General features: G+C 37.1%; 6 protein-coding genes across 8 annotated transcripts; 4 read left to right on the top strand and 2 right to left on the bottom strand.

The window, feature by feature from the left end:
- The first annotated feature begins 21,641 nt into the window (after window positions 1–21,641).
- Window positions 21,642–31,811, top strand: LOC110801059 (uncharacterized). The gene is made up of 4 exons (XM_022006378.2): window positions 21,642–21,931; window positions 22,020–22,112; window positions 30,744–30,840; window positions 31,526–31,811. The coding sequence occupies exons 1-4, from the start codon at window positions 21,718–21,720 to the stop codon at window positions 31,596–31,598; spliced, it is 477 nt and encodes a 158-aa protein (XP_021862070.1). The 5' UTR covers window positions 21,642–21,717; the 3' UTR covers window positions 31,599–31,811.
- Window positions 31,812–33,205: 1,394 nt separating this feature from the next.
- LOC130463613 (uncharacterized) lies at window positions 33,206–38,487 on the bottom strand. The gene is made up of 2 exons (XM_056832798.1): window positions 37,685–38,487; window positions 33,206–37,217 (listed from the first exon to the last, which is right to left on the bottom strand). The coding sequence occupies exons 1-2, from the start codon at window positions 38,485–38,487 to the stop codon at window positions 33,206–33,208; spliced, it is 4,815 nt and encodes a 1,604-aa protein (XP_056688776.1).
- Window positions 38,488–43,848: 5,361 nt separating this feature from the next.
- On the top strand, window positions 43,849–45,111 carry LOC110801064 (uncharacterized). The gene has a single exon (XM_022006384.1). The coding sequence runs from the start codon at window positions 43,849–43,851 to the stop codon at window positions 45,109–45,111; it is 1,263 nt and encodes a 420-aa protein (XP_021862076.1).
- Window positions 45,112–48,971: 3,860 nt separating this feature from the next.
- On the top strand, window positions 48,972–55,037 carry LOC130464290 (uncharacterized). 2 transcript variants are annotated; one of them, XM_056833775.1, is made up of 5 exons: window positions 48,972–49,503; window positions 51,205–53,511; window positions 53,592–53,900; window positions 53,975–54,032; window positions 54,112–55,037. In XM_056833775.1, exons 2-5 carry the CDS (start codon window positions 51,206–51,208, stop codon window positions 54,325–54,327), a joined length of 2,889 nt encoding a protein of 962 aa, XP_056689753.1. In that variant the 5' UTR covers window positions 48,972–49,503; window position 51,205; the 3' UTR covers window positions 54,328–55,037. The 2 variants fall into 2 exon arrangements, with proteins under 2 accessions (XP_056689753.1, XP_056689752.1); XM_056833774.1 differs by having other exon boundaries at window positions 51,201–53,511.
- A 790-nt stretch (window positions 55,038–55,827) lies between these two features.
- On the top strand, window positions 55,828–58,618 carry LOC130462771 (uncharacterized). 2 transcript variants are annotated; one of them, XM_056831674.1, is made up of 6 exons: window positions 55,852–56,418; window positions 56,511–56,723; window positions 56,803–56,895; window positions 57,004–57,107; window positions 57,186–57,545; window positions 58,420–58,618. In XM_056831674.1, the coding sequence occupies exons 1-5, from the start codon at window positions 56,113–56,115 to the stop codon at window positions 57,538–57,540; spliced, it is 1,071 nt and encodes a 356-aa protein (XP_056687652.1). In that variant the 5' UTR covers window positions 55,852–56,112; the 3' UTR covers window positions 57,541–57,545; window positions 58,420–58,618. The 2 variants fall into 2 exon arrangements, with proteins under 2 accessions (XP_056687653.1, XP_056687652.1); XM_056831675.1 differs by lacking the exon at window positions 58,420–58,618 and having other exon boundaries at window positions 55,828–56,418; window positions 57,172–57,492.
- A 4,631-nt stretch (window positions 58,619–63,249) lies between these two features.
- On the bottom strand, window positions 63,250–65,436 carry LOC110801063 (transcription factor MYB46). Its single transcript, XM_022006383.2, has 3 exons — window positions 65,045–65,436; window positions 64,641–64,770; window positions 63,250–64,317 (listed from the first exon to the last, which is right to left on the bottom strand). Exons 1-3 carry the CDS (start codon window positions 65,175–65,177, stop codon window positions 63,357–63,359), a joined length of 1,224 nt encoding a protein of 407 aa, XP_021862075.1. The 5' UTR covers window positions 65,178–65,436; the 3' UTR covers window positions 63,250–63,356.
- Window positions 65,437–71,171: the final 5,735 nt, after the last annotated feature.

Genomic DNA, 71,171 nt, shown 5'->3' with positions numbered 1-71,171 from the left:
GCGGAATTAACCTAATTGGTCGGGACATTACCTGCCGTAACTTCCTTTTCGGAAATTATAAGGCAAACATCAATCATAAGCCTTTAAATACTCCAAAATATATATAATAATCCTTTATATTATCAAAATGAAAGTGCATAACTTACTAAAAGTCTTTAATTAAACTATTAAAACTTAAGGCATAAACTAGGTGGAAATTATTAAAGTGAAATCCTCGCCACTACTCGTTCCCATCGTTCCCAGCGGTACCTAAAACAGAAAACAAAATAACGGTGAGCCGAAGACTCAGTAACGAACTATTCTAGCAACGTAAATTCATTTCAATTCATTTCATTTAATAACACAGGGAGAATAGAATAATGTAAAACATTTTATAAAGTCCTTTATTTAATTCATTTTCAACTTTAGGGTGCACATGCTAGTCGTGGCAAGTATGACATGGTGGAACGTCTTCCACGATGGACCGCTGTCCATAAACATGGGGCCTTGGCCCGAAAACATGAGAGCCTTGGCTCAATGGGCGGATGCCCCATGGGTACATGCATGACCGAGAATCGTAACCTGTGAACATATACTGCCAAACGGACTAGGAATTTCACTTTCATTTATCATGTTTCGTTTAATTTTACATTTTAGTCTTTTTACTTCAGTTGAAATAATAATTCCTTTGGATCATAAGATCAAACATCCTTTCTTTCCTGGTTTCTTATAAACAACATTTTATAAGAAATTCAATCAATCATCATAGCATTTTATAATCAATCATAAAATAAGGAATAATTCCATCAAATCATATTATAATAAATTATTCAATAAAATCATATTTCATTTCCCGCAATTCATAAAACATGTCAAAACATTCATTTAATAAATCAATCATACGTTGTAATTTCATAATTACATTTATAAGGGAATTGCGGGTACTAGCAATAGCCGTTACCTCACTTCCGCGATTTGCTAAGGGTTTTCGTTGGTTCGTTCGTCCTGAGCTCCGAGTCCAATTTCTTTAAAAGTAGTAAATAATTGAATTAGTACTAAAATCGATAAATAGTTATAAAATCAATATTTTATAAATCATAAAATTTATAAGTAATGGATTTATAAATAACGAATTTTAATAAAACATAATTCCGAAATTTAATGAAATATTATTATTATTAACCGAATTTTCGATCAAAGTAGATATATATATATATATGCTTTATGAATCGATTTTCATGAAAATATTATTTCATTTTTATTAATTCAAGCTAGTGAATTGATTTTGGTAAATCCTGAAAATTAAATACATATTTCTACTTGAAAAATAATAAACAATTTGATTGGGAAAATAACTAAATTATCAAAATTTATTAAAGCAAGCAAATTAATAATTAGAATTTCTGAACATGCAATTCAGTTGGCAAAATTGCAACTCACCCAAAAGCCCAAAGGGATTATGGCCCAAACTAAATTTAGGTTTGAGGGGGAATAAAATCACGTTTCAAAATGAAACTGATTTCTTTTCTTTTCTTTCAAATGAAGTCACAAGCAGGGGAGGGGAGAGAGACGCACGAGGAGGAGGAAAGGGAGGAGGAAAGGGAGGAGGAAAGGTGGCGGCTGGGTGTAGGTGGCTCGACGCCGGAGGGCGGTGAGGGTGGTGGGGTTTTTGTGGTGGCAGAACGAAAGGAGAGAGGGAGAAAGGGGCGCGAAGGAGAGGAGAGACAGGGGAGAGGGGGGGTGTTTCGTGGGTGGTTCTGGGCGGCGACAGGGCGGTGCGGCGATGGCAGCAGGTGGTTGCCTAGGTGGTGAAGGTGGCTGGAGGTGGTGGTGCGTGGTGTGGTGGTGCTGCGAAGAGAAAATGGAGGGGGAAACAGGGGAGTGTCGAAGGGGGGGAAAGAGCAGGGACGAGGGGTGGTATGTGCGGTGGTGCTGGGGCGACGGTGGTCGGGGGTTGAGGTGGTTGAGCAGGTGAGGAGATTGGGTTGGTGTGGTGGCTGCGCGCTGGTGGCGCACCGAAGGAGAGAAAAGAGGGGGAGCAGGGGCGTGCGAAGGAGGAGAGCAGGGGAGGAGATGGGGGTATGCGGTGGTCGACGGTGGGTGGTCGGGTGGTGGTCGAATGGTTGGGGTGGTGTTGATGGTTGTGGACAGTGGTGGTGTTGGGTGGTGGTTTGAATTACAGAATTTTAAGGAGGGTGGAATTGAATTTGTGTTCTGTTGATTTCTTGGAATTGAATTGGACAACAATCTGATTTTGTAAATAGGTAGAGTAATGAACAAGGAGAAGTCCTTGGTCTCCAAGGCATGAATGTAGACAGATTTCAAGGGAAAGGGGAGTGGGTAACATACGTGGAGAGGAGAAAGAAGAAGAGAAATGGAATTTTTTTTTTTCCTCTTTCAATGGCATTTTTTTTTTTTTTTTTTTTTTAAATTCACAATATTAGGCAAAAATTCAGAATTTGTAATTAATTTTCAGAAATAAAAATGTTTAATTAAAATAATTCCTTAAAAATAAATAAATTATCGTTAACGAAAATAAATAATTCGGTTTATAAATTTATCGTTTAAAATAATTCGTAAAAACGATTAAAATAACGAAATTCGATTATTCGTAATTTAATTAAAACGAAATTAAGTTAATAAATATTTTCAATTTTAATAAATCGAATTTAAAATTTCGGGGTATTACATTCTTACCCCCTTAGAAAAAGTTTCGTCCTCGAAACTGGAGCTCAGTCGAACTAGCCATTCATAGAATCATATAATTCATACTTAATCGTTCTATTCGCTATACAAACATGGCGGAATAACATTATAACATAATCATTCAAATAACATATTAACATGCATACATCTTATCTTTCTAAACGAATAACTGGGGATATTTCGCTCTCATTTGCGCTTCGACTTCCCATGTAGCTTCAGATGTCAAGTGATTGGCCCACAAGACTTTAACCATTGGAATTACTTTGTTTCTAAGTCGCTTTTCTCTTCGTTCAAGAATTTCAATTGGTTTCTCCTCGTAAGTCAAATCATTTCGCAATAACAAGGGTTCGTGCGTAATCACATGGCTAGGATCAGGAACATATTTTCTTAACATCGACACGTGGAATACATTATGCACCTTTTCCAAGTCGGTTGGTAAAGCTAGTCGATATGCTACTGCACCTACTCTTTCTAGTATCTCGTATGGCCCGATGTATCTTGGGCTCAACTTTCCTGTTTGACCAAATCTCATTATTCCTTTTGTTGGCGAAATTTTCAAGAACACGTGATCTCCAACCTCAAACTCTAGAGGTCTTCTTCGTTGGTCTGCATAACTCTTTTGCCTACTTTGCGCTGCCATCATTCTTGATTGGATTAAACGAATCTTGTTAGTAGTTTCTTGAATCAATTCTGGTCCTATAACACGTGCTTCATCGATATCACTCCAACATAATGGTGTTCGACATTTCCTTCCATAAAGTGCTTCGTAAGGTGCCATACCAATAGTGGCCTGATAACTGTTGTTGTACGAAAATTCAACCATAGGTAGAAACTTCTCCCAGGTTCCTTGAAAATCCAAAATACATGCTCTCAACATATCCTCGACAATTTGATTGGTACGTTCTGTTTGTCCATCAGTCGTTGGGTGAAATGCGGTACTGAAGTTAAGTTTCGTCCCAAGGGCTTTCTGCAATTCTTTCCAGTAGGTTGATTGATACCTCGTGTCACGATCAGAAACAATCGAACTAGGCACTCCATGCAATCGCACAATAGTGTTCACATATAGCTCGGCCAGTTGATCTAAACTCGAATTACTCTTCATTGCTAAGAAATGTGCTGACTTCGTTAATCGATCAATAATAACCCAAATAACATTCATTCCCTTGGTTGATCTTGGTAAACCTATGATAAAATCCATTGAAACTGAATCCCATTTCCATTCTGGCACATCCAGAGGTTGCAACAAACCTGCTGGTCTTTGATGCTCAATCTTGATTCTCTGACACGTCAAACATTTAGCCACATATTCTGCCACTTCTTGCTTCATGTTGCTCCACCAATACACTTGCCTTAAATCCTTATACATCTTATTTCCTCCAGGGTGAATCGAGTATGGTGAACTATGAGCTTCTTCTAAAATTCTCTTTTTCAACTTCTCATCATTAGGCACACATAATCTTCCCTGAAACCTTAACGTGCCATCTTCTTGAATGACAAAACCAGGTGACTTCCCGTTTTCCACTTCACTCCTTATTCTTTCTAATTGCAAGTCCTTACATTGCGCTTCCTTAATCTCATCAATCAAAGTTGGTTTCATTACCAACACATTCAAGCAAGCATCTCCTTTGATAAACTCAATTTCCATCTTTTGTAGATCATCTTGGTTGACTCGGGAGAAAGTTAGGATAGAATTTAAGTGAGACTTTCGACTTAATGCATCCGCAACAACGTTAGCCTTTCCGGGATGGTATTGAATATCAAGGTCATAATCTTTAAGAAGTTCTAACCACCTACGTTGTCTCATGTTGAGTTCTTTTTGGGTGAAAATGTACTTAAGACTCTTATGGTCGGTGAAAATTTGACACGAAACTCCATACAAATAATGTCTCCAATCTTAAGGGCGAAAACAACAGCTGCAAGTTCGAGGTCATGGGTAGGGTAATTTTGTTCATGAATTTTGAGTTGGCGTGAAGCATAAGCTATAACTTTTCCGTTTTGCATCAAGACACATCCTAACCCATTCTTGGAAGCATCACTATAGATTACAAATCCGTCAGTTCCAGATGGAAGGGTAAGAATAGGGGCAGTGGTAAGACGTTTCTTAAGTTCTTGAAATGCACATTCACAATCATCATTCCACACAAATTTGGTATTCTTTCTAACTAATCGGGTTATGGGCAAGGCAACCTTAGAAAAATCTTGAACGAATCTTCGATAGTATCCAGCTAAACCCATAAAACTCCGTACTTCTGGTACATTAGTTGGTCTAGACCATTCCACAATTGCTTTTATTTTCTCGGGGTCAACAGATACACCTTTCTCAGAGATAATATGTCCTAAAAATGATATTTCCTTAAGCCAGAATTCACATTTCGACAACTTAGCATATAACTGGTTCTCAGATAGAGCTATAATAGTTAATCTCTAACATGATATCTCCACTCCTTGAAAGCCATGGTTTCAAACTTAAAATTCAATGGTGAAATAAAGGAATGTGAACATTTCGTACGGTGATAACAACTTCATCTGCTTCATCTTGTCTATAACTTGGTTATCACCTCCTGTGTTGTTGTTTTCGACCCGATTGTTTTTTACCATGGCCGTCCATTCAATTCGCGTAATGATTCTCCGATAGAAGTCGTACCACATTTGGCACATCCTTCGCTCCACATTACTGCAATATCAACCATATCCTGGTATGAAGTCAACCTCTGTAAAAGTGGACAACCTATCCTGGTACTTAAGGTGCAGACCTCGTTCGAAACGGTTCATCCTGGACTGCTCTGTCGACACCAAGTCTGGTGCAAACCTTGACAACTCCATAAACTATTTGCGTATTCCAACACGCTCATTGTTCCTTGTTGCAAGTGTAGAAATTCATCTTCTTTTTGTTTCCTCAAGGATGGTGGATAAAACTTGTCTCTCATTAACTTCTGGAGTTCGTTCCAACCAAATCCAGGCCCATTCTTTCGTTCCTTGTTAACTTTCCACCATAATCCTGCTTGGCCTGACAAGTAGAACACTGCGAAATCAACTCTCCATTTCTCAGGGCACTGCAGGGTTTCAAACAACTGATCAATGCGACTTATCCAATCCTCGAACTCAACTGGATCAGGCTTGCCATCATAGGATGGTGGGTTGAGTGACGAAAAGTTCTTGAACATCGTTGCGCTCTCGTTTCCACTAACATCTTTCTTTTTCCGTGAATCATGGACTAATTCTGCCAACATTGAACTCACATTTTCCAATCGTTCCATCCTTTCCTCGTGGCCATTAACATGGACATACCCTTCATGAGTGATGTCGTTATCATCGTGAACATGATGCTCGTTGCGAGCTCCGTTGGTAACATCGTTGATAGCATCGATGGTCGACATTCTGCATAACATATCTTATCAGGTTGAAGCGAAATAATAATATAAAATAAACCCTTTGATCCCGTTCCTACACTCACACTCATATTCATTTTAACTTAGCAAGATTTTAGAACATTCTTTTTAACTCATTCCTTAAAATTCTTTACTTAAAGCCTAATGAATTCTATTCGTGCGAAAACCCGTAAGGTTTAGCACTTATGGTCCAGAACCTTTGCTCTTGATACCAAACTGTAACGCCCCGACCTCTAATTCAATAATTTAAAGCATAATTAGCAGCGGAATTAACCTAATTGGTCGGGACATTACCTGCCGTAACTTCCTTTTCGGAAATTATAAGGCAAACATCAATCATAAGCCTTTAAATACTCCAAAATATATATAATAATCCTTTATATTATCAAAATGAAAGTGCATAACTTACTAAAAGTCTTTAATTAAACTATTAAAACTTAAGGCATAAACTAGGTGGGAATTATTAAAGTGAAATCCTCGCCACTACTCGTTCCCATCGTTCCCAGCGGTACAACTGTAACGCCCCGACCTCTAATTCAATAATTTAAAGCATAATTAGCAGCGGAATTAACCTAATTGGTCGGGACATTACCTGCCGTAACTTCCTTTTCGGAAATTATAAGGCAAACATCAATCATAAGCCTTTAAATACTCCAAAATATATATAATAATCCTTTATATTATCAAAATGAAAGTGCATAACTTACTAAAAGTCTTTAATTAAACTATTAAAACTTAAGGCATAAACTAGGTGGGAATTATTAAAGTGAAATCCTCGCCACTACTCGTTCCCATCGTTCCCAGCGGTACCTAAAACAGAAAACAAAATAACGGTGAGCCGAAGACTCAGTAACGAACTATTCTAGCAACGTAAATTCATTTCAATTCATTTCATTTAATAACACAGGGAGAATAGAATAATGTAAAACATTTTATAAAGTCCTTTATTTAATTCATTTTCAACTTTAGGGTGCACATGCTAGTCGTGGCAAGTATGACATGGTGGAACGTCTTCCACGATGGACCGCTGTCCATAAACATGGGGCCTTGGCCCGAAAACATGAGAGCCTTGGCTCAATGGGCGGATGCCCCATGGGTACATGCATGACCGAGAATCGTAACCTGTGAACATATACTGCCAAACGGACTAGGAATTTCACTTTCATTTATCATGTTTCGTTTAATTTTACATTTTAGTCTTTTTACTTCAGTTGAAATAATAATTCCTTTGGATCATAAGATCAAACATCCTTTCTTTCCTGGTTTCTTATAAACAACATTTTATAAGAAATTCAATCAATCATCATAGCATTTTATAATCAATCATAAAATAAGGAATAATTCCATCAAATCATATTATAATAAATTATTCAATAAAATCATATTTCATTTCCCGCAATTCATAAAACATGTCAAAACATTCATTTAATAAATCAATCATACGTTGTAATTTCATAATTACATTTATAAGGGAATTGCGGGTACTAGCAATAGCCGTTACCTCACTTCCGCGATTTGCTAAGGGTTTTCGTTGGTTCGTTCGTCCTGAGCTCCGAGTCCAATTTCTTTAAAAGTAGTAAATAATTGAATTAGTACTAAAATCGATAAATAGTTATAAAATCAATATTTTATAAATCATAAAATTTATAAGTAATGGATTTATAAATAACGAATTTTAATAAAACATAATTCCGAAATTTAATGAAATATTATTATTATTAACCGAATTTTCGATCAAAGTAGATATATATATATATGCTTTATGAATCGATTTTCATGAAAATATTATTTCATTTTTATTAATTCAAGCTAGTGAATTGATTTTGGTAAATCTTGAAAATTAAATACATATTTCTACTTGAAAAATAATAAACAATTTGATTGGGAAAATAACTAAATTATCAAAATTTATTAAAGCAAGCAAATTAATAATTAGAATTTCTGAACATGCAATTCAGTTGGCAAAATTGCAACTCACCCAAAAGCCCAAAGGGATTATGGCCCAAACTAAATTTAGGTTTGAGGGGGAATAAAATCACGTTTCAAAATGAAACTGATTTCTTTTCTTTTCTTTCAAATGAAGTCACAAGCAGGGGAGGGGAGAGAGACGCACGAGGAGGAGGAAAGGGAGGAGGAAAGGGAGGAGGAAAGGTGGCGGCTGGGTGTAGGTGGCTCGACGCCGGAGGGCGGTGAGGGTGGTGGGGTTTTTGTGGTGGCAGAACGAAAGGAGAGAGGGAGAAAGGGGCGCGAAGGAGAGGAGAGACAGGGGAGAGGGGGGGTGTTTCGTGGGTGGTTCTGGGCGGCGACAGGGCGGTGCGGCGATGGCAGCAGGTGGTTGCCTAGGTGGTGAAGGTGGCTGGAGGTGGTGGTGCGTGGTGTGGTGGTGCTGCGAAGAGAAAATGGAGGGGGAAACAGGGGAGTGTCGAAGGGGGGGAAAGAGCAGGGACGAGGGGTGGTATGTGCGGTGGTGCTGGGGCGACGGTGGTCGGGGGTTGAGGTGGTTGAGCAGGTGAGGAGATTGGGTTGGTGTGGTGGCTGCGCGCTGGTGGCGCACCGAAGGAGAGAAAAGAGGGGGAGCAGGGGCGTGCGAAGGAGGAGAGCAGGGGAGGAGATGGGGGTATGCGGTGGTCGACGGTGGGTGGTCGGGTGGTGGTCGAATGGTTGGGGTGGTGTTGATGGTTGTGGACAGTGGTGGTGTTGGGTGGTGGTTTGAATTACAGAATTTTAAGGAGGGTGGAATTGAATTTGTGTTCTGTTGATTTCTTGGAATTGAATTGGACAACAATCTGATTTTGTAAATAGGTAGAGTAATGAACAAGGAGAAGTCCTTGGTCTCCAAGGCATGAATGTAGACAGATTTCAAGGGAAAGGGGAGTGGGTAACATACGTGGAGAGGAGAAAGAAGAAGAGAAATGGAATTTTTTTTTTTCCTCTTTCAATGGCATTTTTTTTTTTTTTTTTTTAAATTCACAATATTAGGCAAAAATTCAGAATTTGTAATTAATTTTCAGAAATAAAAATGTTTAATTAAAATAATTCCTTAAAAATAAATAAATTATCGTTAACGAAAATAAATAATTCGGTTTATAAATTTATCGTTTAAAATAATTCGTAAAAACGATTAAAATAACGAAATTCGATTATTCGTAATTTAATTAAAACGAAATTAAGTTAATAAATATTTTCAATTTTAATAAATCGAATTTAAAATTTCGGGGTATTACATTCTTACCCCCTTAGAAAAAGTTTCGTCCTCGAAACTGGAGCTCAGTCGAACTAGCCATTCATAGAATCATATAATTCATACTTAATCGTTCTATTCGCTATACAAACATGGCGGAATAACATTATAACATAATCATTCAAATAACATATTAACATGCATACATCTTATCTTTCTAAACGAATAACTGGGGATATTTCGCTCTCATTTGCGCTTCGACTTCCCATGTAGCTTCAGATGTCAAGTGATTGGCCCACAAGACTTTAACCATTGGAATTACTTTGTTTCTAAGTCGCTTTTCTCTTCGTTCAAGAATTTCAATTGGTTTCTCCTCGTAAGTCAAATCATTTCGCAATAACAAGGGTTCGTGCGTAATCACATGGCTAGGATCAGGAACATATTTTCTTAACATCGACACGTGGAATACATTATGCACCTTTTCCAAGTCGGTTGGTAAAGCTAGTCGATATGCTACTGCACCTACTCTTTCTAGTATCTCGTATGGCCCGATGTATCTTGGGCTCAACTTTCCTGTTTGACCAAATCTCATTATTCCTTTTGTTGGCGAAATTTTCAAGAACACGTGATCTCCAACCTCAAACTCTAGAGGTCTTCTTCGTTGGTCTGCATAACTCTTTTGCCTACTTTGCGCTGCCATCATTCTTGATTGGATTAAACGAATCTTGTCAGTAGTTTCTTGAATCAATTCTGGTCCTATAACACGTGCTTCATCGATATCACTCCAACATAATGGTGTTCGACATTTCCTTCCATAAAGTGCTTCGTAAGGTGCCATACCAATAGTGGCCTGATAACTGTTGTTGTACGAAAATTCAACCATAGGTAGAAACTTCTCCCAGGTTCCTTGAAAATCCAAAATACATGCTCTCAACATATCCTCGACAATTTGATTGGTACGTTCTGTTTGTCCATCAGTCGTTGGGTGAAATGCGGTACTGAAGTTAAGTTTCGTCCCAAGGGCTTTCTGCAATTCTTTCCAGTAGGTTGATTGATACCTCGTGTCACGATCAGAAACAATCGAACTAGGCACTCCATGCAATCGCACAATAGTGTTCACATATAGCTCGGCCAGTTGATCTAAACTCGAATTACTCTTCATTGCTAAGAAATGTGCTGACTTCGTTAATCGATCAATAATAACCCAAATAACATTCATTCCCTTGGTTGATCTTGGTAAACCTATGATAAAATCCATTGAAACTGAATCCCATTTCCATTCTGGCACATCCAGAGGTTGCAACAAACCTGCTGGTCTTTGATGCTCAATCTTGATTCTCTGACACGTCAAACATTTAGCCACATATTCTGCCACTTCTTGCTTCATGTTGCTCCACCAATACACTTGCCTTAAATCCTTATACATCTTATTTCCTCCAGGGTGAATCGAGTATGGTGAACTATGAGCTTCTTCTAAAATTCTCTTTTTCAACTTCTCATCATTAGGCACACATAATCTTCCCTGAAACCTTAACGTGCCATCTTCTTGAATGACAAAACCAGGTGACTTCCCGTTTTCCACTTCACTCCTTATTCTTTCTAATTGCAAGTCCTTACATTGCGCTTCCTTAATCTCATCAATCAAAGTTGGTTTCATTACCAACACATTCAAGCAAGCATCTCCTTTGATAAACTCAATTTCCATCTTTTGTAGATCATCTTGGTTGACTCGGGAGAAAGTTAGGATAGAATTTAAGTGAGACTTTCGACTTAATGCATCCGCAACAACGTTAGCCTTTCCGGGATGGTATTGAATATCAAGGTCATAATCTTTAAGAAGTTCTAACCACCTACGTTGTCTCATGTTGAGTTCTTTTTGGGTGAAAATGTACTTAAGACTCTTATGGTCGGTGAAAATTTGACACGAAACTCCATACAAATAATGTCTCCAAATCTTAAGGGCGAAAACAACAGCTGCAAGTTCGAGGTCATGGGTAGGGTAATTTTGTTCATGAATTTTGAGTTGGCGTGAAGCATAAGCTATAACTTTTCCGTTTTGCATCAAGACACATCCTAACCCATTCTTGGAAGCATCACTATAGATTACAAATCCGTCAGTTCCAGATGGAAGGGTAAGAATAGGGGCAGTGGTAAGACGTTTCTTAAGTTCTTGAAATGCACATTCACAATCATCATTCCACACAAATTTGGTATTCTTTCTAACTAATCGGGTTATGGGCAAGGCAACCTTAGAAAAATCTTGAACGAATCTTCGATAGTATCCAGCTAAACCCATAAAACTCCGTACTTCTGGTACATTAGTTGGTCTAGACCATTCCACAATTGCTTTTATTTTCTCGGGGTCAACAGATACACCTTTCTCAGAGATAATATGTCCTAAAAATGATATTTCCTTAAGCCAGAATTCACATTTCGACAACTTAGCATATAACTGGTTTTCAATCAACATATCTAACACTTTTCTCAGGTGCTCCTTGTGTTCCTCATTACTCTTAGAATATACCAAAATATCATCAATGAAAACGACCACAAACTTATCAAGGTATGGTTTAAAAATACAGTTCATTAAATCCATAAATACAGCGGGCGCATTGGTTAACCCAAAAGGCATCACAACAAACTCATAGTGACCATATCTAGTTCTAAAGGCTGTCTTTGGAATATCCTCAGGTTTAATTCGAAGTTGATGGTAACCTGACCTCAAATCAATCTTAGAAAACACTTTTGCACCTCGAAGTTGGTCAAACAAATCATCAATACGGGGTAAAGGATACTTATTCTTAATGGTAATCTTGTTTAACTCTCGATAATCTATGCATAACCTCATAGTTCCGTCCTTTTTCTTCACAAATAAGACAGGGGCTCCCCAAGGTGAAACACTAGGTCGAATATATCCTTTTTCAAGTAACTCATCTAATTGTTTCTTTAATTCTTGTAACTCAGCTGGTGCCATTCTATATGGTGCCTTGGAAATAGGGGTGGATCTTGGAATTAATTCAATGCTGAAATCTAATTCTCTTGGTGGGGGCATACTAGGTATTTCTTCTGGAAAAACATGTGGGTATTCACAAACAACAGGTATGTGAGTAATGGAAGGTACATGGTTATTTAGGTCAACCACACTACATAGGTAACCAGATAAACCACTCTCACTCATTTTACGTGCCCTCAAAGCATGGACAATTTGAATCGTTGGTTTTCTTACTAACTTATGGAATGAAACTCTATCTCCATCTGGCGTTCTAAGGGTCACACTTTGCCTTGAACAATTAAGGTTAGCTTCATACTTAGTCAACCAATTCATTCCCAAGATTACATCAAATTCAGATAGGTCAAAAGCTACTAAGTCTGCTAGAAACTCTACTTTTTCTATTACAATGGGACAATCTCTATACATGGTCCTACATTTCACTATTTCTCCACTAGGAAGGGAAACACTCATAGCATGAAAGTCACAACATGGTTTCAAACTTAAACATTTAGCAAACAATGGTGAAATAAAGGAATGTGAAGCTCCAGAATCAAAAAGAACATGGGCAGGTAACGAATGGATAGAAAAGGTACCGGTGATAACATTATCATCCTCATCTGCTTCATCTTGTCTCATCACAAAAACTCTTCCAGTTGGCGGTGGTCGAGGTGGGTTGCGGTTTAAACCTCCTGTGTTGTTGTTGTTGCGACCACGATTGTTGTTAGTTGGAACCGGTCCTCTCATGGCTGGCGTCACTTGATTTGGGCAATCTCTGACGTAATGATCATGGCTTCCACATCGATAGCAAGCATTCGTGCCAACACGACATTCACTCTCCACATGACTCCTTTTTCCACATTTGGCACATCCTTGCGACCGATTGTTCCTTCCTTGAAATCCTTGTCCCCTATTATTTCCTTGATTACCATCATTCCTCCTTTGATTTCCCTGGTAACTTTGGTTGGGCTTCTTTGCTCCTCCTTGACTTTGGTTATCATTTCGCCTTTTATACCCAACATTCTTCGCTTCTCGAAGTAGTACCACTCGCTCCACATTAGCTGCAATATCAACCATATCCTGGTATGAAGTAAACCTCTGAGTGGACAACCTATCCTGGTACTTAAGGTGCAGACCTCGTTCGAAACGGTTCATCCTGGACTGCTCTGTCGACACCAAGTCTGGTGCAAACCTTGACAACTCCATAAACTTATTTGCGTATTCCAACACGCTCATTGTTCCTTGTTGCAAGTGTAGAAATTCATCTTCTTTTTGTTTCCTCAAGGATGGTGGATAAAACTTGTCTCTCATTAACTTCTGGAGTTCGTTCCAACCAAATCCAGGTCCATTCTTTCGTTCCTTGTTAACTTTCCACCATAATCCTGCTTGGCCTGACAAGTAGAACACTGCGAAATCAACTCTCCATTTCTCAGGGCACTGCAGGGTTTCAAACAACTGATCAATGCGACTTATCCAATCCTCGAACTCAACTGGATCAGGCTTGCCATCATAGGATGGTGGGTTGAGTGACGAAAAGTTCTTGAACATCGTTGCGCTCTCGTTTCCACTAACATCTTTCTTTTTCCGTGAATCATGGACTAATTCTGCCAACATTGAACTCACATTTTCCAATCGTTCCATCCTTTCCTCGTGGCCATTAACATGGACATACCCTTCATGAGTGATGTCGTTATCATCGTGAACATGATGCTCGTTGCGAGCTCCGTTGGTAACATCGTTGATAGCATCGATGGTCGACATTCTGCATAACATATCTTATCAGGTTGAAGCGAAATAATAATATAAAATAAACCCTTTGATCCCGTTCCTACACTCACACTCATATTCATTTTAACTTAGCAAGATTTTAGAACATTCTTTTTAACTCATTCCTTAAAATTCTTTACTTAAAGCCTAATGAATTCTATTCGTGCGAAAACCCGTAAGGTTTAGCACTTATGGTCCAGAACCTTTGCTCTTGATACCAAACTGTAACGCCCCGACCTCTAATTCAATAATTTAAAGCATAATTAGCAGCGGAATTAACCTAATTGGTCGGGACATTACCTGCCGTAACTTCCTTTTCGGAAATTATAAGGCAAACATCAATCATAAGCCTTTAAATACTCCAAAATATATATAATAATCCTTTATATTATCAAAATGAAAGTGCATAACTTACTAAAAGTCTTTAATTAAACTATTAAAACTTAAGGCATAAACTAGGTGGGAATTATTAAAGTGAAATCCTCGCCACTACTCGTTCCCATCGTTCCCAGCGGTACAACTGTAACGCCCCGACCTCTAATTCAATAATTTAAAGCATAATTAGCAGCGGAATTAACCTAATTGGTCGGGACATTACCTGCCGTAACTTCCTTTTCGGAAATTATAAGGCAAACATCAATCATAAGCCTTTAAATACTCCAAAATATATATAATAATCCTTTATATTATCAAAATGAAAGTGCATAACTTACTAAAAGTCTTTAATTAAACTATTAAAACTTAAGGCATAAACTAGGTGGGAATTATTAAAGTGAAATCCTCGCCACTACTCGTTCCCATCGTTCCCAGCGGTACCTAAAACAGAAAACAAAATAACGGTGAGCCGAAGACTCAGTAACGAACTATTCTAGCAACGTAAATTCATTTCAATTCATTTCATTTAATAACACAGGGAGAATAGAATAATGTAAAACATTTTATAAAGTCCTTTATTTAATTCATTTTCAACTTTAGGGTGCACATGCTAGTCGTGGCAAGTATGACATGGTGGAACGTCTTCCACGATGGACCGCTGTCCATAAACATGGGGCCTTGGCCCGAAAATATGAGAGCATTGGCTCAATGGGCGGATGCCCCATGGGTACATGCATGACCGAGAATCGTAACTTGTGAACATATACTGCCAAACGGATTAGGAATTTCACTTTCATTTATCATGTTTCGTTTAATTTTACATTTTAGTCTTTTTACTTCAGTTGAAGTAACATAATTCCTTTGGATCATAAGATCAAACATCCTTTCTTTCCTGGTTTCTTATAAACAACATTTTATAAGAAATTCAATCAATCATCATAGCATTTTATAATCAATCATAAACTAAGGAATAATTCCATCAAATCATATTATAATAAATTATTCAATAAAATCATATTTCATTTCCCGCAATTCATAAAACATGTCAAAACATTCATTTAATAAATCAATCATACGTTGTAATTTCATAATTACATTTATAAGGGAATTGCGGGTACTAGCAATAGCCGTTACCTCACTTCCGCGATTTGCTAAGGGTTTTCGTTGGTTCGTTCGTCCTGAGCTCCGAGTCCAATTTCTTTAAAAGTAGTAAATAATTGAATTAGTACTAAAATCGATAAATAGTTATAAAATCAATATTTTATAAATCATAAAATTTATAAGTAATGGATTTATAAATAACGAATTTTAATAAAACATAATTCCGAAATTTAATGAAATATTATTATTATTAACCGAATTTTCGATCAAAGTAGATATATATATATATGCTTTATGAATCGATTTTCATGAAAATATTATTTCATTTTTATTAATTCAAGCTAGTGAATTGATTTTGGTAAATCTTGAAAATTAAATACATATTTCTACTTGAAAAATAATAAACAATTTGATTGGGAAAATAACTAAATTATCAAAATTTATTAAAGCAAGCAAATTAATAATTAGAATTTCTGAACATGCAATTCAGTTGGAAAAATTGCAACTCACCCAAAAGCCCAAAGGGATTATGGCCCAAACTAAATTTAGGTTTGAGGGGGAATAAAATCACGTTTCAAAATGAAACTGATTTCTTTTCTTTTCTTTCAAATGAAGTCACAAGCAGGGGAGGGGAGAGAGACGCACGAGGAGGAGGAAAGGGAGGAGGAAAGGGAGGAGGAAAGGTGGCGGCTGGGTGTAGGTGGCTCGACGCCAGAGGGCGGTGAGGGTGGTGGGGTTTTTGTGGTGGCAGAACGAAAGGAGAGAGGGAGAAAGGGGCGCGAAGGAGAGGAGAGACAGGGGAGAGGGGGGGTGTTTCGTGGGTGGTTCTGGGCGGCGACAGGGCGGTGCGGCGATGGCAGCAGGTGGTTGCCTAGGTGGTGAAGGTGGCTGGAGGTGGTGGTGCGTGGTGTGGTGGTGCTGCGAAGAGAAAATGGAGGGGGAAACAGGGGAGTGTCGAAGGGGGGGAAAGAGCAGGGACGAGGGGTGGTATGTGCGGTGGTGCTGGGGCGACGGTGGTCGGGGGTTGAGGTGGTTGAGCAGGTGAGGAGATTGGGTTGGTGTGGTGGCTGCGCGCTGGTGGCGCACCGAAGGAGAGAAAAGAGGGGGAGCAGGGGCGTGCGAAGGAGGAGAGCAGGGGAGGAGATGGGGGTATGCGGTGGTCGACGGTGGGTGGTCGGGTGGTGGTCGAATGGTTGGGGTGGTGTTGATGGTTGTGGACAGTGGTGGTGTTGGGTGGTGGTTTGAATTACAGAATTTTAAGGAGGGTGGAATTGAATTTGTGTTCTGTTGATTTCTTGGAATTGAATTGGACAACAATCTGATTTTGTAAATAGGTAGAGTAATGAACAAGGAGAAGTCCTTGGTCTCCAAGGCATGAATGTAGACAGATTTCAAGGGAAAGGGGAGTGGGTAACATACGCGGAGAGGAGAAAGAAGAAGAGAAATGGAATTTTTTTTTTTCCTCTTTCAATGGCATTTTTTTTTTTTTTTTTTTTTAAATTCACAATATTAGGCAAAAATTCAGAATTTGTAATTAATTTTCAGAAATAAAAATGTTTAATTAAAATAATTCCTTAAAAATAAATAAATTATCGTTAACGAAAATAAATAATTCGGTTTATAAATTTATCGTTTAAAATAATTCGTAAAAACGATTAAAATAACGAAATTCGATTATTCGTAATTTAATTAAAACGAAATTAAGTTAATAAATATTTTCAATTTTAATAAATCGAATTTAAAATTTCGGGGTATTACATGTTGTCACCGGTTCAACAATGGTTAAAACCGATTACCATTGTTGAAATGAAAAATGGAGAAATCACCAACAATTAATTCTCCTATTGTTTCATCTTTGGCTTGTATAGATAACCAGGATTTTTTGTGGCCTCAAGGTTTATCTAGGCTATATGAATATTTTGTAGAAGAGAGGTATGATCTTATCGTTATTTACTTCACCAGAAGGGAAGCTGGTTTTGTACCGAACCTACCTTATTATTTTGTTAATATAATCGTCTTTTCATGTGTTAAAAAATCTATGTGGTATAGTACGTGGTATACCAAGCTTTTGACAGCATAAACTTCATTCTTTCTCCTCGTTTTAAGATTTTTCTTTCAATATTCAACAAGCTATATACAATTACTCGTCCTTACGCCAACAAAATTAATAGGTTTGTTGAATTGTGTAATTGCATATATTTTTATACTTGGTAAACTAAGAGTATTCCCTTTAAAAAAAAAAAGAACAAAAAAAAATCTTTAAGGGTATGTTTCAATTATGCTTTGATGGTTGAAAAGGCGATTTGCTCTTGAAAAATGTCCTTTCTCTAGATTTAACAACTTCTCAGATCTAGTTTCTCTTATTCTGTTTTTCTTTAGTTGTAAATTTATTTTTAACTGCTCTAATCCTCGGTTGATATATTTTTTCTTCATATTCTTATGTGTTATTTTTTTTCCCTTTTTGTCGGAGTTTGTCGATTTGATTTGATTATAATGGCATGAGATTTGGTAGAATATAGACATGCATATTACAATAGTAGGAAAATTAATTAAAATATAGCGGTAAGTGAAAAATGCAGAGCTATTGATAATATGTACAATTGTGCATGTAGGCTTAGAAGTAATTTTGTGTAATTTTATTTTCAATGTATAATTCTTCCAAAGTTATAATATTTTTTTATTTTCGTATTGTGAGTAGAATTCGATCTTCCATTGCTAAAATATGTTTTTTTTTTGTAGAAGCTAAAATATGTAACGTTTTAATTATGTACCATAGATTTGTCATGAAATTTGAAAGTGAATACTTGTTTTAAATTATTTTCTTATTCTTTCATGTCCATTAATTACCCTTTGTTATTGTGATTTCCAATTTAGTCTCCTCATTAATTGTGTGGGGGTGATTTTGTTGATTTGTTTATTTTTTTATTTCCTAAGTTTCCTTAAATAACGAATCATGAGAGGCGAGGATTGGAATTTTGGAGCCCTCACATTCCTCACCACTCTGCTTTAATATTATAGATTTTCAATAGGCCCCAAATGAAGATAACCAGAATCTGGCCCGAGATTCTCGTACCCGAGATGGACTTGACATGAGCGACCTGCTTGCCACCTTTAGATGGTTCTTATATACTTGAAAACCTCAAGCTGGATATGATATAGTTGAGGAGAGTTTGGATTGGTAGATCATATATTTCACATTATGCAGGTTCATATTGTCCATGATAGGCCGCTGAACAAAACTATTCGAAATCTGAATCTTATCTGCAATAGGTTCCAAACCAATTCAAAAAAAATCTTGTTATGTGGTATGGTAACATTATAACTATGGATACTGGACAATGAGCCAGTAATGAAATTTTCTTCCTTTTTCCAACTTAAACATCTTCGTTCATAACCTAAACCCTTTACTAATCTATACTAATATATTAAAAGGCGTTGAGAAAAATGTCTATGTGGCACGTAGTACTTTTCCTTTTGTGCCACATCATCCACTCACCAAATGATATGTCATATCATGGACAACCAAAAATCAATACGTACAATGAGATTCGAACTCTAGACCTCAAGTGTGGAGGATAAATCTCATTACCATCTTAACCAACAACCATTTGTGATTTATCTCTTCACATTAATTTATAAATGAATGTTAACATGAAGTTTACAACAACTAAACTTTTATGTGACTTTTTATTTTCTATTGACTATTTTGGAAAAAAAAAAATTAAAGAATTAGGACAACCATGAATAAACATGATGTCATAAGTCTCATAAGCATCAACTACAAAAATGCCTTGCATGACAGCATATGTCTAATTTGGTGTTTGTTAATTTTGAATCACTTATTTCAAGTAGAAAACAAATTATACAAATTGTAAGATGATGCAATTGAAAAATTATTTCTCATGATAAATGACTTAGTGTGTTTGTGTAGTTGACGAACTTGATGAATGCTTTAACTTAATGTTATACATGTATCTTATCAAATATTTTGCTAAAAAAAAATCTAAAATTTTAACTATTCAATGTAGCAATCGGGGCATCGCCCGAGCCACACACTAGTTATATTCTAATTTGAGTAAATGCAATTCATTAGTAACATAGTTGAAATCAAGGTTACAAAAATCGGGATTCTACTTTGAATCAGAATGGACTCTTAGAATCGAATTGTAAAATTGAATAGTAGAATCGTTAGATTATACGAACAAGTATAATCAAGACTATATTATTAAATTTCATTGAAAATGCTTATAATTAAATATGTACTAGTAGTTGTTTATTAGCTAAATAAGAAATAATAACATTATTTATCTATTAATAACTTTCTCAGCATGATTTAAATTTACGAGCTGAGGTTTTAGCTAAACAACAAAAAAACATAAAATCGTCTAGAATCGTAAAACGAATTGTAAGATCATATTTGAATCATAAAATTGTAAGATTCTACGATTTGAATCGCGATTTTAAAAAACATGATCGGGACTGATAATGATGATTATCAGTGTTGATTAATGTTATAATTTAGTTTTATAGTCTAAAATTTCAATTTTATATCATAATTGTTTGATATCCGATCCCAAAATATAGGTCCCTCGTAGTTTATTACTCCATATTGATTATCAGACTCTTGATCCGATAACGGTACCAGTTTGAGTACCCGGCCGACTAGTGTTCACCACTAATAGCCTATTCAAATCAAACACATGATTATATTTATGTGTAATCTTCTATTATACATTATACTAAAACATACATCAAAAGTAACACGTGTCACTTCCTGTTGCAAAAAATTTCGCAAAAATCGTTTTCCTAAAAGTATATCTACTCTATTTTTTTTTTCTATCCTTTTTTATAAATTGTTTATGCATGGAAAAATATTGGAATAATATAGAATATGTCAATTAATAGACATGGCATAATATAATTAGATTAAAATGATTTTGGTAATATTTTAGTCAAATAGGTATATCAATGGACAATTTATGTACTTAATATTTTGGTCAAACTAGCATATTAAGCATGTAAAATATGTACGTGATGATGCGTAGTATGACAAAATTTGCATATTAAATGATTAAATGAGTATGTTCGAGATTTATTAATTATGCATTTGCTTTATCAGGAGAAATATATCAATTAAACAATTTGTGAAAAGATGGTCAAATAATAATTTTAAAAATCCGTGCATGTACGGGATCTAATATAGTTGCGTATATGAGTCACTTCCTTTTTTTATCGAATTGTTTTTATCGGAATATACCTTAAGGGGTGTTTGGTTCACGAACTCTAGGTATGAGGTATGAGTTGAGACACAAACCCATATCTCAAACCCTCATGGTATGGGGATCAGAAACCTTGGGGGGTTTGGTTTGGGCCGTTTGGACCATACCTTTACTATAGGTATCAAAAAAAAGAAAAAAACACCCCTCAAAAAAAAGAAACCCATGTATTAAGAATCAAATTCTAAACCAATATCATCTTGATATCATTCCTAATCCCAATCCCAATCCCATACCACCATGCGAACCAAACGCCTCCGTAAGTACATCAGTACTGATTAGACATGTCAAAAACCGACCCGAAAATACTGGGTCTTGAACAAGATTTTGTGATCCGTATCCCGATTTTATCCAAACACGAGCAACCCGAAAAGTAATGGGTCAAAACCCGGCCGAACCTGTTTTGGATCCAACCGATTGTAAATCATTGTATTTATAATAATAAATGAGATTATGAGAAAATTTAAGCATAATAAACACGTTGGTTTTACTATTGTTCTGTGTACTATGATTTTAATTTGAATTATATGCCATTTTATGGTTGAATTTGACTTAATATAAACTTGTGTAGGAAAATTTGTTAATTTGTGCCCGTATTTTGTATATTTATCACATAAATTAATGAAAATATAATGCGCGTTTTAAAATCTCTCAACCCAACGGGTTGACCCGAACCTGAAAATTCTGGATCTTGAACAAACATTTGCAAACCCGAAAGTAACCGACCCGATTCAACCCGAACCGAAAATAATTTTTTACAACCCGACCAGACCGATCCGTTTGACAGGTGTAATACTGAATTACTGATTACTGATTACTGATATGGACTTCTAATTTTTGAACTATCCAGCCCACTTCAAGGCCCATTTGTGAGTCTCTTCTCCTCCATTTCGGTATGACTCTTTTTCTTTACTTTCTCTCTCTGAATCTCTGAACTCTGAACCCTCCCCGAAAATGGCAGCTAAAACCCTACTCCGTTCCGGAGCTTCTGTCGTAACTCGCCTCCTCAACTCAGGTTTAACTCAGAAATCAACGAGTTTAAATCATCAAACCCTAATCTCTTCCCCTGTAAACCTGTCACCGAAGCTTTTGATTTCTCCTCCATTGCCAAATCCTCTCTCCTCTCTGTATTTTCTCCAAAACGACGCCGTTTATTCGAACAATGATGGTACATGTTTCTCTACTAATTGATTAAGCTTTAATTTTCAGCTTTGTATTAGAAAATTAAAGTAGTGTTTGGCTGATTACAAATGTAGAAAAAGCGATGATGGAACAAGAAAAGAGATTGGAGATTGCGAAGATTTTTAACCCGTGTGGTCAGCCTTCCCTCGAATTCTTCTTGCCTGATGGTAATACTACTTTTGCTCCTTTTTCGAAGTTTTAATTTGTTCTGCAAATTGCACTTTTTTTGGGCTTTGATTTTTTATACGAAGTATTTGATTTTGATAATGTGCATAAATGTGATAGTTAATAATGCGCATATAATTGATTTAAATTGTTGGGATTTTTTGGACAGAATGGAGAATTTGGATTAGATTATCTAGATATGCTATTATGTGGTGAATTAAGTTGAGATAATGCTGAAACTTTGAGGTATAGTTGACTATTTGGTTGATTATTAGGGAAATTGAATTAGTAGCATGAGATTGTAGCTAAAGTTTTCCCTTTAAGAGTACTAGTCGATTGGGATATCGTTGAGCTGATGGATAGACTCGAGCATTTAGAGAGAATAGAGGGTTTGAGAATTTGGATTAGATTATCTAGATATGCTATTATGTGGTGAATTATGTTGAGATAATGCTGAAACTTTGAAGCATAGTTGCTTGTTTGGATGACTGTTAGGGAATTGAATTAGTAGCATGAGATTGTAGCTAAAGTTTTTCCTTTAAGAGTACTGATCGATTGGGATGTCGTTGAGGTGATAGATAGACTCGAGTATTAGAGAGAATAGAGGGTTTGGTTGTGGATAAGCCAACAGGGATTTTGAGGTTACTATAAAGTATAAACCAGTTGTGAGTCGTTATGTAGGGATTTGGCTATTTTATGATACAAGAGTGAGCTCATCGGTGAGCTCGCATAGGGGTTGAGCTTTGTGTCTTTGATGGTGGACAGTTAGTTTATGTTTTCTGTAAATTCACTTTGATGGTTGGTTAGAAGAAGGTGTTGTATCTTTTCTTGGAATATATGCTAGATTGGTAGGCAAAGGCGTTTGGCGTTGTTTAAAAGGTGATTGCAAATGTGGAAGGCTTAAAGGAGGTAGTGCAATTTGTGTACGAGTTATGAGCACGGTCTGTCTACCAGGCATACACTGGCCCCGTAACCCCTCAACTGAAACTTGTGGACTGTGTGAATTGTTTAAAGGACAGAAGAAACAAGATGGGTAGCAGTCCCATAATCACTTTTTCCGGAAGAGTTTTTAGAATATTGCACTCCAAATTGCATGGAGAATATCCATGCTGTTCTTTTAGTAATAGAAGCTAAGAAAGTGGCGACATTGCTAGCAAGTATTGCTGCAGTTCACAGTTATTTATGAATAAAGAGGGCTGCACTTCGTATAGTTTTCCTTATGATCAAGGATGTTACTTGCTGGTCCACCTTTTAGAATTTTTTTTTTTTTTTAAAATTGTTTTGGATAATGGAAGTTCTCCTATAAGGCTTTAATTGAATTTTGGATTTAGAGTGCGTTCTCTGCACAAACAACAACAAGTAATCGTATCCGTTGATCTAACTTAATGAATGATTGGGATTATACCAGATTGTAAAATAAAATAAAAATCCCACTGATGTTTATTTTTCCCCTCTTCCCACGTCATTCAACCCAAAGTTCAACATATTCTTTTTCTCTCTCCTCCTTTCTTCCCTCTTCCATCATCCCTGTCAACTTGCTTCCATGGACCATAAAAAATGGTTCCTCTCTCATCTTTCAGATTCTATATATCGTCATCTTCTAGTTGATTTTACCATCAATCACTTCTCCACTCTATTTCGTGATTGGTCTACTTCATCAGTATCTAAAAGAAAACTTCGCATTGCAATAATCTTATTGAAAAAATTGAGGAACGAGTAATCCAATCCCTCTTTTCTTTTGTCAGTTAAGTTTCTTACTCCTCCAATTCCCCAATTAAGTTCATTAATCTTGTGGCTATCTAATTATAGACAACAATTATTATTACTTTTGATGCATTTGTAGTTTTCTTTTGATGTATCTATTATTTAAGTTTGATGTATCTATAGTTTAATTTTGATGTATTTGTTTTTTGATGTACCTATATGTTAACTTTAATGTATCTATAGCTTAACTTTAATGTATCACTAGCTTAACTTTAATGTATCACTAGCTTAACTTTAATGTATCACTACTTCTCTAGTTCTCTATTGTATTTAAAGCCTAATATTGAAAAGCTAACATTAACCTTAAACGGAAGAAATCAACAAGAATGTATATTACTTGTGCAGAGAGAGAGTAAAGGAAGATCAATTTTTAGAAGCCACGAAAATGAACTTGCAAATTCAAGCTCCATGGCAGCATTAATGTCTTTGACAGGGAAGACAGGGGAAAGAGATGACAAAACGTGGGGTGCCCATTTTTTTTAAAAATTAACAAACGACTATTAATAACACAGAAGTCATAGGGTCCGTTAGATTTATTGGATCGCACGGCTAAGATTACTTCTCACACTTCTCACCATAACATCGCTTCTCACCGGACCCCAACCCTATATATATATATATATATATATATATATATATATATATATATATATATATATATATATATATATATATATATATATATATAATTACAGAAAAATATAAGGGATAATGAAAATACGGATTTTTCATGAAATACCCCTCAATTTTCACGAAATTCACCAAATGCCCCTCAACTTTCAGAAATTCACCAAATGCCCCTCACCTTTAATATAATACCCAAACTACCCTTACTAATGACGCGCCGTTAGTCCGCCGTTAGTCCGCCGTTAGCCTACTTTTCTAATTCACCAAATGCCCCTACAGTGTAACTTATTTCACCAAATACCCCTATTTTAAAATATAATTTACCAAATGCCCAAATGTAAAAATTACCTTTTTAAAGCCCAATGGCTAGTTTTTTGGGATTGAAAAATAGCCGGAGCTTATTGTTTTAGTCACCAAAACTTTCCAGTCATTTGAGAGTTGAGACTATGGAAGATATAAGGCAGTGTGATGATAGATACTGTGGCAATGGTATGTTACAGTTTAGAACTATTCGGCCCGAGTTAATAAGTAAGCCCCTTGAGTATAAGAGGATACTCAAGGGAAGGGAATCCTCACCCCCAAAATACAACTTTGAGGTTGTAAGATACAATCTCAACAACTAGGTTAGGCCAAGTACTACTTGGTACTTTGTATATGCAAGCAATACACTTGATACAAATATATAATGCCTCAATTTACTTATTTACATTTCTTATAGAGTGGCATATGAAAAGAGCGATACAATTAAAAGAATGTCTCTAAAATAAAAGACCAACCAAATGAAACTCTACTCAAAAGACTAACACCACTTAATGAGTTTGATGCGTGTTTGGTTCACGGTTATTTGAGGCCACGAAACGAAATTAAGAACATGACTTTCTTCCCACTTATGTGCTTGGATAACAGGAATATGATACTCCATTACTAGAGGTAATAGAGTGTAATATCAATTGGTTATCTGCAATATGGAGGCCCTTTTTTCCTTTCCTTTCCTTTCCTTTCCTTGAGTAGTGATTTTAACTTATATTCATGCAAAACAAGAGGTAATAGACTCATTATGTGTGGATGATGATTTTGAATGATAATTCATGACACAAAACTGAGATGAAACTACAACAAAACAATTTGGTGACTAAATAAACACTCAGAACAGGGTTATTTATACTAAAACAATAAGCTACGGTTATTTTTCAATCCCAAAAAACTAGCCGTTGGGCTTTAAAAAGGTAATTTTTACATTTGGGAATTTGGTGAATTATATTTTAAAATAGGGGTATTTGGTGAAATAAGTTACATTGTAGGGGCATTTGGTGAATTAGAAAAGTAGGCTAACGGCGGACTAACGGCGTGTCATTAGTAAGGGTAGTTTGGGTATTATATTAAAGGTGAGGGGTATTTGGTGAATTTCTGAAAGTTGAGGGGCATTTGGTGAATTTCGTGAAAATTGAGGGGTATTTCATGAAAAATCCGATGAAAATAAGTAAAGTTTAAAATAAATAAGTAAAATAAGTACTCCCTTCGTCCCAGAATAGTCGTTACACTTACCTTTGCACAAAGTTTTAGGTGATAAGTGGTTGTTTGATTATCAATTGTTATTTTATTGAAAAAGTAGATGTGATAGGAGTTAGTGGGGTATTTTTTTAATTGAATGAGAGAGGGTGTGGGGACAAAAAATAATTTAGTGGGAAGAGAGAGACAATATAATAATTGTGGGGTTATTCCTAATTTAGAAGTGTAACAACTAATTTGGGACGGATGAAAAAGGAAAGTGTAACAACTAAATTGGGACGAAAGGAGTACATTTCAAAATATCATTAAAAAAAAAGTCAAAATGGAAGCTGTATAAGTCAAATGAAGTCATCAACGTATATTCTCTCCCTCCACTCTGTCCTGTCCAACGTCATATTTTCCTCAATTCCAAGAAGGCTTATATCGTGCTCAATCACCTTGCAATTCTATCACTTTGCCACCCTTTTAGCCTCCTAACTGGGGCATCACTTGCTCTTCTGCTTACGTTCCCAAACCATCTTAAACGATTTTCCATCATCTTAAACTCAATCGGTGCAACCCCTACTTTCTTCCTAATAATCTCATTCCTCAAACGATCCTTTCTTGTGTGCCCACAGTCCCACACATCCAACGTAACATACGCATCTCCGCCACATTCATCTAATGCACGTGACAATGTTTCACTTCCAAACATTCCGTGCCGTATAACAACGCCGGTCGAATTGCCGTGCGGTAGAATTTTCCCTTCTATATTTGGGGCATGCCATGTGAACCCTGTGGCACTTTTCCACTTCAACCAACCTGCTTTGATTCTATGAGCCACATCACCATCCAATTCCCCATCCTTTTGGATAATAGATCCTAAATAACGGAACATTTCAGAGCCTTGGAAAATTTTCCCATCTAAGGTAATCGCCCCCCTCTCTTGGACTCCACTAAACATACACTCCATATATTCCGTCTTGTTTCAACTCAGGCTAAAACCCCGAGATTCCAAAGTTTGTCTCCATAACTCCAACTTACTTTCCACTCCTTGTGTTTCATCAATCAACACAATATCATCTGCAAACATCATGCACCAGGGTATACCATCTTGAATTGACCTCGTCAATTCGTCCATGACTACAGCAAAAAGAAATGGGCTAAGTGCGGAACCTTGATGCACTCCAATCGTAATGGGGTATTCTTCGGTCTTACCAACACTAGTTTGCATACTCGTGCTAACTCCCTCTTACATGTACTTGATGATATCAATATACTTCATCGGAATTCCTTTCCTACTGAATGTCCACCAAAGAATTTCCCTCGGTACCTTATCATACGCCTTCTCCAAATCAATGAAAACCTTATGTAAATCCTTCTTTTTATCTCGATAATTCTCCATTAGTTGCCTTATAAGATGAATGGCCTCCATAGTCGATCTCCCTGGCATAAATCCAAAATGGTTCTCCGAAATTTTCACAGTTCTCCTTAATCTTTGCTCAATAATTCGCTCCCATTGTTTCATAGTATGACTCATTAGTTTGATTCCTCGATAGTTGGCACAATCCTGGACATCACCCTTATTCTTGTACAAGGGGATGATAGTACTTTTCCTCCACTCTAATGGCATCCTATTACTTCCCCCAATCTTGTTGAAAAGAGTTGTTAACCATCTCCAGACTTCTATAGGTATGCCATCGAGCCCCAATGCCCTCTTGCGTCACATATTTTTCAATGCCATTTCGACTTCACTTTTTTGAATTCTTCGCATAAAGTCTAGGTTAACCATATCCCGAGTGATATTTGTATCTCCAATATTGCACCCTTGATCCCCGTTGAACAAGTTATCAAAGTAGAACCTCCATCTATCCTTGATTCCCTTATCTCCATCAACTTTTTTCACACATTTAATCCACCCGATGTTTCGCGTCTTTCTATCTCTCATTCGAGCAAGTCTATAAATGTCCTTTTCCCCTTCTCTTGTATCCAATCTTGCGTAAAGATTCTGATTCACCTTTGCTTTAGCCTCTCTTACGGCCTTCTTTGCTTCCCTTTTAGCCTCCTTGTACTTCTCGTAGTTCTCATCACTTCTACATTTTCATATAACATTCCCGTTTGCTCTTTATAACTTGTTGCACAACTTCGTTCCACCAAGATGTGTCCTTACTTGGTGGCATGATTCCTTTAGATAGCCTAGGACCTCTTTCGCTACTCCTTTTATGGTGTGCTCCATTCTTGTCCATAATGAGTCTATATCAAAATCCATATCACCGGCCCAAATACCTTCACTTGCCAACTTAAAATAAAAAAAGTTTCAAGTCCAATAAGTTCACATAAATTGCAATCAATTCCAATCAGGACAATAGATTCCAATCAGGTCATATAAGTTCGAATAAGGTATTCAGCTCATATAAGTTCCAATCAGATTATTTAAGTTTACTGTCTCATTTGGCTGGTTCACATGTTAGTGAAGTTTTTGAGCTTTCTGTCGAGTACCTCTAACAGAGGCCAGACATGGAGTCCTGAAAAGCTAAGTGGGTTAATGATGTTTGAGGTTTTCTAAGGACTTCAACCCATGGAGAGAAGTTTATTATGCCCAATAGAGAGGCTGATCAGGGTGAAGGCATGTGCAGAATTTGCTAACTGTCCTCCTTAAGCAACTGGTGAAATTGCTAGAAATTACTTATGCTGTTCACAGTTACTTATGCTAATGTTGAATGTGTCTAATTCTTGCTCAACTAAAAGCGAGGCTAAACATTGGACATTGGTGCGGAGTTTTTTTTTTTTTTTTTTTAATTTTTTTTTATGAAGGCTGTTGCTGCTGGTCCACCTTTTAGGTTCCGTTTGGTTCGGTGTAAAACGTTTTCAATGCAAAATGATTTTCCATGGTAAACATTTTCCAAGGGAAAACACTATTCCAAACTAGTTTTCCTTTGTTTGGTTTCTTAAAGAAAAATGGGAGAAGATGGTGAAGATTAAGGGGAAGAAGGGAGAAGGGGGTAAGAGGAAAGAAGGAAAGGTGGAAAAGTGGTTTCTCTCCCTTTCAAATGGAAAAAGTTTTTCCACCTTTAAGGGAGTTGTGGAAATTTGTTTTCCATCCCTTGCCCAAACCAAACAACGTAAAATGATTGAAAGTGGAAAAATTATTTTCATGAAAACGTTTTACACCCTACCAAACGGAGCCTTAGAATTGAAGTTATTTATTTTGGAAAGTAGAACTCTCCTATAAATGAATGTTAGACTTATTGTTTGGTACACTGGGAGTAAACAGGCAAAGCGATCTTCAACAACTTGTGTGAAATGGCACTATGGAAGGATATCTGAAAACTGTTAATCATTAGGCTGGTTCACATGTTAGTTAGTTTTTTAGTTTTCTGCTGAGTGATGACGTCTAAAAGGAGCCAAATGTGGAGTCCCTGAAAAGCTAAGTGGCTATATGATGTTTGAGGTGGTCTAGGGACTTCAATGCATGGAGAGCTGTTCTTTTTGTCCAATTTAAGAGCTGCTCAGAGTGGTGTATAAAAAGTCTCGCCTAGGCGATAGGGGGCAAGCACTTTTTTTTTGTTCTAGGCGCATCAGGGGCGCACTTCAGTCAGTTATCTAAACTTTATGCAGTGCGCCTCACTTCAATGAGGCGCATCCACGGCGTGCCTTGGCGCAGGAAGACCCCTATCATCTTGGTGCGCCTTGAGCTTTTTTATACATTGGATCAGAGTGAGGGCATGTGCTTGAACACTACAATTAGTAATTGGGTTTTGGCATATTCTTGACCGTTAAAGGATGCTTCCCATATATTAGGTGCAAAATGACAAATTCTTTGTTGCATAGTACTTCCTCCGTTCCACAATAGATGCATCGTTTCTCATTTGCGCACTATTCATAAATCAACTTTGACAATCATTTTTTCACTGTTGGGTAGGAAAAAACATAGTCAAGTGAGATCTTGTTAAATTCGTATTAATGCAAGGATTCCAAATATCAACTTTTTATAATTTTTACTTATACGCATTTAGAGATATTAATGTTCAGAGAAGCGTGTTGGCATGCGTGCAAATAGAAATGATGCATCCTTTGCGGAATGAAGTATATACCATAGGGCTTCTGTAATGTTATTTACATGTTTCATGTGGTAGATCCATATATTCTCTTCCAAAATCCCCTTTACATTTTATAGCCTGGGTATTGAGGTGCTTTTATTTAGAATTCATGATCAGATATGTCGATGGTCTATGGATGGAGGAATCTTTTCTGTAACTATCTTTGTTGTTGAACTAGATGCTTCAATATTTTTTTTTGAAATGGGACTGTTGGTAGCATAACTGCAGAACTGAACCTTTCTTGTAGTTTAGGTTGTGCTTAGCAAAAAAGGAGATCATATGTCATGTTTAGGACTTCATCTCATTTATGCTTCACTTCCATTGCACCAAACTTCTATTGCCAGACCAAAGGTCTTTAATGCATTATGTCAATTTCAAAATCGAGAAAGAAATATTACAAACCCGTAGATGTTACCCTTAAATTGCTTGATCTTTGGCTTTTGGTGGTGGTTGCAGCGTGATTGCAGGACTAATTCCCTTTATTTCCTACTGTTAGGTGTGTTGGTATTCTTGGGTAGTATCTTTGTTGCTTACTTATTATCTTTGTACTACAGTGTTTCATGTGCTGTCTTATCCTCAGGACTTCAACGTGATCATTGTGTGATGCAGTATGTTTTATATTATATATGAGCTAATATTATTGGGGATTTTCAGCCGATGATTCTTCAAGCGATCCAATGATCTTGTTTCCCAAGAGAACCTTCCAGCCAAGTACCCTCCGTCGGAAGAGAAATCATGGATTCTTTGCTCGGTAAGTGTCAACTATCCCTCTTTTGTTTTTTGTTGTTGAAATTTATCACTTGTGAGCCAGAGTTAAGTTGTTTGATATTTTGACTGGGAGTTAATTTTTAATTTTAGTGGAACTACTTGGAAATATTAGCTAACTTGTGAATCATCTTTTATTTCCCACAACCTTATGAATTTCGGAGTATTACAAACTTACTTACTCCACTTTGCTCTCCTTGGCGCGTTCTTTTGTCTTTTCTCCTTCCCTCTTATTTTAGGGCATCGCCTTGTTTTGTCAACTTCCTTTTTTTCCTTCTGAGAAGATTGTTTTGTCAACTTCCTTGGAACAAATTGTTGGACATTCAGATATTATTATGTGATTAATTTGTGATTGTTGATTACAGTTTGGTACTGTGTTAAATTGTCAACTCCCTCTTCTTTTGTGCTACTTGTATAAGATTTGTATACCCTTTTGATTATGGTAGACGAAGGGTATTTTGCTTGATAGATTCAAGTATTTCTCAAAATGGATGCTATAACTTCAATTTAACTGTACCAAATGTTTTTAATAAAAAACATGATACGGGAATGTTGTAACCAAGAAATAAGATAATAGAAGAAGTTCAAACAGACAAACTTGTGGTTGATTGTAAGCTTTGTAGCTGCTAATTGTGTTTTTTTTTACTTATATACTACTTGCTACTTTACAGCAAGGCTACAAAAGGTGGACGGAAAGTGATTGCTCGGAGAATAGCAAAGGGGCGACACAGAGTCACAGCTTAGATCTTATTGTGGCGATCCATTGTATTTGCTCTCAATCCTTGTAAGAAAATTCCTTAATCTGATGTGCAGATTAGGCCTCTTTTTGTTTTGATAGGATGCTGGTAGCATTATCACGATGTTTGTTCCTGTTGAAGTTCAATAACGCTTTGATCGTTTACATAAACCCTTGATTAAATTTCAATTTAAGATAGAGAATTCAATTGGAGGAAATAATACGCGTTCGCGTCCTATTGTCACAGGCTTGACAACTTTACTAATCCGATCTGATCCAATCTGATGTTCTATTCGCCTCTATAAACAAACTCGTGATAGATCTAATTTCTAACGGTTGAATGAACCGGAAATCATTGATGCCAAAGACTTGTTTACCAAATCATTTTTTTCTCATATTCTATCTCTAGTGGGGGGCGTTTTTCTTGATTTGAGCCTTTTATATTTCTTGTCAGTGTCACTAGTTTAAAACATGCGAAGACCAAACAGAGTCGTATTGTCCCATGATTTTACAAGAAACCATTCGATAATAATGAGCTTAAATAGCAAATATTTAAATAGAAAAAGCAAAAGAACTTTTATACTTGAGCAAAAAGAGCGAATTTTCATTGATTTTTTGGCAAAAATTTGAACCCAATTATTGAAAGAATATATTTTACTTAAATATTCCTAATAGTGAACGTGCACACCTAACAAACCAAATTACCTGATTTTCTGGAAGAAAGTGATTTGACCATCGCTGTCTCCTCCTCGACGCAGGTTTTCTTTTGATCTCTTTTACTCATCACCCGCCTTGGATCGTTATATTGAAATTTCTTCAAAATTCTTGAAAACGCAGTGTGAAGTTGCTTTATGATAAGGGAAATGTTTATAATTATCTCAATTTGGAGTATGGATACAAGATCATTATCTTATGGTTCTCATTGGTGAGACAAGTTATTAGTCATAACAAAAAGTAACTTTGTAAAACCGTGATTAATCTATTATGCATGATACAAACGAGACAACTTTAATTGTACCTAAAACGATACCGAGTACAATCATTTGTAAAGTGAAGATTGTCAGAAACACATAGCAACTTAATTAGAGCATCAAATGTGATAACTCTTAGTTACGTTTGTTATTTTGCACGCGTTTTAACGACTAATTAATGTGCATTGAAAACGAGAAAAATTACGTTTATTTATAATGTTTTCACTCTTATCAAAATTTTATTATTGGGAAAATAAGAAAAAATTAATGTCTTTATGGAAAAGTGGGAGGGATTAAATGATTCAATTGATTTAATTGGTTAATATAATAATTGGGCACAAATTTTGATAGAATATTAAATCATTTATGTGGTAATATAAAAGGAAATGTAAAGAACATTTTGAAACACCCAAAAAGAAAACGTAAAAAACAAAAAGAGACGGAGGGAGTAGCTCTTAGCTAAAATGTGATAACTCTTAGCTCCCTCTTATTTAGAGGTTGATTATGACATCCTCTAAATAAGAGGTAGCTCTTAGAAAATAAGAGGGGGTGAGGTTATGATGATTGATGAGTTGGTTTATGATGAGTTGTAGGTATATATAGCCGGGTAATTTTTTTTTTTTTGAAAGGTAAGGAGAATATACTTAGGAGCCTCTCCGCACGAGAGTCACTCCTGAGTAATCATTACACAAGATAGTAGCTAATCTCTGGCTATTAGTAGGATCTATATACATATTTCCAACAATTAGGTGACCGACATTCGCTATCCAATCTGCAGCCGAATTTGCTTCTCTGAAAATGTGCTTGATATCCCACGTGGTAAAGAGGGTGAGGAGATGTTTGATATCAGAAATAATGTTACTGATCTTCCAAGGAGTAGACCACACCCCTTTAACTGCATTAACGATAAGAAGATTATCACCTTCGATAAGGAGATTATCGATCTGAAGACGCCTAGCTTCTTGTAGACCTTTGTGGAGAGCGATGGCTTCAGCCATGAAGGCTTGAGTTTGACCAAGATTAAAAGTACATGCTGAAATTGAAATTCCTTCATTATTACGGATGATGATTCCTGCTGCTGCTGAAGAAGATTTACTGGAGCCGTCGAAGTTGAGTTTGAAGGTGCCGAGTGGAGGGGGGTACCAGCGAACCATGATTGGAGGGGAAGGGAGAGGTGGAGGGGTGGAATTGAGGGTAGTGATAGGGGTGCCCGTAAGCTGGTGATAGTCAAGTTGGAGACGAGATTGCCATTCATGGTAAGCAGAGTTTGCCTTGTAGAAAACCCGGAATGGGTTGAAGGACGCATTGTTGAAGGTACAATCGTTTCTTTCCTTCCAAAGGGACCAAATTAGGAAGGTGAACTTACATAAAGCAGAGGGGTACTTCCTGAGAAGGGTTAGATTTTCAAGAAGGTCGTGGGAGGTGATAAAATAATCCAGCCAGTGTTTAGTTAATTGGAGATCCCACAAGAGTTTAGAGGAAGGGCATTGAATGAAAAGATGATTCATAGTTTCAGCATAAGTATCACAAAGTGGACAAACATCAAAAGGCAGGATATTACGTTTCTGGAGTGTACTTCGTACAGGAATGCTATTATGGCAAATTTGCCATATAAAAATAGCAATTTTAGGTGGGACGTCTAAGCTCCAGATCCAGTTATAGTTCCAAGTATGGGAAGAGAAAGGTAACCCATGAGCTATCCAAGTCGCGGATTTGACGGAAAACTCTCCCGTCGAAGTAGCTCCCCAAATTGGAGAATCCTCAAGGTCTCTAGTTGGAATAGGTAATCCCTTAATTTTCATAGCTAAGGCGGGAGGAACTATAGATTTTAATTTATCACTATCCCATTCGTGGTTAGGGAGGATGAAATCAGCAACACGTAGATTCGAATTAACTGTATTGATATTCAATTTTAAGTGACTAAGGAGATTATCCTGGATAACCCAGTTGTCAAGCCAGAAATTAATAGATTTGCCGTTCCCGAGTTTCCAACGAATACCTTTGCGCAGAATCTCTCTTTGGCAAAGGATATGACGCCAGATAGAGGAGTCTTTTGGTTTAGGAATATATTCAAAAAAGGTTGAGTTGGAGAGATATTTTTTCCTAATTAATGAGACCCAGAGGTTTTCTTCGTTCATTAAGATTTTCCAGCCAAGCTTCGCAAGGAAGGCTTGGTTAAGAGGTCTTGTTTTCCTGAGCCCTAGACCCCCTAGACTTTTAGGTTGACAAATCTTGTTCCATGAGATAAGCGGGGTATGGTTAGAGGAAGCGGATTGTTTCCAGAAGAAGTTACGATGGATAGAGTCTAAATTCGAGCATGTTTTTTGAGGTAATAAGAAGGAGGAGCAGACGTAAGCCGGTAGTGCTTCGAGATTACTTTGAATGAGGGTAGACCTACCTGCTTTAGAAAGGAAATTTGCATGCCAATGGTTGATCCGAGAGATATTTTTCTGGATTATCGCATTATAGTCTGATTTGGAAGGTTTAAATGAAGAGAAGTGGGCACCTAGATATCTTCCGAGTGAGGCAGATTTAGTCATAGAGAAATTCCCAGCAAGTAAATCTCTACGGGAATGTTCTATTTTTTTTGAGAAGATGATCGCCGATTTATGAAAATTGACTAGTTGACCTGATAAGTTGCAGAAGGAAGTTATCACAGATTTTAAATGATTTGTAGCTGATGAAGTAGCTTTAACAAACAGAAGACTGTCGTCAGCAAACAGGAGGCAGGGAATTTTCGGAGTGAGAGGGGCAATACGGATTCCAATTCCTGAGTTCGGAAGTGTGCTACTTTGGGAAAGCATAAAAATGAAAACTTCCATACAGATAAGAAAGAGATACGGGGATAGAGGGTCTCCTTGGCGGATACCTCTCGAAGGTAAGAAGTGATGCGTTGTAGAGCCGTTGATTTTAAGAGAGTAAGAGACTGTTGTAACACAAGCTTTAATCCAGGTAATCCACTTGTCCGGGAATCCAAGGGCGTAAAGGGCGGCCCAAAGGAAGTCCCATTCGATTCTATCATAAGCTTTTTCCATATCGAGTTTAAGCGCACACCATCCAACCTTTGAAGTGGATTTTTGGAAGGTATTTAAAATTTCTTGTGCTATCAGTAAATTATCGTGGATAGAACGTTCGGCCGTAAAGGCATTCTGATAGGGGCTTATGTGATGTTGGAGAATAGGTCTTAGTCGGTTGACTAATAATTTCGATATTGCTTTATAGATGGTATTACATAGACTGATGGGTCGAAAATGATTGGGATTTTCTGGGTTATCGTTTTTGGGAATAAGAGCAATTATGGAGTGATTCAGGGCTTTGGGGAGTTTGGCATGGTAGAAAAAGCCCTTGATTGCAGTAGTAACTTCTGGAGCAATTATTGGCCAGTAAGCTTTAAAAAACTGCGGACCAAACCCATCCGATCCCGGAGATTTGAGCGGATCCATTGAGAAGAAAGCTTCTTTAAATTCATCATCAGAGTAGGGTTGGATGAGATCGTTTTGTTGTTCCTGAGAAATCCAATGTGGCAGAAAGGAGAGATCAAGTTGTCTATTAGGATCTGAAGTGGATACGAACCGATGTTTGAAGGATTTAAGAAGACAATCTTGGACCGTGGTGGGATCGGATTCCCATTGTCCTAAATCGTTTTGTAGACGATAGATCGTGTTCCTGGCCGACTGGGATTTGATTTTTTGGTGAAAGAAACGGGTGTTTCGATCACCTTGGGTAAGCCATTGTTTTTTACTAAAACTCTTCCAGGTGGATTGACCGAAAGCAAGTAATTTTTCTCGTTGTTTAATCATTCGAAGGAGGTGATCCTGAAGGATATTATTGAAAGGTTGAATTATTAATTTTGTTTGCAATTCCGTGATTTTGTCGCTATTTTTTTGTAACTTAGTAATATGATTCCCATATTTTGTTTTTGCCCAATCCCGAAGGCGAAGCTTAATATTATAAAGTTTAGATCGGATCTTGTAAAAACGAGAGCCTTCCTGTCGGACTCTCCATTCTTTTTTAACAATGTCATGAGAGTCTTGATCAAGCGTCCACATGTTGTTAAAGCGGAAAAGGCGATTAGAATGGATGTATTCAGAGTTTGAGTCAAAAATGACAGGAGCGTGATCAGATACCGAAAAAATACCATACTTAACGGTGCTCTTAGGAAAAAGGTTGTAAAAATGTGAATCAACAATGGCGCGATCAATACGTTCAAGGAGGGAGGAGTCTTGATTAGATTTCCAGGAGTACGCCGTTTGTACACAAGGAACATCGACAGCTTGGTGGTTAGACAGAAAGGTCGGGAGGCGTTTACATTGATGTGAGTGAATGGGGTTCCCCCCCAGTTTATCAATTGGGGAGAGGAGTTCATTAAAGTCCCCAATAAGGAGCCATGGGAGAGTGGTGTTTGCATAGAAGGAGGAGAGATCATCCCAAAAGAGCGATTTTTCCTCCTCTTTTGTTGGGCAATAGATACCTGATACGAGGAGAGTGGTGTGAGTTGGTTTATATAGAATTGTTAAATGTGCACATCTGGGTGTTAAAGTTGTATTCAAAACCTTGATGTTATCTTCATTCCAAAGCGCCCAAATACCCCCACAATGATTGACAGGGTCGATAATGAGATGTTTCTGGAATCGAGTTGCTTTAGTTATAGTTTGGCTGTTGATATTATTTGTTAGTGTTTCAATCACAAAACATAAGTCCGGTTTTTCTTGATATTTTAGGTTCATTAGTTCTGCTATGGCGTGATCACGTTTACCACCTCGGATATTCCATGCACAAATTTTCATAATAATTTGGAAATGAGAAAATTGTTCGTTGACATACAGTTTTTGACATAATGTGTACTAATAGGTGTGAAGTGTTGTTCCTGAAGCACAAAGGAATAAAGAAAGAAAAGATACAAGGCGGATTTAGAAATCCGGTTCCGATAAGGAGTAGAATCCTTAGGCAATTCAATAGCAGAGCTTTGGCTCTGGTTCACAATATTAAACAAAAACAAGGCGGATTTTAAAATCCGGTTCCGATAAGGATTGAAGTCCTTAGGCAAGTCCGTAGCAGAGTTTAAAGTCTGAGTTGACAAAATAAAAACCCAAAAAAGTTCAAAGCAAAGAGAGTCCTTATACAAGCGGAATGAAAAATCAAACTTTGAGAGCGAACATAAAAAGAAATTCGCAAAGGTCCAATCTTGGAAGAGCTCCTGAAAAAGAGCAATCCAGCAGCAACCACCCGGTACTATCAGCAAGAACCAGAGAAAAGTTGAACCTTCTGCAGCTAACAGAACACCGTAACACAAATTAGAGTAATACAAGGTATAGAGAACCCAAATGACCAGGCATAACAAGGAAGAGCTTGCAATAAAACTGGTTAGGGGGAGACTAAAATAGTTCTCAGGCCAAGAATGAAGAGCATTCTTAGTTGCATCATCGAACTTGGACTCAAAGAAGGTTTGCCTCACAGAATTAGGCATCAACCTTCCAAGCAGCATCCCAAAGCATGGGTACCTCAACATGGAAGGGAGCCAAGTCTGGAGAACTGAACCTACAAGACGAGTCCACCTCATACAGGTAACCAAGGGGACGAAGGGGAAGGCAACCACAAACATAAAAAACCCAGTGGCAACCTGAATAAAGGTAGCAACACAAGACAAGAGAGCAGAAAAACAATCATCCAGGAGTAATACTGCAGAAGATTGAAGTAACAGAGGGGCAATTCGAACAAAAACAACCCAAACTAAAATTCTATTAAGAAGCCTGCATTGGAGCCCAGAAAACCAGTACATGATTGAGGAACGTGCCATAAAGAAACCTAAATCTAGAACATACAGACAATAAGGGAAACGAAGTCTAGAATATAGAGAAAACATGCTACATAGCCAGTTAAAAAGAGTAACCCACAAACTACACCATTTGAAATTCAAAGGCTGCATAGTAACAATAGGATTGAGGAGCGAGCAGCTGCAAAAGTCTGGGCAGAACCAGGAAGCAAAAGTAGACCAAAAAAGCCAATGCAGGCCTATCATAACTTAATTGATAGGAGAAGAGGGTGGAGAGAGGCTAGATGAGTCTCTCTTTCTCCTCTTTTGAAGATCAGGCAGCCTTGGGGGCGTTCCAGGATTGAGAAAATCATCATGATTCTCCCAATTATCCATCTCATCATCATCAACCATATTAAGAGGAACATCATGCCTTTCGGGGGCAAGCATAATATCATCAGAGGTGAGATCAGGAAGGATGTCATCATTGCCCGGATTAGGCAAAGAAGCAGAAGCAACATTGGTAGCATCAATGTCATTGATGACACCACAGAATTCAGTAGTCATAGTAGGTGGTTTGAGAGTCACAGTCTCCCCTGTGGAGACTTGAAAATCAGCCAACTTTGTGAAGGGATTGGCAACAGGAATGGGCTCACCAGCAACAACCAAATTCGTATCAGTAGGTTTGACAGTAACTGGGGGGACATAAGGGTGAAACCTAGAGCGGTTGCCCTTAACAAAAATACGAGGTTTGGCTCTCCTCTTAGGAAGGACAGTACACCAATCAGATGAGGTTGCCTTATCAGTGTGGGTTGGAGCAGAGAGAGAAGCAGAATCCAGCTTTGCAACAACTAATTCAAGGCAAGGAGGGGGCTTGTTTGGGCATGAGTTCATAGTGTGTTTAGGATCTCCGCAAAGCGGACACACTTCCCACACTCCCTCGTAAGATAAGAAATACTCTTGACAATGAGAGCCAAAGTTAAGAGTGATTGATCGTGGAACAGGTTTGGTGATATTGAGATTAACACAAACACGAGCAAATTGCCCTTTTTCAACATTTTGTTGGGTAAAGCGGTCAAGTCTGATGGGGTGACCAATACAAGACACAATTTGGTTAAGATACCTCCAAGCCCAATATTCAGTAGGTAAAAATGGAATCTTAATCCATTGATCCACACTAGTAATGCGACAAAACTGAGCTCTAAACCCTGGATACCAAGGCATCAACACAAAGTTCAGACCTTGGACAAACCAAGGTCGACCATTCCAAACATCAAGCTTAGTGAGAGGGTTATCAAACTGAATTAAGAACCACCCATTGCCCAAATATCTGAATTTAATCTCACCCTTAGTGTTATTCCAGTCTTTGTTAAGTCTAGCTAGAATAGCAGCTTGAGGAATGAACTCCCCCCAAGCTTTCCCAAATAAACAAGACTTTTCCATAAGAGAGACCTCATCATCAGCAAGACGAGGGGCATTGAGGGAGATTACAGCGAGAGATTCACTGTGAATCTCTGCAGGGACAGTGTGTGAAGTGTGCGAAGGTGGGGAATTGGGAGCATCAATATAATTGTGACTTCCCACAGACTCTGAGTCCGAGTGGGAGAGGGTGTTGGGGATGGTGTTAACTGAACTACCAAGAAGACAGGCAGATTGAGGTTGAGAGGAAACTGTAGGATTGTTTGTCTTGAAAAGTGAGGCATAGTTGGAGGTTGAAAGATTATCAGACATGAATGAAATTAACAGGTAGTTGTGATTATAGTGAGAGTGTAGGAGAAGGAGATGTGAGAGTGTGATGGTGTGATCACAACAGTGCAATTGAGGTTCATATTTATAGTGGTGGTGATTTAAAAAAGGGCGGGGAAAAACAACCAAGGTAATTACTGAGACCATACAGAAAGAGATATTAAGAGACATCTTATTAACCACAAAAATCAGAATCCCATGGCAAAAAAACACATAGTTAATGAGAAAGTAGATAATATTAATACCAATTAACAATAATCCATAATCAATATTAGATCTGAGGGTAGAACAGGCAATTAAGGGGCGATTATACAGGAGATTAAGAGAAACGTGAGCATCAAGGTGAGATAAATAACACACATTAAACCAAAAACCAAAACCAAAGGCATCATGAATACGAACAGAGCAAGAAAACACCAGATCAGAAACGATAAAACGAATATGAAAATTTCCAAGATAATAATTAGCTAAAAATAGGTACTTCCCTGAGAATTTCGAAGGATTAGAGCAACTCAAGCAAGCAAAGGCCGCCGAACTCGTCAACCAAGACAAACCAAACAAAGGATTGGGCAAGATGGAGTAGCAAGGATTCTCAATTAAGATTAAATCCATTAAAAGTGGATTTCCCTCATAATTACAGACGGAGAAACCAAGGCCGCCGCCCAAGACGAAAATCTCAACCCTCAGATTAAGATCCAAAGGTGGAGAAAAAGAGACTGAAAAAATCTCTTCATTAATCTTAATTAAAAAGGCATTAATGTAGGAAGTAGGTAATAATTACCCTGTAAACTAGAGGAGCTTTTCTGGTTTTGGATTTGGAGAGCAAATCGAACAAAATCAAGGTTCAACAATGGATGCGAAGGAGAGGGGAAGGAGGCGGATGAACCGAGGTGTAGGGGGCTAGGGTTTGTTTTGTTCTTTGGAATCTCATATGGCTTTTTTTTCTTTTTTCTCTTTCTCTCTCTAAGTTTCTTTCTCTCTCTCATAAACCAAATGTAACTCTTATACTCATTGTAAACTTTTACAAGACTATTCATATGTCTTTGTCCACGTGTTTATGTATCGTATGAGCATATATGCTAAATATTAGTGTTATTTGTACATTACAAGATACAATCGGTTGTAAAGTGAAGATCGTCGAAAAAGGTAGCAACTTAAGGAGAAGTTGGTTTATGACAAGGGATGATTATAACTCAATTATGATGCATAGCCAAAACTTGGGCCAGACTAGACACGGTAAAATTGACTCGGACCCGAAAAATCGATCTAATTGATTGGATCCGTTACCTGATTTTGACCCAAAACGACGACTCAAAATCAACCCGAAACTCAAATTGATCACCACCGAAACCAAAACGACCCGAAATTGATTTAACCCAAAATGACCTAGTACCCGAATCGACCTGAACCGTTCACCCAAAATCAAAGTAAATCGAACCAAATAAATTATAAAAAAATTTGAATCAATAACCCGATACCGATCCTAAACGAAGATCCGAAACCAATTCGAACCGAAGAACAAATCGAATTCATCAATAATTCAAAGTAAATAAGACATTTTCTTTAATATTTTGATATAATTTTATTATAATTTTTCTTATAATCTTTATTATAATAATAATAGTTATTATTATTATTATTATTATTATTATCAACCATAAATTTCATTTATAACCACATATTGTTTATTAAGTAATTAGAATGTTTGATACTAGTTACTTTACTAAATCATGATAATTTTTTTTATTAATCACTAAAATATACTATTATAATTGTCCATGTCTCATGTTTCGTCTTCCCGATTAATAGGAGTAAGACTAGAGTCGCGTAAGAGGGAAGTAATGGAATCTTTAATGCCAGTTAGCCAATTAGTAAAATAGATTAAAACCTCGCAATGTGAAAATATAACCCTCGTCGTTTATCATAATTCTCATATCACATACCAGCAAACTCCGAAACGTACACACTTATCCCTTAATTATTATGTAAGAAATATTATTACATGATACTAATATTAAAAATAATTGAAAATTTTTATGATATACGACCAAATCTAATGAGAAACAACCTGATCAAAACATGAAAAATTACGGTTTAACCAGAAAACTCGATCCAACCCCAAAAAAATATATATATGATGTCAAACTCGCAATCTCTGCTATTTTCATGTTGGGAGAAATTTAATCAACAAAGTCTTATATACACGCGATGCATGCGTCAATTGCATCACGAATTTTATAATAGCTAATTCAATTTTAAAAAATGCATATATATTATTTAAAAATAAGTATCAAATTAATCACATTATGGAGCGATTTCCTTCAATATTGCACAAAGATCCAATAATTCCCAAAATACGTTACTTTCTTACTTAATTCCCACCATACCGTCCACGTCAGCATCGTGAACCGGTTCTTTTTTTTAAAAAAAATAATTAGCACAAACCGCTATGTGAGATAGCGGTTTATTCAGATAGCGGTTTATTTAGGTTAACCGCTATCTGAGATAGCGGTTTGATCTTTAATAAACCGCCATCCATCCCAGATGGCGGTTTACCCTCAACACATAACACCCCTTGCAGTAGCAAATTCAAAATATCAAAAAAAAAAAAACCCGCTCTTTTCTCTGTTTCTCTCTCCGTCGTCCCTCCTCTGTTGCGGCCAGCAAACCACCGGCCGACTCCCGTTCTTCCGGCCACGGAGCTTATTCCTCACCCTTCCTCTGGCCGTCGAGCGTCTTCCTCACCCACCACAACCGTCGCTCCTCATTCTCACCCTTCCCCCCGTCTCTCCTCCATTTCGGGGGGATTATTCTTCAGCCTTCGGCCACCACCGGCCACCACAGCCGTCGAGCTTCCTCCTCACCCACCACAGTCGTCGAGTTTCGACCTCACCCACCACCGGTCGTCGGTGCTTCAACCGGTAAGCCCTAATTTTTTTTTTGAATTAATATATTCGAAGCTAATTAATAATTCAGTAAAAATCGTTCCTATGTTTAGGATTTTTTTGATGATGTTATATGAAGATCATGCTTAGGTTTGTTTGTTGGTTTATGATCATGATTACCATGAATTGCAATTTTTTTTTATTGTTAATGTATTTCTAACCGCTAATTGAGATAACGATGTTATTAATCATATTATTTTAAAATAATTATCCTTTGATTTTTTTTGAATTGCTTATCATTTAAAAGTGCTCTTAAAAGTTTGATCTTTGCTTCGTTTTTAGCTCGAGTTTTTCAATTTGGAATTTTAGTCTTCAATTTCTCCAGTTCAATTGAATTAAAATCAGATTATGCCCCAAATTATGGATTCGTATTATTAATCATATTATTTTTTGTTTAGAATATGGAGTTGCCAGACTATCCTATTTATTGTCATTGGGGAGGGGAAATTTTGCAAAGTAGCGGTGATGTTACATATAAAGGAGGAGAGCGAAAATTTGGGTTTGTCAATTCTCAAATGAGTTATGATGAGGTTTTGAGTAAGGTTTATGATCTTATGAGATGTGACTCGAGATATGTGGAGTTGAAGCTACTAATCAGGTATTCAATGATGTCCGGTTCATATGAAGCCATTCCTTTGGATAATGACAATTTTTTAAAAGCAATGTTGATTGCTATGTCTCAAACACAATCAACCACGATGCAATTGTTCATCGAGCAACTTCCAAAGCAACCCGACCTCAATCTCACTTGGAATCCTTTCATGAAATGGATTCATGGGCGAGTTCATTTCCCTACTTGCCCTTGACAAATCAAAGTGGGTTAACGGATTCATTATTTACAAGAATGCTTACTGATGAACAATATGCTAGTGAACACATTTCAGAGCTCACTTCTCCAACTCAAACACCACATGTAGAAGCTATAAATGGTGATCCATCTATGATAGTTTTCGATTCTCTAGATCAAATATGTGTTGATTTTTTTGGAGATGAAGCGGTTGGGGTGGATAGTGATGTTGATGATGATGAAGATACACAAGATGCTAATGAAAAAGCTATAAGAGAAAGCGCTCCATCTCAAATTTTCAACAATGTTGCAGAGTTGGATCCGATTTTGCTTGATTCTTGGAGGACTTGGTCCAACAACGACTCTTTTGATGGTGAATTTTCTATTGGGAAAGAGTTTGATTCGTTGGCGCAATTGAAAGACATAGTCAAAGCTTATTCCATAGCTAAAAATCATTCATTTAAGGTATTGGAGAGTGAGTCCACAAAATACGTAGTTGAGTGTAAAAGAAAGAGTTCATGCAAATGCTCATGGAGGTTACGTGCAATCAAGGATCCTTGTCTTGCGTCATTCAGAATTGTGAGGTATAATGGCCCCCATGCAAGTAATTGTTTGGGTGACATAAAATCAATCGATCATCCTCTTCTCTCCTCTGATTTTGTATGCAATGAGATAAAAGATCTTATTCGTGCCGATCCTTCTTTGAAAATCCATGTTATTGTGCAAGCGGTGAAAGACAAGTTTAAGTATACCATCACTTACAAGAGAGCTTGGTCAGCGAAACAAAAGGCTATTGCGAACATTTTTGGTGATTGGGAGAAATCTTACGAAGAGTTTCCTAGGTACATGCAAACATTGAAGGAGTCTAATCCAGGAACCGTCGTGGAATGGTGTACCTTGGCTTCTAATGAAGATCCTTCCGTCCACATTTTTTTGAGAGTGGTTTGGGCATTCAAGCCTTCCATCGATGGTTTTAAGCACTGTCGACCCCTAATCACCATAGATGGAACTCATTTGTATGGTAAGTACAAGGGCACGTTACTCATAGACATGGGTACATATGCGAATTCTCAATTGTCCTCTCTTGCTTTTGCTATTGTTGAAAGTGAAAATGGTGAGAGTTGGAAATGGTTCATGAAATGCATTCGACATTTAGTTACTCAGAGGGAAGGTTTGTGTGTCATTTCTGATAGACATGCAGGGATTTTGCAAACAATGAATGAGTTCAATAGTGGGTGGGAGGAGCCGCCTCCCCACCATCGATTTGTACTTCTCACCTTGCCTCTAAAGTCAACACCCAGTTCAATAATGCTTATGTGAAGAACCTTTTCGGAAAAGCCGCAGATGCTCGTCAAAGAAAGAATTTTGATTACTACTTGGGAAGAATTGGTGAATTTAATGTTGAAGCTCGTCAGTACTTGATGCATATTTCTTCTCATCGGTGGTCGGTCCACCATGATGGTGGTTTTAGATATGGCGTGAAAACCACAAACATGTCCGAAGCTTTTAATGGGGTGATGAAAGGTGCTCGTTGTTTGACGATAACCGCCCTTGTTAGGATGACGTTTTACCGAGTGCACTCCTATTTTGTTACAAGGAGAGGTTGGGGTAAAAGGAGAATTGAAGAAGGCCATGATTTCGTTGAGAAGGCCACAACAACAATTGAAATGAACATGGCAAAATCTGGTGCTCACGAGGTCCAAGCCTTTGATCATGAGATGGGGCTATTTGAGGTTACAACTGGACGAGGAGGCAGAGCTTCGGGTAAAGGTGGTAACGTACACACTGTTAACCTTGTAGCCAGAACTTGCACTTGTGAGAAATTAAAAATCTACAAGTTGCCATGCTCCCATGTGCTTGCGGTTTGCCTTAAATAGCTTAAATTCACCTTAAATAGCCTAAATCCACCAAATATAGCCTAAATACACCTAAAATAGCTTAAATTCACCTAACATAGTCTAGAATGGCTTAAATTCACCTAAAATAGGCTAAAATAGCTTAAATTCACCTAAAATGGCATATAATGGCCTAAATTCACTTAAAATAGCCTTAAATAGTTTCAATTCACCTAATATAGCCTAAAAAGGCTTAGGTTCACCTAAAATAGCTTAAATTCACCTAATATAGCTTAAAAAGGCTTAAATTCACCTAAAATTGTCCAAAATAGCCTAAAATTGCCTAAAATTGCTTAATTTCACCTAAAGTAGCCTAAATACTCACTTTTTACTTATTGTAGATGACTTGGCAGCCATATTCAGAGACGGTACTTGGTTTACTACCCGAGATTTGTAGATGTGATAGAGATATATGGCGCTCAGTTGTATCGTTGATTTGCTTTGACATTGTTGAGTACCACTACCCAAATCGAGTGATGCGTCAGTTTGGATTGGAACAGTCAGTTCCCGTTGCGTGTGACACGAGTGTTGATCTTCATAATGTGGATCGACGGTATAAAAACAAGAAGTTTGAACAGATGCATCGCAAATATGTGGAGGAGTGGCCTGATCGTGAGAGTCGGATTGTTCAAGGCACTCCTTTTTCCGGTCATCGTGAGAGGATGAAGGAGTATATGGATTGGTATTGTAGCTTCAACAGACTCCTCATTACTCCTGTTACACGATCACCCCCACCACTCATTATCAGCCGTCTTCCTCTGATATTATTTTGGTAAATTAATCCTTGTTCCATTTTCATGTATAATGTTTATATTCATAACTAATGTTGAATTCTAATTATTGTTTCACATTCTTTTTTGTAGTCACATGCATTGGCTGATCTTGCCTCAAGATGCACTCGAGTTGTGGATTCTGCGCTAGAGCTACCTCCCAGTTTGGCCCTTCCTCTCACTCTTGATACGTTACGCAATTTGAGTTTCTCTTGCATTGACACCTTATCAAGAGTGGGGCAAGACCATATCCTTCAACAATATATTAGCCTCGTCTCAGTGTGCACCCGACACCTCCTCCACCTCACATGTTTCTCGAGGGCGTGGTTTTCAACCACCACGTGCACACCCTCCACCACTTACTCCTCATCTACGCCCTCCATCACCATCTTCTCCACGTCCTCCACCACTTACTCCAATACGCCCTCCACCACTTACTCCTCCTCTACGCCCTCCATCACCACCTTCTCCACGCCCTCCACCACTTACTCCTCCTCCTGTTAGTACTGCATCTCCGCCAACATCACAAGTTATTTCATCTCCTCCTTTGCAGCTTCTCACTTACCGGCGACAAAATAATTGCTCTAATAGTCATCGTACCGAGCCAATTGCCGAGGAGGATGAGTCCTCATTTTCATCATCCGAGCATGCAAAGAAACAACGTAGAACTTAGATTTGAGCTACATTAGAAACTTTTGTGTAATATTTTGTTTGTTTGCTAGTATTGAAACTTTTGGAACTTTTAGAAACTCATGTGTCATTATTGGAACGATTTTTGGAACGATTGAAATTTTGGAACGATTGGAAATTTTATTTTGGAAATTTTTTGTTTGCACTCTTCTATTTTGTTGCCTAAGTGTTATGGTTTGGTTGGTTGGTATGATTTGTGGAGGTTGTTGGCGTTGGATTATAAAGGTTGTTGGAGATCTTGGAGTTGTTTGCAGGTTTACTATTTGGCAGGAAGATTTCAGCCCATTTTCTGGCTGAACACTGGAAACAGCATGGGCTGATGCATGATACATACTAAACCGCCATCTGAGATAGCGGTTCAGTGGTGAACCGGAAAAAAAAAGATTTCTCTCTCCCTTGCTGACGTAGACGGTATGGTGGGATTAAGTAAGAAAGTAACGTATTTTGTAGACCTGATCAAATGGCGGGTCGGGCCGGGTTCGGGCCGGGCTTGAGCGTAAAAAACCAGCCCGCTATCTCGGGCCGGGCCAAGATTCGGGCCAAAATTTTGTGCCCAAACCCGTTATTTTCGGGCCATTTTCGGGTCGGACCAAATTTATAACTAAAAAGTGTATTTTTGTGTTTCCCAAACCCGCCCAAAAAAAATAAAATTTACGGGCCGGGTCGGGCCGGAAATTTCTGTCCAAACCCGCAAAAATTTCGGGCAGGCCGGGCTCATCTTGATCAGGTCTAGTATTTTGGGAATTATTGTATGTTTGTGCAATATTGAAGGAAATCGCTCCACATTATGTACATAAGTACTCTTTCGTCATTAATTTGCTCCATATTTTGACAATTGTAATTATTTTCGGATTAAAATTACTCCCTCTGTTCCTTTATGTTCCTCCCATCTGAGAAATGGTGTGGAAATTAAGAAAATGGAATCTTGTAATGATTGGGGTAAGAGTAATGATTGAATGTAAGAGAAAGTAATAAAGTAGTAAAGGAAAGTAATAAAGAAATGAAGGAGAGAGGAGATATTTTTAATAAAGTAATAAAAAATCATAAAAGTGGGGTTGGATGGGTGAATAGGGAAATGTGAATGAATTAAATAAGGGATGGTGGGGAATTTTATGGTAAAAAGATATGTCCAAAAAAGGAAATGGGAAGAACATATAGAAACACCCGAATTAGAAACGGGAAGAACAAAAAGGAATGGAGGGAGTAATAGGTATGATTTGAACTTCTTTTTTTGGTTTTATCTCTTTTCATAGATAGAGAACTTTTAGTTGATTGCTAGTATAGACATTATACTTCCTCCATTCTTTAATGTTCTTACCATTTGAAATCTTGACACTATTTACAATTGAAGAGAATCTTTTGAATTATGTTTAATAATATTAGAAAAAACATAGTCCTTTGAGGTCTTGTTTGATTCATCAATAAATACTTGAACAATATGAAATTTTATAATTTTTTATAACACGTAATTAGAGATATTAACGATGTAAAATATGCAGTGACAAGTGTGCCAAAGGCAAATGAGAAGAACATTTTTAGGAATAGAAGGAATAGTTTGTAGTGAACTGAGAATTTGATATTTTCTTTTACTTTTTTTTTTATTATATTAAGTTGAGATATGAACGCTATTAAAGACTACATGTGTGAATTGTTAATTAGTGAAAATCTTCTTTTGACTTTTTTCCAATTAAATTACTCCAAGCACAAAAATAGCAGAGATTGCGAGGTTTTTTTTAATCAATTTTCCTAATTGCTAACTGGCATTAAAGATTTCATTACTTCCACTACAAAAACAAAGAGCAACCAGGGCGATATTATTTGAGCAAAGAGGGCGAATTTGTAGTCGCCTTTAAATGAACAAGCAATTAGGGCGAGTTCTTGTCGCTGTCTCATATATGAACAAATAGGGCGACTTGTTTGAGGTTGCCCTTCTTGGTAATAATACAAGGGCAAGTTTTAAAAGTCGCCCTGGTTGATCAAATAACTATACGAAAATAGTAAAACATGAGAGTTCAACTCGTTCAGCTATACGAAAATAAGAAAACATAAAAAAGAAACTTCAAGAGTTTTCCCCAAATTCCTTCCAGCCTTCCAGGAGCCAGTGTTCTTCATTTTCCCTAAAATCCCAAATTCGTTTTCCCTAAAAAATAAATCAATAAATGCTAAGATATTTCGTAGCTTCTGATTCTCTCCCTAATTTCTTCATAGATTATCCTAATTTAGTCGAAAGTAATTGAATTTCTCAACTTGTTTAAGCTTAGTTCGTAACCTCGGGGGTTTTGTTCGAACTTGTGATCTTCTGCTGAGAACGATTGTTGCTGAGATTTGTTCGAGAGGAGACCGATTTCTGCTTACTGGTATCATCTACTTTGTCAGATTTCAATTTCAATTTTCTGCAATTTTTGAGATGTATGGCGGTTTTTTGCAATTTCAATTTCAATTTTTTTGTAAACCAATTTTTTAGGGGGTTATTGCTGCAACTTCAGTGGTTGATGCCATAATTTCAGCGCTGCTGGTTTTTTGGTCCTTAAATTAGTTTGGTTTTGGCATGTCGCTATTGATTTTTTCGAATATGCATTAGATTGTGGAGTATTCAAACAATAATGAGAGCATTGCTATTTATTGGTTCACACGCATGTAATACTTGTTTTTTGTGCAATTTATTTGAGCCTTGAGGACTTCAGTGTGGCATATCCTTGGGAGGAGATAGTAGTTGTGCTGGAGTTTTGGTGACGTACAAAATAAGCTTTGAATTTTTTTCAGTGTGTACTTATCTAGTTAATATGGAGTACTTGACAATTTAATACTGGCATTTGAAGGAGTGATCTGCATAAAACGGGTTCATGGCTGTGATTGTGAATTTGTGATTATGGTTCACAGAAGCATGTAAATTAATTTATGGCACACAAGATACAAAATCAGAAAAGAGTTTGAAATAACTACCAACTTCTATTAAAATGTGTATGTGTTTGTGTAAAATCCATTGGCTTCAGAGAAACAGTCGAAATCCCACAAAATATCTGACAGAGGAAAGAGATGGACAATGGGCAAAACCAATCAAAATATCAATACAAACAGTTCATACTAGACAGAACAACCCATCATAAAACACCAGCAATTCAGAACCTGCGGCATGAGTCATCAAAAGCAAGCAACGAATACACCCACAATAATATCAGTCGTTTTCACTAAAAAAAAAAACAAATATCAGTTGTATTTACAATTGGATTCCCTTCAGTAATACATGGTATATTAGTTGTTTATGATAGTGTTCCACCATTTCCTTCTGTTATCATCATGTGTGTAAAGTTCAGTAGAACTCGAGGAATATGATGGGGTTTTGCTACAAGTGCAGTTGATCTTTTGGCACTACATGATTATCTGTTATCTGGTTTGTTCTTCAGTACGGTGTTCATATTTGTTACCTGGTGTGTTATTCAGTAGGCCTTAGTTAACAGTCACTCGTCGTATCAGTTGGATGAGCAATGAGACATGACTTTTAGAGATGTCATTGTTGTTTGTTTGCTTGTTCATTCTTAAGCGTCGTAGAATTAAGGAAATTACTACCACCAATAACATCCCTTTAATCTGACTTTCTGGTTATTTCTTGTCCAATGATGCCGTGTGGTTTAGGGTTGGTACATGGGAGAAACTTGATACCGCCATTTTTAATGCTTGTTGCAAGTGTTTAGAACACAAATCAAGGAAAATTGCAAATGGTGGAAATATGTCTTGGGTTGGGGCAGTAAAGTTCAGGGCCATGTCTGAAATTATAGGGTCAATCAATATTAAAAATGATGATTGATGTTGATGCCTGCTACATTAAGTTCAGGGTCAGTTGCTAACTTCTTTTGCTGCTAACTGTTGCTGCATTAACTGCTAGCTAACTGTTGTTGCTTCTAACTGCTGTGGCTGCTAACTGCTAACTGTTAACTGTTGTTACTGCTATTCTGCTGCTGCATTAACTGCATGTTGGGAACTGCTACCATTTTCGTGTTAAAATATGAATGATTGTGCCTCCCCACCCCTATAATTATTTCCAATCTTTTGCTAGATAGCATGGATAATGATAGGAGTTGGATGCATATTCAAGGGTTGAGCAATCGGCTACAACCAACTTACCGAAATGGTGTTAAAAGTTTTCTCGAATTTGCTTTCAAGGACACAATCCTTAATACTGGGGCTAAGAAAAGGTGTCCTTGTTTGAAGTGTCGAAATTATATCGACCATGATAGAGAGACAATGCGTGCCCATCTTTTCCGAGTAGGAATAGAGCCTGACTACAATCCTTGGATATTCCATGGAGAAGAACAATCCCTAGACATGGGAAACATGGAAATGTCCGAGGAGGAAGGCGATTGGTTTGATGATGAAGATCCTCTCGTATCAGAGGAGATGGCAGCTTTGGTGCATGATGCCACAAATGTAGTGCCCGAGAATTTGAATGAGGAAGAAGAAGAGGATCGTGCTGAGATTCCTGATAAATTTCATAGGTTGATGAAAGATGCAGAAGAAGAATTATTCTCGGGTTGTAAAACCTTTTCAAGGTTGGAGTTCATCGTAACTCTCTTACATATTAAGGTTAGTGGACATTGGCCTGAGAAGTCATTTAGTCTGCTCCTTAATGCATTACAAAAGGCCTTCAATTATGATCCAAAATTTCCAAAGAGCTCCCGTGAAGCCCAGAAGTACACAAAAGATCTTGGGTTGAATTATGTGAAGATCCATGCTTGTGTGAATCATTGCATTCTTTATAGAAAGGAGTATGAAAATGCCGATTCATGCCCTACTTGTGAGGAGTCCAGATGGAAAGAAGGTAGTGGTGAATTTGATGATAGTGTCACATTTTCGGAATCTCAAGGGACCTCACAACGGATTCCTAGAATACCTCGTCTAGTTCTTCGTCATTTTCCTTTAGTCCCTAGGCTTCAAAGGCTTTTTATGTCTTCAAAAATTGCTAAGCACATGAGATGGCATAAGGATAGGAAGCGAGTTGATAAGGACGTATTAAGGCATCCATCTGATTCAAAGGCATGGGAGAAGCTCGATGATTCATTTCCTGATTTTGCAGCAGATCCACGTAATGTGAGATTAGGTCTTTCAACTGATGGTTTCAATCCTGGTGCACATTTAGGCACTAAGTACAGTATATGGCCAGTCTTTTTAGTGCCATATAATCTCCCACCATGGATGTGTATGACAAGTCCTTACATCATGCTATCACTCTTAATTCCTGGTCCAAAGTCCCCCGGAAATGATATAGATGTGTTCTTGGAGCCGTTGATCGATGAACTTCAAGAGTTATGGGAAGTTGGGGTGAAAACTTATGATTCACATAGTCGCCAAAATTTTAATATGAAGGCAGCGTTATTGTGGACAATGAGTGATTTTCCTGCTTACGGGAATCTGTCTGGTTGGAGTACTTGTGGTAAACTTGCTTGCCCAACATGTCATAAGCATACTTGGCACAAGCGGTTAAAGCATGGATCGAAAGAATGCTTTAAAGGTACTCGTATGTTCTTGGAACCCGATCATAGGTGGAGAAATGACAAGAAATCTTTTGATGGGGAAAAGGAGAGACGACCACCTCCTATTCCTTTGTCAGGGGATGAGATATTAGAGGCATTTGATGGTGTCCCCAATGTGATTTTTGGGAAGAAGCGAAAGAGAACCGATCGATACTTGTTTGACCAATGGAAGAAGTTGAGCATCTTCTTTAGACTTCCTTATTGGAGTAAGCTTTTGATAAGACACAACTTAGATGTCATGCATATTGAAAAGAACATTTGTGACAGTATATTAGGAACAATACTTGATATTCCTAACAAGACAAAAGACACCTTGAAAGCTCGAAAGGATTTGAAGGAGATGAATGTGCATCATAATTTAATTCCTATTAAGATAGGTGATAAATATGCCATCCCTAGAGCACCATATCAGTTGACATCTATAGAGAGGCGTAAAGTATTGGAGTTCTTGTCCAAGGTTAAAGTGCCAGATGGTTACTCTTCTAACATAGCTCGATGTGCAAGTATGGAAGATGGAAAAATCTCAAACATGAAAAGTCATGATTGTCATGTGTTCTTGCAAGATTTGCTTAAACCGGAATTTCAAGGTATCTTACCTAAGGAGGTGCTAGAACCTTTGGTTGAGCTTAGCTTATTTTTTAAGCAATTGTGTTCTAAAAATCTAAAAATTGATGTGTTGGAGAAGATGGAAAAGAGTATTGCAATTACTCTTTGCAAGCTTGAAAAGGTATTTGTTCCGGCTTTCTTTGATATTATGGTCCACCTTCCAATCCACTTGGCCAATGAGGCCAAGATAGCTGGCCCAGTGCAGTATCGTTGGCAATATCGGTTTGAAAGGTAACAAGTTATTCCTTTTATATTAATATGTGAAGTTATTTTTTCATTGCAACATGTTGTGTAATGGTTACCGCTTGTAGGGAAATGCACACAATGAAACCTACTGTGAGTAACAAAGCACAACCAGAAGGCTCGATAGCTAATGCACGCATAATGGAAGAATGTCTTTCCTTTATATCTAGATATCTAAATGGGATTGAGACCAAGTTCAATCGCATGAGTAGAAATGACATGGATAGGCAAGAATCTCTGTTGTTTAAGTTATCAGTTTTCCAAAAGAAGGGGAATCCACTAGGCAAAAGAACATTTAAGCAATTGAGCTTTTTGGATTGGAAGCAAGCTCAATTGTATGTTCTGATGAATTGTCAAGAAGTACAACCATTTATAGGGTAAGCTATCATCTTTTCTATAACTATTTTATTACAAGTGTCAAGAAGTGCACTAACACTTGTATGTTGTACAGAGAGTACACCACTATACATGGGCCAAAACCAAGTCTAGTTGATTGGTTTCGATCTCAGGTAAGTGAACCGAGTGTAGTTCATTAATTTCCAATTTATATATTATGATTTAAGCTACTTAAGAAATTCATTTTCATAGATTTGGAAGCTTTACACGGAGGGGGATCCAAGAGTAACAACTGAGTTACTATCATTGTCACGAGGCCCGAGTAAGAGTGTGAAAAGCTATCAAGGATACTATGTAAATGGGTATCGCTTTCACACTAAGAAGCGTCAAAGAAGGCGAAAGACGCAAAATAGTGGAGTAATTGTTAAAGGAGATGCAGAGAGTGGAGAAAAGGACTTATTATGTTAGGGCACATAATGAGCCAGATTGGAGAATTGTTATTAAGACTGTCCCTCGTAATTTCTACAATTTCCCTATTGTTGAGGTAGATGGCTCCGATGATGATCATGACGACGTTGGATTGGACTTTGAAGTACCAAATTCAGTGGAAGGTGATGGAGATGATGGAGATGATGATGATGATGATGATGTTCTCTTACCAAGAAATGATGTTCCTCCAGAGTTGGTGAATGCAAGTGATTTTGAGTTGGAAAATGAGGTTGTGAATGAAGAGGAAGAAGAAGATAGTGAGCAAGATGAGCAACGTGAGCTAGACGATGAAGAAGAAGAAGAAGAAGAAGAAATCCCTGGGGGCTTGTATGACTTGGACAGTGAATAACTCATCGGCTTGCTGCTAAGGAGCTTTTTTGTTTCTCATTTATGCTACTAGTTATATGTATTCAGGACCTAATTTGAATTGGTTAATCTTTAATGGAACTTAATATTTCTTATTGTTTGTCCATTACATAAATTCCTAATTTATAAGTCTTGTTCCTAATTTCAATCTGTTTGCATCTTGTTTTGACCTTAATATCTGCCCCTCCTTTACTTTCTGGTTTAGTTGTTTGCATCTGGTTTTGACCTTAATATTACATAAATTTCTAATTTATAGGTCTTGTTCCGTTGTTTTCAGGAGTTGATTTGATGGCTTCTAGCTCAAGAAATTTGCCCGAAGGTGAGTATATATGATTGGTTTCTAGCATTGTTATTAGAATCTGTAAACTAACCACATTCTGTGGAGCTTTTGATATCGATTTCTGATTTTGCAGGAGAAAGAACAATCAATCTAGACACTCAATCATTATTATTGCAACTAGACTCTACCACTCAACAACCTAAGAAAAAAAGACAAGGTATATAAGTATTGTTATTACTCTCATGTTTGATATCGTAAGCCTGCAGACATATCTAGACAGATTTTGAGTCACTTTAAGGTCAGTTATGCCATATCTCTGTATTTACAGTTGCTCTCTATATCTGGAAATTAAGAGCCATGGATGATAAAGTTTATAAAATCTATCTGGATGCATGCACTTCCGTTTTCTATATTTGGACGATCTTAAACTTAATATCCTTAATATTGGATTACTTAATAAAGTCTTAAAAATTGTACTGCCTCTTCCATGGTCATGGAGTCAAGGTCTATCAAAGTTCTGGGATTTGTAAGTGTTTAGGAAATTTGAATGGTGTTCTCTCAAGTGGACTTCAGATATGACAAACCTTACTTTTTCCTATTTGAAAAACAAACAAAGAATATAACTCATTCCAATGAACCAGGGTTAGAAGTATAATTAAATTACCTAACAAAGGAACTAGGTTTCAACCAATGCTAATTGCATAAATCCATGTCAAGTAGTACATAATATATTGTCCGAGGATTGGAACTTGCCTCGGTAACAGAAAATATTCTTCAACCTTCAATATGTCGTGCTTGTTTACAAAAGAGTTGTTACCCAGAGACATCTGCTATAAGTTATTCATTTCTTCACTTATTTGTTTTCTTTCCTAAATCATTGGATCCCGGAACACATGTTGGAAGTTCCATGTCCTGAGGATGCAGGGGTAAGAGCTAGCATATCTTTTTGTTCCCAACATAAGTTTAGTTAATTAGATCAGTAGGTTACATGCAGGGTGAAGTTGCTAGACTAGACTAGGACTTTCATTCGTAGTTGTAGTAGATAGACTAATAGACTATATGTATTGTGCTAGTTGATGCCGCAGTAACTAAGCTTGAGTCTGCAAGAAAGTTGCTTTATGTTATCGCATAGGAGTAGACAGGTTCTGATATGGCTGCCCCTGACTTATTTTATTTGTGTTCTTTTTTGCTTAGGTCCTTTTCGAGGTCCAAGTAGAGCACTTAAATATAAAAAACTGAGAATTACCGAACCAGGAAAGGTTAAGGTTCATATTCCATCCTCATTGGGAGCTGCTGTGGGTAAGAATGCAAACCAATTTGTGGGTGAATGTGCTGATTGGGTGAAGGAAATATGCCCTCTTAATGTTCAAAGCTGGAATGATATGCCTGAAGACGCAATAGATCGGTTGTATAGTAGGATTCATGTATGAAAACCCCCAAAATTTTTGTTGATTCTCATTAAGTTCAAGTTATTGTCTTGTTAGCAGCTGATATTTTTCTACTGACTTTTTTGTAGGCAAAGTTTGACTTCGGTGAAGGTGCACACATTCCAAAAGCGATACACATTCAGTGCTCTAACCTTTATAGGCATTGGAGAGAAAGGTTGAAGGCTGACCATTTTACAAAGTGCAAAACTTTGAAAGAAGCAGAACGTGCTTGTCCAGCAACTATAGACCTTACCCAATGGAGGTGGCTTATATATAATTATTGGGGCAATCCTAAACAGAGGGTAAGTATAGTGAATATTCTTATACTATTAGCCTTATAATAACTTTATTAATCTAATATGTTAATGTTGTAAATTTAAGGAAAAGAGTGAAAAGAATCGGGCGAATGCTCTTTCAAAGAAGATCAAGTCCGCATGTGGTTCCAAATCAACCGCTAGGATAATTTATGAATTGGTGAGCTTATGGAAGTCTTAATTTCAAATTCGAATCCCTCTCTGGTTTGTTTACTCATTTGTGTACTTTAAGTTTCTAGTTTGAATACTATCAATTTACTTTTCCTAGGAACTTGAGGCAGAAAATGAGCAGGAGGTCAATGAAGATGAGCAGGAGGTCAATGAAACTAATGGTGATCCTATATATTTGAAGCTATGGGAAAAGTCAAAGAGGTAATTGGATTATTTATATCCAGTGCATCATTTTTTCTCTTATTGCAAATTTTTATCTTCTTAGTTTTATCACCATAGGCATAAAAATGGGAAGTTTGACGATGAGGCCGAAATCAAGTACAAGGCATTTAAAGAGTTACATGAAAAAGAAGTCAGAGAGAAAGGAGCTGACAATCTTATTTTGGATATTGCCTACAAAGAAGTGCTTGGATATCGTTCGGGTTATGCACGTGGGTTAGGTAAAGGTCACCCTGTGTTATCCAAGGATGGGAAGAAAGGAAGAGCAGAGCTAGAAGCTAATGTGGAGCATCTGCAGAATGAAAATAGCATGATCAGAGCAGAATTTGAGTCTCATAAACTGGAGGCTAAGAAGAAACAGCAAGAATTAGAACAAAAGCTTCAGTTAATCATGGACAAGATTGGCTTGACATAAATAAGGTAAGTTTTAATATTAAAGTGAAATTATTTTGAATATAAACTCATGGGAAAGGGGGGGGGGGGTAAATGCAATCATTTTATGGGGAGATGCTGCCGAAATTAGGATGTGGGTGTTGTGTTGGGGCGGCTGATTGCAGGAAGTCAGGGAGGGTAGGTAGTTTTGCAGTTACAGTTAGATGTGTGGTGTTTGTTGGTTCTTTGTGGCAGTGTGTTGCAGTTACAGTGACTTGGTATTTTGAAACAAAAGGAAAAGTTACGTACATCGGTATCATATATTTATAATCCGTACATACTAATTGTGTTGCAGTGTGTTGCAGTTACAGTGACTTGGGTTTTTTGTTTGTCCATCTCACTTGAATTAGAACCAAATTCAGCATTGGATTTTGAATTAGAATTTTCACCAATTGTGTTGTCACTCTAATTGTGGGTGTGTGGTGTTCTTGAACAAAGAGCTAAAATTAGTGAAGGGTATTTCTGGGTTTTGACAATATTGGGATATGCAATAAGAAAGTTGAGATTTTTGGTTGAAAATGGAGGATTATAGTTTATTGAATTGCTGGTTTTGGGGAAGTTGGTGGATTTCATGCTGGTCAATAGCCAATCTTATGGTACCTCGAGCTTTGGCATTTCAGGCAATGTAGGCTTAGGGATTTCTGGTATGGTAGGCATAAAGTTATATGTGTGGTGATGTACATATATTATCAAGTTAGCTAATTTTGTTTCTGTAAAGAAGCCTGATAGTCCAGCACACTCTATTCTCTAATGCCAACTCTTGGTTGTTGTCTTTTATGACAGATAGGTATTTCCCTAGTTAAATTAGTCTTAGTTATTAGCTAATTTGAGAAGTTCAAATTTCTCTATATTTTGCTTACAGGAAATATGGTTTTTTTGGCCTTGACGAGTTTGCTGATCGGTACATCTTCTTTCGGAGTCCATCTTTTGTTGCATGAGAAGTTGGTTTTCCTGCTAACTTCACATACTCAGTTATGCTTAGGAGCTTTATGAAGTTGTAAGAACTATTTTGTAATTAGGATGTAAAGTCATTGCTTGCTGCAGTCAGGAAATTCATCTTTTTGGAGGGTGTAAAAGAAACTTTCGAAAGCAATGTGCAATATTTGAAATAGTTTATGGAATGAATTATTTCTATGTCAGGTTCCCGCCTAGCCATCAAATTGTTTTTTTAAAAATAAAATTATTATCAAAGAGGGCGATATCAGGTTGTTGTATTTGATTTTGAACAAAGAGGGCGAAACACTTGCCCTTGTTGACATGATTTAAAAGGGCGAGCAAATGTGTTATGCCGTCCTTGATTCCAAGCAAAGAGGGCGAAGCCAGATGCCTTTCTTGAATGTAACAACCAGGGCGACATAAACTGCCCTATTAGATCTTAACCAAAGAGGGCGCTTATTGTTATTTGCCCTGGAAAGCTAATACGACGGTTGTAACAGGGCGATGTTGAGGGCGATCATAGGGTCGCCTTTGTAGCTTAACAAGGCGATATTTTGATCAAAGAGGGCGACTTATTTCGCCCTCTTTGGTCTTATATGTTGTAGTGCCTCTTATCACTTTATGACTTATATATTACTACTTTCGTGTTATTAAACTAATCACCTCAATTAGTTTTCAACTTTTTTTTTGTTTTTTTTCCAGTTAACACAATTTGTTTTGTTGAATTATCATCAATGAATATTATAGTCTATTACGTAGGGGCTCCAAAATGTGATTTACGTTTATTATATATCAGAAATTACTTTGTAGAATAAAGATACCAGAAAAAAGAACCAAAAAATATTAACTCTACTTTTCTAGTATGTATAAATTAACTTTTTTTTAGTACTTAATGAAGCCTTGATGTAGTGATGATAGACCGAATACATGTGTATGATACATGCTTACCCCTTTCTCAATTTGTAATTTATAATGCTATTGTAGCTAAAGTAAAATTCCCGTTTTTAGAGGGGGTACGTTTTCACTAGAGTATTATTTTGATTAAAATGTAACGGACTAATTATGATACATTGTTATCATTCACTTGGTTTATGTTTCTCCAATAAAAGCAAATTTCAATCCCAAATTCCCAATAGACCCTACTTAGAATTAGAACTACTCACTATTATTGTTTCCCTTGTTTAGTACGAAGCATGACCAACTTACAAGAATAGTCATTGTAACTTGTACTACGTAAGTGACAAGTCTCTCTCATCTTTGATTACGTTCAATATTCACACAATTGTTTCTGTATCTCTATAACAATTCATTTTGTTTGGAGGGGCAAGTTTATAAAGGTAGAAAAGAGGGGATACTCTTTATATGTTTTATCTTTTAACATACTCGTATTGAACAACTAGTTTTATGGAACAAATTCTTACGGTAACTTTTGCGGTGTACTCTATAAGAGCTATTAATATCTAATCCCTTCTATTTATAGTAATTTCTGATGCATCATCTACCACCTTTGTCGAATATAGCCAATATTATATTTTAGATTTGTCTTACCTTGATTCCTAACAATAACTTTCTTGTACGTAGTCCATGTCTTATATTGCACGAGTTAAAGCGCTCTCCTTTTCTTTGTTTTAGGAGAAGTATTAACTTTTAAGGGAATATAGCCTTTCCGTCAAAAAAATAAATAAATCTAAGAGCATTTTCCACGCAAAGCTAATTTCTAAATTAGCTTGTCATGCCATATAATATGTCAAGCTACTCCCATTTCTAGCTAGTTGGTACCTAATGGTTAGCTATTAGCTTAATATTTAATGTACTCATATTTGTCAATTAATATTTTAAACTTAATTTTTTAATTTACTTTTTTTCAAGCAAATTAGCTTAAGCTAAGTTAATTAGGCACTTAAGCTAATTAACAATAACTTTAACTTTCAAGCAAATTAGCTTAAGTTAATTAGGCAATTAAGCTAATTAACTTAGCCAAACTAATTCATCATTTCAACTCCAATTGTCAAGCTATTAGTTTGAAATTTCTAAAAAGTACAAGCAAATCCCTAGCTACAACAATTGGAGTTGCTCTACTATGACAGTAATAACCAATCTTCTTGTTCAGTGTGCTCCATTTATGGGTAATGGGTGGCTAATGATTAATGAGAAGTTACTGTTTGTGAGTCTCACCATTGAACATTTCAGTCTCAAAACGAGTCTCAAATAAAATAGATGTTAGGACTCACCATTGAAAAAATAAAAAAAAATATGAAATATTTTTGATCCTCAATTAGAGTACCGCACTACCGCCATTGGTTATGTTCTAAATGTGATTAATTTAATTTGAAAATTATTAATGCATGTTCTCATCTTTTAATTTAATTGCTTTTTAGCGAAACATTCCTTTATCAAGGAAGACAATGACATGAGTTTCCTATTTACTTCTATTATGTAGGGGCCGGAGGAAGATGTACGTACTTTACAGGTGCAAAGTTTATTAGTATTGTCATTTGTCATGTGAAATATTTTTGACCACCTTTTTTCTCCAAGGGAAGTTTCTCAAGATACTATACTTTGATTATGTTTCTAGAGATGGCCATCCGAATCTGAACCGAGTTCGATCCGATATGAAGGAAAAAATTCGATCCAAATTTGAGAAAAAAAAGTCCGAATCCGATTGAAAGTATCAGAATCCGAATGGATATGGATCGGATATGAAGTCTGTAGAGACTCCGACCTGAATCCGAAGCCGACCCGAAATTATTTCAAAGTGTATTATTTTTCGTACATAACTTTTTTTTTAAAAAGAAGTTCCCAATTTAATCTAACATATTTAATTAAAGCGTGTATATTTGTAATTTATTAATTTATTAGAAACTCATTAGATTTTGGTAAATGAGAAATAGGATTTCTAATTTATTTTAGAATTAAAAAAAATACAAGTTATATGTAAGTAAAGTTAACGCATGATTATGGATATGGATGCAATTTGAATTTGGATATGAAATCGTATATGGATATGTAAGTAAATGAATATGGATATTGATTCGGATTTGGATATGGATGTAATTTTGAAGTCCGAATTTTAAATGGATTTGGATACGGATGCAATTTTGAAGTCCGGATTTTAAATGGGATCGGATTCGGAGTTTACTACCTCCGACCCGAGTCCGATCCATTGTCATTCCTATCCGTTCCTTTAAAATTGTCGTTTAACTAATTTTTTCGTTTCCTTTAAAATGTCACTTTTGTTTTATGTGTAACTTCCACACCAGATCAAATTGCACATACGTAGTTGTTACTAGTATTGAAGCCCGTGCGATGTACGGATTTGTCAATTTTTGTACATTTTTTGTCTTATTATAATTATATCATCGTATACAAATAGGCGTTTTATAAAGTATATTTATAATAGAAAATTAAAATAGGTCCTTTTTCAAGTTGGAGTATAAATGTGTTCTTAATATTTAAAATGTTTATACATTTGAAATAGTTAGTTCAATAATGGAAAAAACTCGAGTTAGTTATTCATGTGATGTCAACAAAATCATTACATATACTTTGGATAACTATAGACTCCCTGTATCCTTATTTTTTTCACCCATATTCTATTTACTTTACGAAACATGAGGTCTTGTGTTCAAGAATTGATATTACTATTTTTTTTTTTTAATTTTTAATAGGTAAGAAGAAGGGACCCTAACTGAACCAGCACCTAGCACAGGTGAACCAGCCCAGCTCCGCAGGTCATCGCTTGAGCCACTCCCAAGCATTTCACAGTTGATGGGGCTCGAACTTGTGACCTCCAAGTCACAAGGTGAGTTCCCCACCAACTCCACCAACTTATGTTGGTTATATTACTATTATTATTGTCATTAGTTTTCTTAATAATATAAATTATACTCCGTAGTTCGTATACTGAAACCATCGTTAATATCCGGTACCTTTTTTTTTTTGAGAGAGGACATCATTATTGATGCTGATGCACAATCATCAATCTATCATGACCTTTCTGAATCCCCAACGTACCCTTCCTCCCTCCCTCCCTGCATATCATTGCAATCAATCAAAATCAACAATAGAAAATTTGGAAGCCTGGTGAAGTTTCAAAATCAACTACGGTGTACTATTTATTAGTTTTATATTTCGATAATATTTTTTGTTAGAATTGATTGACCTAATATCAGAATTTTCCATTATTCAGTACGGGCAATGTCAGACACGGATACGTGGCCAAGTGCATGGCTCGTCAACCTGTACTGGTAGTGAACTGATCGAAGAGTTCATGTAAGTATGGAACATGAACTTGTGTATCCATCTTTTACATAAGCAACTCATGAACTCAATAACAGCTGTGTAAATTTAGGCTCAAGGATGTTGTCATGTTGAGAGTTGACTTATGTATGAAGATCATATAATCTTTGAAGAATACGTACTGTTGAGATTTCAGCAGTAGTGTGGGGTAAAATAATTAATGGAACCCAGTACTTTCATACACAACAGACTACAGACATATGAGTACCTGAAAGTAGAAACCTAATCTTGACAGAAAAATAACTGATTCATATTATGTACGGTTTAATCTGATTTATATTCCTGACTATTATTTAATTACTCATATATATATATATATATATGTAGGTCCAATTCTTTTAAATTAATGTATGGTAAACATGTGAAACCATATCCTATCTTTCTTCCTTAAGACCCTGAACTAGAAATAATTTAGGTTTCCTATTGATAGAAATTTAATTAATTATTGCATACTATATATGAAGATTAATAAATTTATTAATAATATATAATTCCAAATCTACATATAATATATTAAGTAGCAAGCAAGACATAAATGTTATATAAGCCTAAAATTTACCATAATCAGGCATTCCAACAGCTACTACTACTAGGGTTCAGACCAACTTGTCTGCCAGTGCCACCACAAGGTAAGCCTGTTGCTGTTGTTGTTGTCGTTGCTGCGGCTGCTAGTGATGACGATAGTGACGGCGGTGGTGGCGATGGTGGCGATGATGAGGATGATGATGATGTTGGTGGTATCATGACATGTTGTTCATTATCATCCATAATGTCAACATAATTATAGTAGTCTAGTTGTTGTGTGTTTGGCATACATGATGATGATGATGATGATGACACAAGTAGTGACTTAGGAATAACATGATCATGGGAGGAGGATGGGATCATGATGCTATGACAATCCTCTCCCTCGAATGACGATCCCATGGTTTCTAATTTCGGCATGATTGGGACTACTCCAGCCATCATCATCGCGGTCGTGATCTTCATCTTCATCATGATTGCCTGATCATCATCATCATAAATAGGCGGTGCATATAGTGATGATGCTTGTGGGCATGTGTACTCTTGATCTTGGTTGACAAATTGATGATTATTAATCCCAGCTTCAGTAAGAAAATGTTGAAAGCCCAATGGTGATGACAAAGTTGGATTATTATCATAAGAATTAATGGGTGGAAGCAAATTATGAGGGGTGATTAGGGGAAGATTAATGAGATCATCATTATTGGGATTATCAAAACCTTGGAAATTAGGGCTAATAACGGAATTATTAAGAGAGGGGAAGAAGTTGGTAAATCCTCCTGAAAGATGATGATTATTATTATCATCATGAGTTAATAAGGTATTTGATGAAGTGGTGGTAGGAAGATAGTTGAGATGAAGGTCATTAGATATGATATTAGGGGCGGCGGCCGCGGCAGCAGCAACTTGAGAGAGAAGCCTTTTCTTAATGCTTGAATTCCAAAAATTCTTCACTTCATTGTCTGTTCTTCCTGGTAAATACTTTGCTATTTGAGACCATCTGCTCAAATTAACAATTCAAAATTAAAACAGATAATAAAACCCAAAAAAAAAAAGCAACTTCTAGTACTAATCAACAAATTGAGTTCATGATCTGATCCTTTTATTCTAGTAATGCAAATATTTTACTAGTTCAAACCTTGATTTTTGGATCACATAATCCTTTGTCCAAGCTTGATTTTCGCATTACTAGTTCAAATTACACTATTATTAACACGACTATAAATTCCACCGGATCGGATGACGTACTGTATATGTTATAACTTCTCTTTTAACTACCCAAAAAAAGTGAATAGAGGGAAAAGGGGAAAAAAAAGAAAGAACCTGTTGCCTAGAATTCTGTGGAGGTCAATGATGAGAGCAGCTTCTTGAGGAGAAAAACTCCCACGTTTTAAGTCTGGTCTCAAGTAATTTATCCATCTCAGTCTGCAACTCTTTCCACATCTCTGCAAACCTGCAACAACCAAACACAAATTCCCAATATGAACACAAATTTTGATCCATGTACTATTAAAACAAAAATGGATCATATCCAGGAAATGATTTTGGCACACCAAAAAAATGACATTTACACACTCAGTGCTAGACTAGCATTGTTTAATTTATGAGCTTTACTCAGTTTTCATAAGATACATATATAGAGGATTCGGGTTTATGGACATGTAGAGAGATTGTTTCCGAAAGAAGGGAAGTTAAGAAAGAGAAGGAGAGGGAAGAGAATAAGCAACCAGCAAGCCTTGGGACAGAGCTCCAGCAGCCATGGCCATTAGTGGTAAGATAGTTGATGAGCTTCTCATCTTCTTCAGGTGACCATAACCCTCTTTTCACCTTCTGCTTGTTACAGCATGTGTGATGCCCCATTTATTTAATCTAATCAAACCTTATATATATGATTAGCTAGCTAGCTACTTCTCGAGTTCAGATTAGGATCACTTATTATTGCTAATTACAATCAACAAGAAGAAGAAGAAGAGGAGAAACAAACAAGGATAGTTAAAGAAAGAGGGTAGGCTTGTTGAGAGAAGCTAGAGAGAGAAAATGCAGTGTGTTACATTACATATTTGAGCAAGGAGAAAGAGAAACAAGGAAGAAGTTGGGTTTTTAAGGGTCAAGGAGAAGTACTAATGTAACTGTGATTTTACACGAAATTCACTTATTTAAACGTATCCGGCCTTTTTTAATTTGTACGTAACCACTTTTATTTTAGTTATAGCGATTCAATTTGGGTAACAGGTATCCCTACTATGTCCTTGTTTGTCTTTTTTGAGGGGTACTAGTTCAAACTTATGTTTTCACTTAAGTGATACTTCAACAAAAAAAAAAAAAAATACTTAAGTGAAAAAAATACGTAAACTAAATAATGATTAATTTTATAGCGTGGTCACTCTAGCTCGCATTCTACATCTTCTTTGATTTGATAAAAAGTGTCAATTTGATTAGTACGTGTGGAGTTAATGGTCAATTTGATTTCAATAAAATTTAAAATTATGCTTGGTTTTTTTTTTTTATTACTAAAAACATGTTTCAAATCATGTCATTTACGTAGTACAAAGCTGTTGGCTTGTGGTCTTTGTTTTTGTTTTTGTTTGTGTATTTTATGAAAATGGCTCAAAAGTCAAAATCATGCTCAAAAATCATAAAATGAGTGCAAAGCGCCAACATTTTTAATGCCGTATAAATATATATAGTGAATCGTAATATAAAATATTTTTAAGAAACATCTACTCCGTAATTTTATGATTTTGAACGGTTGTTGTCAATGAATATACTTTCAGGAAATACCAACTTACGTACGAGTATTAATTTAAATTTCCTGATTTCAAACAAACCGTTTCAAATACCTTTTGACATGAAAAATACGTACGAAAGTATTTGTAATATCAATCACTTAGAGAATATATATACCAAAAATGAGAGAGAGAAAGAAACTTAGAGAGAGAAAGAGAAAAAAGAAAAAAAAGCCATATATATGAGATTCCAAAGAACAAAACAAACCCTAGCCCCCTACTCCTCGGTTCATCCGCCTCCTTCCCCTCTCTTTCGCATCCATTGTTGAACCTTGATTTTGTTCGATTTGCTCTCCAAATCCAAAACCAGAAAAGCTCCTCTAGTTTACAGGGTAATTATTACCCTACTTCCTACATTAATGCCTTTTTAATTGAGATTAATGAAGAGATTTTTTCAGTCTCTTTTTCTCCACCTTTGGATCTTAATCTGAGGGTTGAGATTTTCTTCTTGGGCGGCGGCCTTGGTTTCTCCGTCTGTAATTATGAGGGAAATCCACTTTTAATGGATTTAATCTTAATTGAGAATCCTTGCTACTCCATCTTGCCCAATCCATTGTTTGGTTTTTCTTGGTTGACGAGTTCGGCGGCCTTTGCTTGCTTGAGTTGCTCTAATCCTTCGAAATTCTCAGGGAAGTACCTATTTTTAGCTAATTATTATCTTGGAAATTGTCATATTCGTTTTATCGTTTCTGATCTGGTGTTTTCTTGCCCTGTTCGTATTCATGATGCCTTTGGTTTTGGTTTTTGGTTTAATGTGTGTTATTTATCTCACCTTGATGCCCACGTTTCTCTTAATCTCCTGTATAATCGCCCCTTAATTGCCTGTTCTACCCTCAGATCTAATATTAATTATGGATTATTGTTAATTGGTATTAATATTATCTACTTTCTCATTAACTATGTGTTTTTTTGCCATGGGATTCTGATTTTTGTGGTTAATAAGATGTCTCTTAATATGTCTTTCTGTATGGTCTCAGTAATTACCTTGGTTGTTTTTCCCCGCCCTTTTTTAAATCACCACCACTATAAATATGAACCTCAATTGCACTGTTGTGATCACACCATCACTCTCTCACATCTCCTTCTCCTACACTCTCACTATAATCACAACTACCTGTTAATTTCATTCATGTCTGATAATCTTTCAACCTCCAACTATGCCTCACTTTTCAAGACAAACAATCCTATAGTTTCCTCTCAACCTCAATCTGCCTGTCTTCTTGGTAGTTCAGTTAACACCATCCCCAACACCTTCTCCCACTCGGACTCAGAGTCTGTGGGAAGTCACAATTATATTGATGCTCCCAATTCCCCACCTTCGCACACTTCACACACTGTCCCTGCAGAGATTCACAGTGAATCTCTCGCTGTAATCTCCCTCAATGCTCCTCGTCTTGCTGATGATGAGGTCTCTCTTATGGAAAAGTCTTGTTTATTTGGGAAAGCTTGGGGGGAGTTCATTCCTCAAGCTGCTATTCTAGCTAGACTTAACAAAGACTGGAATAACACTAAGGGTGAGATTAAATTCAGGTATTTGGGCAATGGGTGGTTCTTAATTCAATTTGATAACCCTCTCACTAAGCTTGATGTTTGGAATGGTCGACCTTGGTTTGTCCAAGGTCTGAACTTTGTGTTGATGCCTTGGTATCCAGGGTTTAGAGCTCAGTTTTGTCGCATTACTAGTGTGGATCAATGGATTAAGATTCCATTTTTACCTACTGAATATTGGGCTTGGAGGTATCTTAACCAAATTGTGTCTTGTATTGGTCACCCCATCAGACTTGACCACTTTACCCAACAAAATGTTGAAAAAGGGCAATTTGCTCGTGTTTGTGTTAATCTCAATATCACCAAACCTGTTCCACGATCAATCACTCTTAACTTTGGCTCTCATTGTCAAGAGTATTTCTTATCTTACGAGGGAGTGTGGGAAGTGTGTCCGCTTTGCGGAGATCCTAAACACACTATGAACTCATGTCCAAACAAGCCCCCTCCTTGCCTTGAATTAGTTGTTGCTAAGCTGGATTCTGCTTCTCTCTCTGCTCCAACCCACACTGATAAGGCAACCTCATCTGATTGGTGTACTGTCCTTCCTAAGAGGAGAGCCAAACCTCGTATTTTTGTTAAGGGCAACCGCTCTAGGTTTCACCCTTATGTCCCCCCAGTTACTGTCAAACCTACTGATACGAATTTGGTTGTTGCTGGTGAGCCCATTCCTGTTGCCAATTCCTTCACAAAGTTGGCTGATTTTCAAGTCTCCACAGGGGAGACTGTGACTCTCAAACCACCTACTATGTCTACTGAATTCTGTGGTGTCATCAATGACATTGATGCTACCAATGTTGCTTCTGCTTCTTTGCCTAATCCGGGCAATGATGACATCCTTCCTGATCTCACCTCTGATGATATTATGCTTGCCCCCGAAAGGCATGATGTTCCTCTTAATATGGTTGATGATGATGAGATGGATAATTGGGAGGATCATGATGATTTTCTCAATCCTAGAACGCCCCCAAGGCTGCCTGATCTTCAAAAGAGGAGAAAGAGAGACTCATCTAGCCTCTCTCCACCCTCTTCTCCTATCAATTAAGTTATGATAGGCCTGCATTGGCTTTTTTGGTCTACTTTTGCTTCCTGGTTCTGCCCAGACTTTTGCAGCTGCTCGTTCCTCAATCCTATTGTTACTATGCAGCCTTTGAATTTCAAATGGTGTAGTTTGTGGGTTACTCCTTTTAATTGGCTATGTATCGTGTTTTCTCTAAATTTTAGACTTCGGTTCCCTTATTGTCTGTATTTTCTAGATTTAGGTTTCTTTATGGCACGTCCCTCAATCATGTACTGGTTCTCTGGGCTCCAATGCAGGCTTCTTAATGGAATTTTAGTTTGGGTTGTTTTTGTTCGAATTGCCCCTCGTTTTCTTCAATCTTCTGCAGTTTTGCTCCTGGTTGATTGTTTTTCTGCTCACTTGACTTGTGTTGCTACCTTTATTCAGGTTGCCACTGGGTTTTTTATGTTTGTGGTTGCCTTTCCCTTCGTCCCCTTGGTTACCTGTATGAGGTGGACTCGTCTTGTAGGTTCAGTTCTCCAGACTTGGCTCCCTTCCATGTTGAGGTACCCATGCTTTGGGATGCTGCTTGGAAGGTTGATGCCTAATTCTGAGAGGCAAACCTCTTTTGATTCCAAGTTCGATGATGCAACTAAGAATGCTCTTCATTCTTGGCCTGAGAACTATTTTAGTCACCCCCTAACCAGTTTTATTGCAAGCTCTTCCTTGTTATGCCTGGTCATTTGGGTTCTCTATACCTTGTATTACTCTAATTTGTGTAACGGTGTTCTGTTAGCTGCAGAGGGTTCAACTTTTCTCTGGTTCTTGCTGATATTACAGGGTGGTTGCTTCTGGATTGCTCTTTTTCAGGAGCTCTTCCAAGACTGGACCTTTGCGATTTTCTTTTTTTGTTCGCGCTCAAAGTTTTATTTTTCATTCCGCTTGTATAAGGACTCTTTTTGCTTTGAACTTTTTTGGGTTTTTATTTTGTCAACTCAGACTTTAAACTCTGCTACGGACTTGCCTAAGGACTTCACTCCTTATCGGAACCGGATTTTAAAATCCGCCTTGTTTTTGTTTAATATTGTGAACCAGAGCCAAATTTCTGCTATTGAATTGCCTAAGGATTCTACTCCTTATCGGAACCGGATTTCTAAATCCGCCTTGTATCTTTTCTTTCTTTATTCCTTTGTGCTTCAGGAACAACACTTCACACCTATTAGTACACATTATGTCAAAAACTGTATGTCAACGAACAATTTTTTCATTTCCAAATTATTATGAAAATTTGTGCATGGAATATTCGAGGTGGTAAACGTGATCACGCCATAGCAGAACTAATGAACCTAAAATATCAAGAAAAACCGGACTTATGTTTTGTGATTGAAACACTAACAAATAATATCAACAGCCAGACTATAACTAAAGCGACTCGATTCCAGAAACATCTCATTATTGATCCTGTCAATCATTGTGGGGGTATTTGGGCGCTTTGGAATGAAGATAACATCAAGGTTTTGAATACAACTTTAACACACAGATGTGCACACTTAACAATTCTATATAAACCAACTCACACCACTCTCCTTGTATCAGGTATCTATTGCCCAGCAAAAGAGGAGGAAAAATCGCTCTTCTGGGATGATCTTTCCTCCTTCTATGCAAACACCACTCTCCCATGGCTCCTAATTGGGGACTTTAATGAACTCCTCTCCCCAATTGATAAACTGGGAGGGAACCCCATTCACTCACATCAATGTAAACGCCTCCCGGCTTTTCTGTCTAACCACCAAGCTGTCGATGTTCCTTGTGTACAAACGGCGTACTCCTGGAAATCTAATCAAGACTCCTCCCTCCTTGAACGTATTGATCGCGCCATTGTTGATTCACATTTTTACAACCTTTTTCCTAAGAGCATCGTTAAGTATGGTATCTTTTCGGTATCTGATCATGCTCCTGTCATATTTGACTCAAACTCTGAATACATCAATTCTAATCGCCTTTTCCGCTTTAACAACATGTGGACGCTTGATCAAGACTCTCATGACATTGTTAAAAAAGAATGGAGACTCCGACAGGAAGGCTCTCGTTTTTACAGGATCCGATCTAAACTTTATAATATTAAGCTTCGCCTTCGGGAATGGGCAAAAACAAAATATGGGAATCATATTACTAAGTTACAAAAAAATAGCGACAAAATCACGGATTTGCAAACAAAATTAATAATACAACCTTTCAATAATATCCTTCAGGATCACCTCCTTCGAATGATTAAACAACGAGAAAAATTACTTGCTTTCGGTCAATCCACCTGGAAAAGTTTTAGTAAAAAACAATGGCTTACCCAAGGTGATCGAAACACCCGTTTCTTTCACCAAAAAATCAAATCCCAGTCGGCCAGGAACACGATCTATCGTCTACAAAACGATTTAGGACAATGGGAATCCGATCCCACCACGGTCCAAGATTTTCTACTTAAATCTTTCAAACATCGGTTCGTATCCACTTCAGATCCTAATAGAC

This window comes from Spinacia oleracea, chromosome 6 (assembly GCF_020520425.1).
Source record: "Spinacia oleracea cultivar Varoflay chromosome 6, BTI_SOV_V1, whole genome shotgun sequence".
Lineage (NCBI taxonomy): Eukaryota > Viridiplantae > Streptophyta > Magnoliopsida > Caryophyllales > Amaranthaceae > Spinacia > Spinacia oleracea.
This window is presented reverse-complemented; position numbering and strand designations above follow the sequence as displayed.

What these genes read in the sequence shown, in the direction of transcription:
- LOC110801064 (XM_022006384.1), top strand. Translation starts at nt 43,849, where the DNA reads ATGCTTACTGATGAACAATATGCTAGTGAACACATTTCAGAGCTCACT.
- LOC110801063 (XM_022006383.2), bottom strand. Translation starts at nt 65,177, where the DNA reads ATGGGGCATCACACATGCTGTAACAAGCAGAAGGTGAAAAGAGGGTTA. An exon ending in CTCTGTCCCAAGGCTTGCTG is followed by an intron (nt 64,771 to 65,044) that starts GTTGCTTATTCT and finishes TGGTTGTTGCAG; the next exon opens with GTTTGCAGAGATGTGGAAAG. An exon ending in CACAGAATTCTAGGCAACAG is followed by an intron (nt 64,318 to 64,640) that starts GTTCTTTCTTTT and finishes TAATTTGAGCAG; the next exon opens with ATGGTCTCAAATAGCAAAGT.
- LOC130464290 (XM_056833775.1), top strand. Translation starts at nt 51,206, where the DNA reads ATGGATAATGATAGGAGTTGGATGCATATTCAAGGGTTGAGCAATCGG. An exon ending in TGGCAATATCGGTTTGAAAG is followed by an intron (nt 53,512 to 53,591) that starts GTAACAAGTTAT and finishes TACCGCTTGTAG; the next exon opens with GGAAATGCACACAATGAAAC. An exon ending in GAAGTACAACCATTTATAGG is followed by an intron (nt 53,901 to 53,974) that starts GTAAGCTATCAT and finishes TATGTTGTACAG; the next exon opens with AGAGTACACCACTATACATG.
- LOC110801059 (XM_022006378.2), top strand. Translation starts at nt 21,718, where the DNA reads ATGGCAGCTAAAACCCTACTCCGTTCCGGAGCTTCTGTCGTAACTCGC. An exon ending in CGTTTATTCGAACAATGATG is followed by an intron (nt 21,932 to 22,019) that starts GTACATGTTTCT and finishes TTACAAATGTAG; the next exon opens with AAAAAGCGATGATGGAACAA. An exon ending in CGAATTCTTCTTGCCTGATG is followed by an intron (nt 22,113 to 30,743) that starts GTAATACTACTT and finishes GGGGATTTTCAG; the next exon opens with CCGATGATTCTTCAAGCGAT.
- LOC130463613 (XM_056832798.1), bottom strand. Translation starts at nt 38,487, where the DNA reads ATGCAGCCTTTGAATTTCAAATGGTGTAGTTTGTGGGTTACTCTTTTT. An exon ending in TTTGATTTTTCATTCCGCTT is followed by an intron (nt 37,218 to 37,684) that starts GTATAAGGACTC and finishes TAATATCAACAG; the next exon opens with CCAAACTATAACTAAAGCAA.
- LOC130462771 (XM_056831674.1), top strand. Translation starts at nt 56,113, where the DNA reads ATGTTATCGCATAGGAGTAGACAGGTTCTGATATGGCTGCCCCTGACT. An exon ending in GGTTGTATAGTAGGATTCAT is followed by an intron (nt 56,419 to 56,510) that starts GTATGAAAACCC and finishes ACTTTTTTGTAG; the next exon opens with GCAAAGTTTGACTTCGGTGA. An exon ending in CTAGGATAATTTATGAATTG is followed by an intron (nt 56,896 to 57,003) that starts GTGAGCTTATGG and finishes TACTTTTCCTAG; the next exon opens with GAACTTGAGGCAGAAAATGA.